Source organism: Scardinius erythrophthalmus (assembly GCF_964197995.2).
Source record: "Scardinius erythrophthalmus genome assembly, chromosome: 13".
NCBI classification, from domain to species: Eukaryota; Metazoa; Chordata; class Actinopteri; order Cypriniformes; family Leuciscidae; genus Scardinius; species Scardinius erythrophthalmus.
This window is the reverse complement of record NC_138233.1, coordinates 25,519,327-25,591,415: the sequence shown is the minus strand read 5'-3', so window position 1 is coordinate 25,591,415 and position 72,089 is coordinate 25,519,327. Positions and strand designations below refer to the sequence as shown.

Below are 72,089 nucleotides of genomic sequence, written 5' to 3'. Positions count from 1 at the left end.
ACTAGACGACCAATGGCCTTCTTACAGCTCCTCATGAGATCACCTGCTTGTAATCAAAAGAAAACACGGAACAGCAAAACAAAGGAAAAACAGCAATAAAACAATGAACAAAACACAGGTCGACACACACACACACACGCACACGCACACGCACACGCACACACGCACGCACGCACGCGCACGCACACGCACACACGCACGCACACACGCACACGCACACACGCACGCGCACGCACACACGCACGCACGCACAAAAACATCCGACAAACACAGAGTGAAGGTGAGGAACTTAAATACACAGTGATAATGAGGAAATGATGAACAGGTGTGCTGATCTGATGAGTGTCCATGACAACTGATGAGTGGTGGGAAAATCAAACAAAGGAACACGTGATGAATGAAAGTGAAACTAAAGGTGAATAAGTACAGATAACTGTGACACCATAGAGCTTAACTTCTAATTATGAACTTAAATAGTTTCACCGCAGGCTTATCAGTACAGTCTGTTTTCACTCTGTTATGGTTTTCACTCTCCAAAAGTGTGATCATAATTACTACTCTAAAACTTTTCTTTTTGCAGTGCACTATTAAATTAACTAATTTATCACAATATGCTATGTGTTCTCTTGTATGCTAAAGGGATTTCAAATGGGCCCATGCATTTCCCCTGTGGTATATATTTGGCTAACACTACTTTAGATGAGGAGAGCAAATCCGATCACTAAGCAAGCAATTCCCCTGCTGTGATTAAAGATGCACGCTAGAATCATAGCTAAAGGTGAAAATGCTTTTTAAAGCACCGCTAATTAGTTTTGAATAATTTCCCTGATTTTACCCTTTCAGTATGTGTGTAGATAAACGTTGGGTTTGGAGGTAAATTCTTCCACGCTTTTTAAACATTGCCTTGAGAGAAACATTGTGCTGCCAATATTGTTGAACCACTCCTAAATCTGAAACAAAAAGTAAAATCTCCATGTCTACATACTGACCATTTCATGTGGATTTGGAAACATTGAATGTCTCTGTTTTAATTAAAGAAATCCCTGTTGTGAAACATCTTATATTTGTGGTTAGTTGTTTGCTGTGGAAAAGCTAATCATTTGTTACGTAAATTTGATAGAATAAGATAACATAAGATAATTAGGTTATTAATTTATTTTCATTTCAGTGTGACATTTATGTTGTACTGTATTTGTATTTTGGATTATTAATACGTCAGTCCAGGAAACGATGAGACAGCTGATGTATGAAATCTTCTTTCAGTGTTTTGAGAAAATGCACAAGCTGTCACAGTCATCCACAGCAACATATGGGTTCATTAACTTCTGTGCATGTGCACATCAATTGAGCTGTACATTTCACTGCCAGAAAGAGGCGACTGTTAGTACAAGATATGAAGGTGGGAAAGAAATTGGTTTAATGTAACAGTCTACATGAAATCAAAATCAAAAATTACTTTCTTCTTTCAGATGAATAGAATCTGAAATCATCTGGCAGATGGCCATACGCATCGATTTACGGTGGAAAAATAACCCTTGACCTGACGCATGACACATTGACGAACACCAAAGCGCAGAGGATAGGGCTAAACAAAACACCGGTCACGAATTAAAAGTCTAAAACGAGAATTTTTGTAGAGAAATGTCAGAGGAGCTTGAGTTTGTTGCCCAGCCCTGTTTGTTTGAACTGCGAGAGACGTCAAAGCTTACACTACTCCAACATCCTACATCATACATCGCGTCAAGTGCCACTCTTTTGGTGTAAGTCGACTTGCGTTGGCCGTCTGCTGGAAGCTAGTTATTTTAGTTCTAGTTATAAATATGGATATTTTTCACAAACGCATCGCTTCGCTTCAGAAGGCCTTTATTAACCTAATGGAGCTGAATAGATTACTTTTATCATGGATGGATGCACTTTTTTGGGCTTCAAAATATCATCCTCCATTCACTGCCATTATAAAGCTTGGAAAAAACAGGACTTTTTTTAATATAACTCCAATTGTATTCGTCTGAAGAAGAAGGGTGAGGGTGAGTAAATCATGGGGTAATTTTAAGTCGGTGTTGGTGTGACGCCGCGTTTCAGCGGGTTCACGGTCCTGCGGCTCGTCTGTGCACTGATTTGCACGCGGCTCGTGTTCTCCCCTGGGCGCTTCAGCACTGCTAAGAGAGCTTTCTATTTCAAGATGTCTTACCCGTGTGTTTCTGGATGTGGGTGCATGATCCATCCGCCTGACGGTCACGAGCGCTTCCTAGCGTGTTTGGGCTTTAATCACACTCAGGCAGCGCCTCATGGATGAGTCATGTTCTTATTGCGGGAACATGGCCATCACAATGTTAAGATCGAGACTCAATGACCTCCATGGGTTAGAGTCCCCTCTGCCACACCCCAATCTATCTCTTTCTCGAGAGGGGATACTTTGGCTGGTGCCCAGGGTGATCTGCGGGTTAATTATAACCCGAAGAGTCTCCCTCGGGCCACGCCCCCCTCCACATCGCAAGCCGTGGAGCTTCCGGGTGAGCCTGGTTCCTCTCGGGATCCCAGTGTTTCATTCGGGGCTCCGGCGGATGATGCCATGTCGCTCACAGCATCACAAGGCTGGCTTGATTCCTCTGGAGATAAGGATTCGGCTGCATTGCCTCCCTCGGGAGTGCCAGCGTTCGCCGAGTCTGATCCAGAGCTGACAGCCATGCTTTCCCGGGCAGCTGAGAGCATCAGGTTGGAGTGGCGTCCGTCGCCCTCCCCAACAGAATAAAGGCTGTCTCCTTCCACCCTGAAGGTTTATGTGGCTGCGATCTCTGCGCACCACAACCTTGTGGAGTCTAAGACGGTAGGACAGCATGACCTGGTCATCAGGTTCCTTAGAGGGGCGAGGAGGTTAAATCCTCCCCGCCCCCCACTTATGCCCTCTTGGGACCTCGCAGTGGTTCTATCAGCATTGAAGAGAGCTCCCTTTGAGCCATTGCACTCAGTTAAGCTTAAGTACCTCTCTTTGAAGATGGCGCTCCTGGTTGATTTGGCCTCCATCAAGAGGATAGGGGACCTGCAGGCATTTTCCATTGACGAAGCGTGCCTGGAATTCAGGCCGGCTAACTCTCACGTGATCTTGAGACCCCGGCCTGGATATGTGCCCAAGGTTCCCACCACTCCCTTCAGGGATTAGGTGATCCCTGCCGGCGCTGCCCTTGGAGGAGGCAGACCCAGCCTTGGCACTGCTCTGTGCAGTACGTGTCCTTCATGCTTACGTAGACAGGCCGCGATGTGTTTCAGGACCTCAGACCAGCTCTTTGTCTGTTTCAGTGGGAAGCTGAAGGGAAAGGCTCTCTCCAAGCAGAGGTTTGTCTCACTGGATAGTGGATGCCATTGTCTTGGCTTACCAAGCACAGGGCCTGCCATTCCCCCTAGGGGTGAAGGCACACTCCACTCGGAGCATTGCTTCCTCCTGGTTACTAGCGCATGGAGCCACGCTAACATACATCTGTAGAGCTGCAGGCTGGACGACACATAACACATTCGCGAGATTCTACAATCTCTGTGTAGAGCCAGTGTCCTCTCATGTACTCGCTCCCAGTGGCCAGTAGGACCTGCTCGGTGTCATCGCTTGCTGCGCCATTCCACTCCATGGACTGAATATGTGTGCTATTTTACTCAGATGAGTTCTCCATAGACCCTGAGTTCCCCCTGCACTGTTGATGCCATCACCAGAGTGCATGCCCGGTTGGTCTGCCCTCGTGATTGGCTAGTTGCCTCCATGTGCATGGTTCCCCACTTGGGCAACCCCCACGTGTGCATTTCCATGGTAAGTCTCCTCCGAGCACGTGTCTTTCCCTCGGCAAGACCTCTCTTGCCATCTTGAGGTTCCACCCTGTGGGCTGGATACCTCTGAGCTCTCCATATGCATACCGTACTCGGGTCATATGTGTATTTTAAGTCCTCCCTGCGGGTAGGCGCTGTGTTACATATTCCACATGGGATATGCCCTTCACTCATGCTAGCCTCATGTCAGGGAGCTGTTACTTGCGCAGGACACTGGAAGACAGCCGCAGTGGCGAGATTAGATTGGGACCCCCATTTCGTCAGTCACTGACGTAACTCGAAGTGACTGACTGAAAGGGAACGTCTCGGTTACGTATGTAATCCTCATTCCCTGAAGGAGGAAACTGAGACGTTACGTCCGCCTGCCACTACCGCTGTACCGCTGAAACGGCCGGGACACACAGTCTCGGATCCTCAGCAGGTAACATAATGCGACATTCCACTCGCAGCTCCTTTTATACCCGGTGGGGCGGAATTCTCAATGCAAATTCCGCAGACCCATGGTATTTTCATACCATTTGCTCGTTTTCTAATAACTCGAAGGTGATAGGGCTCTCTAGCGAAACCCCCATTTCATCAGTCACTTACGTAACGTCTCCCTTCCCTACTTCAGGGAACGAGGGTTACATACGTAACCAAGACGTTTCCTATCCCTTTAAGTTGAAACAACCTTTTTTTTTTTTTTTTTTTTTACAGTGTATTACAATACATTTTACAATAAATTGTCAAATGCATTTAAAAACTATTAATTGGCTACTATTGGCATTTAAACAAAATATTTTATGATGCTAACATGATATGTTATCAGAATTCGCTATGGCACGTAATCAGGTGAAAATATATGTTGTGAGTTGCTTTATAAACACCCTCACATTTATCTCTATTGATATGAGTGTCAAGGAGTAGAAAGGCAAAGTAATTTGCTCCTCCTTTTTCCCGGTGAGTTTCATTTAGCCTCCTGATGTGAGTTATTATCTACCCATCAGAAAACAGGGCCAGAACTGATGATGTTTACCTCCTTGATGGTGTGGGGCAGAGAGAGATAATTTGTCATAAAAGCGTGCACTTTTCCTCCTTTAAGTGATCTGTTCGGCCCACTCTTTAAAAGAGGAGCCACACACAGCAACTCAAAGTCTCACTGAGAGCACTTCAATTTATTAGCTGTGTTCCATCTGGTAAGCATCACTTTTATTATTGCTCATATTTAGGGTTAAGAGTTGGTTCTTAAAGGTCTGGCTTATTATTTTAGCCTGGTGGATCACAAAATCGGTGCAACAGTCCCATAAACTAGAGCTGTACCTAAAATTGTATAAGGTCTAGTAGGTACTACATTTAATTTAAAACATACTTCGTGACCATTAAAAAAGTATGTTCTATAATATATATAGTGTGAAAATGGGTAGTAAAATTCAGTTGTACAGCATCCACCATATTGTCACGTGACCTACAGTACATGCATCAGTTGTATCGCTTCACTGCCATTCACAACTCTCCCGTGGCTTTATGGGATAGTAAAGTGTTCATAAGATGCACACTCCAAAATCTGTAGTATGTCTCAACTGTAGCATGACAGTTGTCTGTCAAATGTCTGAATTTGGACATACTACTCTTTTGTCATCCTGTTTTTCGCATACTATAAATTATGATATACTATTCTTTTTTCGTACTGTTTTCCGCATACTATGAATTTAAACGTATTGTTTTCCGCATACTATACATTCGGACATACTACTCTTTCTTCATAGTGTTTTCCGCAACCTATTCATTTGTATACAGTTTTTTTTTTGCATACTATGAATTCGGACATACTACTCTTTTGTCATCCTTTTTTCTCTCGTACAGCTACAATGATTTCGGACATAATACTCTTTTGCCATACAGTTTTTTTTCCACGTAGTATTCATTTGAACATACTGTTCTTTTGACGCGCTGTTTTCCGCAATTCAGGTGTACTGCTCTTTTGTTGTACTGTTTTTCCATTACTATGAATTCAGACATTCTACTCTGTTGTTGTACTGTTTTTCTGATACTATGAATGTTTATGTAGATATCACATTCGCGCACACCATCTTGGAGCAGTCAGCGTATTGTCACTCACAGTAAGAATCAATGATGCCACACCATTGCGCACCAAGACTTAAATTCCCAAAGAAATGGGATAACCTTTCACAGGTGAGAACCACACACAACAGTCTAGCATCATGGCAGCAAGTTTTTTTCCACTCACATAAAATATAAAAATCTAGTTCTGAATGTAGATTTTCATGTCATGTCAGTTCGTGGCAACAGTTTGCTTTACTTATTGCTTACTCTTTTAATCTATTGCAATGGATAACATTAATGCTGCCTTATCTGTTCAAAGATTCACTGAGTCATCAGATCGAGGCGCCACAGTCATTATGGTGCAAGGTGAGCCTTGAGAGAGTCTATGAGCCCTGCTGGACTTAATGAACACAAGTTAAATCTATAGTCTGGCCCCTGGCCTGGTTGACTTGTTTTGATTTAGGTCGTTTTGCAGATGCAGATATTTCTCAGTAGCACCTGCATACTTTACTAGGCTATACAGAGACGTGAGCCGCAGGGCGCCATGGGTAAACAAGAAGAAAACTGATTACTTGAAGGAAGCATTTAAGAGGAAAGTAATATGTGACCTCAAAACAAAATCAGGTTCTAAATGGCACCAGACCGGAGTATTTGTCTAACATGTTCCAGAGAGGGCAAGCTGTCACTATTGAAAAATGAAAGCAGAGTAGCCTGGCTCCGGGTGTGTCCCGTGATGATGGGGGGTGGTTTGTGACCCATGAGAGATACTCAGCAATGCCTCAGGGTGCAGGCGACATTTTATTCATGCTATTTTGCCACACTGTGAATACGTGGTTCATTTTCAGCCATAGCCTGGGCTTGGTTCTATTTCTCTGTCACTTCACCTCATGTGCTGTGCATATCAGGCCTGGCTTCTTCAGCCACTCTCAATGGAGAGGTGTCATCACTCTGTCAGCATTAAGTAGCATCACAACCATGTGGGAATCAGGGTGCTAATTTGTAAGAATGAGTTCAAAATTCAAACCTTTATGCCATGTATGAAAAATACGGTGACCGGGAGGGGACATGTTCGGTTCACTTAGTTTTGTCGTGGCCACAACACATAAACTCGTGGGAACGTGTTTAAGATATAGTGCGGTCTCTGTCATTAAGACATGGGTGAAAGACACCTGAAGCGCATTCTTAAGTTGAATGGGCTTTTTCGTCGGAAAATTTGCTGGCTTGAATGAAATACTCGGGTCACGAATAAAGTCCCGTTTAAGGCAATAAACAAAAACAAATGATGAGAAACTTAAATGAACAAATAACAAAGTAAATTATGATCGGGTAAAAGGAGGAACCCGTATCGCGTGTGAAGATTCGGTTCCCACATGTTATAAAACTGGTAGTCACGAGAAATGGATGTCGTTCCCTCAACATATTAAGTCGTGGCCACGAGAAACAGATGTCGTTCGCTCAACATACGATCTCGTGCCCACGAGATATTATGACGTTCCCACGACTTAATATCACGTTTCCACGAGTTTATATGTTGTGGCCACGACAAAACTAAGTGAACCGAACGTGTCCCCTCCCAGTCACCGTAGAAAAACCATTTTACATTCCCAAATAAGCAACCCTTCCGTTCCTGTTCTCCAACCTTTCTCAGTAGCCCACTAATGGGAAAAAAATGTATTACTATTAGGGTATTTAAATTGTACAGTACATTTTTAATTACATGATGTATACCTACAATTGTAGCCTACTTCTAATTTCTGTTATCCATCTGCATTTTTTATTTAAATTCCAATTCCAAAACTGATTTTATTTAAGTTTCATAACACTAATAACAAAGATTTTATTTAATTATACAACAATACAGGCCTCAATTTTGGTTTGCTTTTAGAACTGTGTCTTTTTCTTTTTCTTATATACAGTATATGAGTGAATCATTGAATCATTCTTTTAACTGATTCGTTCAAAATCTCTGCTTCATTGAGGAACAAAACAAGTGACTATGGCTGCATCCAAAATCGCATACTTCTATACTATAATATGACAAACAGTATGTGACAAAAGACCGAATTCACAGTACTCTAAACAAATGTCTAAAAAAAAGTGGGCAAAATGTAACCGGATACTTCCAGTGCGATTCTGAGATGTGCATATGATGGACACTTTTATGGATTAAAGTGAAGCGACGCAACTTACGGTGATAATGTAGTACGTTCGGATTACATTCATACTTCACACATTCATACTATATAGAACATACTTTTTTAGCTGCCATGAAGTAATTACTTCTTCAAAATATGCACCTACTCAAGAGAGTATGTGATTTCGGACACAGCCTATCCTTATGAGTGAGTCATTGAAACATTCACACAACCGATTTGCTCAAAAACACAGATTCATTAAGGAACACCGCTACAGTGTGTTGCGCAGTTGACGATTATTCATTGGCGTAATTTTGGTGGAGCAAAACAGACAAACTCACTCAAACTAAAATAGACAAACTTAATGTCTAAAGTGTAATATTTTCTTTTCTAATTTCTGTATAAAAGCTTTATAACAGTCATGCTGATATTATGAATATTTGCACGGCTGTGGTTGATCTTCAGCAGAATCACACTGATATTTAGAACTACAGAATGGCTACCAATGTGATATTGCTTAAATATTATGATTAAGATGATATTATATTATACAATGTAGTAGGCTATTTGTTGTATTGCTTTTATTCTGATTTTAGCCAGACGTGTTTTTGCAGGCTTTGTGAGATTTATACATAAAGCATCAAACCTATTGTGTTTTTACAAATCATTTTAGAACGTCAGTCCAGTGACAAAGTAAAATGCACTTACATTTGGAAAATATTTGATGTAGAAGTAACACCATTATTCCGTAAAAAAAGGATATTCACGCATGAAATATGGCACACGGCAGATCTGTTATTATAATACGTTTTCAGTGGCTTGCACACAGATCACATAAAAAGGTTTTGGTTGCTTGTGTTTAATAAAAGGACAAAAACTCTTGCGGCACAAAATTTCAAGCGAAAGAACTGTGTCTGGATCCTCGGCTGAGTTCAAAAATGAAATCTTTGTATGGAATTGGAATTAGATACACACAAACACATCAAAGCCATGATTATTGAGCTGGTTTGTTTCCCGGCAGATAAGTGCGGGAACGACAGCCAGTATCATTTCAAATATGAATTAGTTTCATCATTTACAAATATGTGGGATGCTATGTAATCATGTTACAGTTTCACTTTGAAACCAAACAGCCTATTGCACGGTGTCACGGGAAATAATGAAAAGGCACTGTTTATTTCACACAAGCTGCATAAACAACTCAGAAAGTGCATTTTCTTTCTTTTTTTGAAAATCGAAATCAGTATGAGAACTCTGTTTTTCATCGCAGAGTTGTGCCTCGCTCTCTTTGTTTGTGAGAAGCCATGCTACAATGAATAAAGGTCTTATCAGTTCAGACAGACCCTTTTTGTGTGCACTGATGTTAAATGTAGCCTCGTTTCCTTCCTGCATTCTTATTCACCACTGATGGAATTTTCCTTGGGGGCCAATGGCACTCATTGGAAATCAATAGGAATAAAGCATGAGGGAATTGGAGGAGATCAATTATTTCAAAAATATGTTTGGCAGGAAGTCATTGTGGATGGTTTTCTAATTTTCCTAGTTAATCAGCCTTAACCCAGGGCACAGAGATGGAGAGTTTGGCTTTATGTTGTATACTCAACCCCCCTCTCCCGCTGTTTTTTTTTTTTTTCCAGAAAATAGAGTGTTCTCAGGGAGGACAAACAGGGAGGCAGCTGGCTTGCAAGCATGTTTGTGTGTGTCCTATATTTAGGTCCTTTGCTTGTTCTGACAGCTGTTTATGTGTTCTTCAATTAAAAGCTGGCTTCAGTCTGAGCCGTATGCATGTGCCATGCATTGATGTCCCATTTTTAGTATTCACAGCCAGATGTAAAGCTCCACGGATGTTTCATGCACATCCACCACTACTACACTCTTCCATCCAGGACATATCAGATTATTTTTGTGCAAATGAACGTAATGTCCTCTGTAATGAGAGCGCTTGAGGTTTATTTCTGATGATGGCCTGTCAGGTCCAGAAGGCAAGCAGGACCTTAGATGGCTCGCCCAGAGGTCAGGCATAATGTCACAACATCACAGATGCCACACTGATGACAACCCTTTTTTAATGGACATGCACAACAATATCAGGTCACCACTGAACTGAACCAGGCTGAAGTGGCTTGATGTTCTCATCACGGTGGGGTTTCAGCATCCAGCGACATGTTCAGTCATTACTTCAATCATGTACAGTGGGTTCTGGTGTCAATGCCCAGAGCTGAGAGGGACGATGCATTACTCAATGGAGAATGATTCACAGCCGAACCAGAGCATAAGCAGAATGAGAGCACAGGTGCTCTGCAGATGGATGGTAAAGACATTTGGCAGGGGACCACCTGCTCATGAAACAGCTAACATTTGGTTTCCAAATTAGATTCAAGGCATTCAGACAAGGATAATTAAGTTGATCCAATGTGACAGACTTTCAACATTGTTTCAGTAGGGGGTTGAATATTTTGATCCGTGGTATTTTTTTGTGACAAATAACACATCTATCTATAAACTCTATCATTTAGATTGTGACAGATTTCCTATCTATCTATCTATCTATCTATCTATCTATCTATCTATCTATCTATCTATCTATCTATCTATCTATCTATCTATCTATCTATCTATCTATCTATCTATCTATCTATCTATCTATCTATCTATCTATCTATCTATCTATCTATCTATCTATCTATCTATCTATCTATTAGGGGTGTGCAAAGCAGCCGGTATTTGTATCTGTATTTGTATTTGTTGAGGGGGGAAAAGTATTTGTATTTGTATTTGTATTTGTATTCGAGTAAAATTCAAAATAGGCGTAAAAATCTATTTTTTTTTGCGTTACACTTCTAATTTACGTTATAGTGTAAGTATTCTTTAATTATATCCATTATAATAATTATGGATATGCAATATTGGTTGATGTTTTTCCATAAATCAAGCAATGAACATGTAACAAGGAACGTCATTGAAAAGAAAAAAAACATAACAGCCATTACCTACGTTAACGTTACTCTGTCAACAGCCTATTGTCTAAATTACCGAGCTAACAGAGCTACTAGTGTTGTCACGATACCAAAATTTCAGTATTCGGTATAGGCTACCAGTGAAAATCCACGGTTCTCTGTACCTATTTTGGTACCAAAGCTTAATTTAGATTACAAAAGATGGAAACTGTAGTATTAAAAACACTTTACAATAAGATTCCATTTGTTAGATAACATAAGATAAAGTGACCTAACAATAAACAATTATACTGTCGCAATTATTCTCCTTGGGTTAATTTAAAAATACATTTTTAAAATCAAAAGTTAACATTATTTCTGTTAACATTATTTAATGCACAATGAATGAAGTGAACAAACATGACCAATCGAATGTTTGTAATAAATAACATTCACAAACATTAATTAATGTTGTAAAAATATATTGTTCGCTCAATGTGTTGATGTTTAATAAAGCATTAAGTAATGTTAATGAATGGTATCTTTGTTACCAAACTATACAGGAGATAAAACGTGTTTTATTTGACTTGACTGTACTTTTATTTGATCCAAAACTGCATTCATATTTAATTTTAAAAGGGCTTTTTAAACCTGCGTCTGTCGTTGCTATGCAACCATAGGCGCGCCTGGAAAAACGAGCGCGCCTACATTTGAAATCTGCACGCGCAAAAACCGCGCTATGTGAACGGCCCCTTATGACAACGTGATATTAGCCTAATCCAAAATATTTCCATATGTGGCTCTTTCCTCCTTTCTTATCAACAAGTGGATTTACAGCCACCACATCAGCAGCACCGCCAGTCGCTATGTCTCAGCGCTTATGAACTATGAAGAGGACGCAACGGCACGCGCTTCGTGGCTCGGGCATGCACGCGCATCAACTACCGGGTTTGAGAGGTGTCAGTCACCTCTTTTACTCACTCACTCACTCACTCACTCTGCACTGCGGTCTCATGAGGAAACGCAGCTTTTTGATATAAAGTTTTTCTTGTTCCCGAATACAAATATTTTAAAAAGTATTTGTTCGAAATAAGTATTCGTAAAAAACACGTTATTTGTGCCTTTCCGAATACCGTATTCGGGTTCGGCTCCACCCCTACTATCTATCTATCTATCTATCTATCTATCTATCTATCTATCTATCTATCTATCTATCTATCTATCTATCTATCTATCTATCTATCTATCTATCTATCTATCTATCTATCTATCTATCTATCTATCTATCTATCTATCTATCTATCTATCTATCTATCTATTTGTCTATCTATCTATCTATCTATCTATCTATCTATCTATCTATCTATCTATCTATCTATCTATCTATCTATCTATCTATCTATCTATCTATCTATCTATTTGTCTGTCTGTCCATCTATCTATCTATCTATCTATCTATCTATCTATCTATCTATCTATCTATCTATCTATCTATCTATCTATCTATCTATCTATCTATCTATCTATCTATCTATCTATCTATCTATCTATCTATCTATCTATCTATCTATCTATTTGTCTGTCTGTCCATCTATCTATCTATCTATCTCATAATCTTACAGACTCAGTTTTTGACTCTGTTGGTAGTATACAGTTTGATCTGTGGGAATTGTTTTACAGTTTTTCTCCATTGGTTTGGCTCATTTCTTGAAACAGAAATTACATTCTCAAAACTCTAAGATCATTTGGCAAAACAGTCTTACAGTTCAGCACAACACTATAGCTCACTTGCAAAAGCTCATATCTCTCCCAAAACTGTTCACTCATGCTTCAAAACTAAATTCCTTTTCCATATAAAGAGTCAGTGCCACGAAAATGGCAAAGATCCTTCTCAATTGCTTTGGCTAATTTCTTGAAACAGACTGGACGATCTCAACACTCTTGGTGCTTTTGCCAAAATAACGTGGATGGTTCGGCACAACACCATGGTTCACCTGCAAAAGTTCATACCTCTCCCAAAACAGTTCACCCATGTGTCAAAACTAAATTTCCTTCTCATTTAAACAGTCAGTGCCCCCAAAATGCTACGTCCCTTTGTCATTGTGTAAGCACTGCAAGTCAAAATGTTTAGATGTTTTGTCACTATGGCAGAGGACCATTGAAATATCCCTCATGTCCACCTTTCAGTCTTAGCCCAGTCCTTCATTGACAATGGTTACTGTACTGTTTTTTGTCTAGCTAACAGAATACAATTGTGTATAAAACTGAAAAAAAGACTCCAAGGTTTGACATCACACATTGCACTCATACTGCCAAGGAAATTGTAACCATTATCATTCACACACATAAAGTAACTTCCATACATCAGAGTAAAAAGAAAATGTATACAGCATAATATACTCTAATTTACACTGCTGTAAATAAAGCTGGAGTTTCACAACTAACAGTTCTTCACTGGTCGCCGTCCTCACCCTCCTGGCCATCCACACGCTGCTGTCTGTCTGACCACAGTTTCTCGTCCACATCACAGCGTATATTCTCCCTTGCGATGCAACGAGGGAAGAAACTGCGTGCGTGTCGCAACCATCCCCTACACTGACTTCCTGTAATATCCGCACACGCAGCGTCCATTGCATGGAGCAGGGACCTCTGATCTTGAGCCCGATGCTCAACACTCTCCACCTCCAAGCGGAGAAATAAGGAGAGTAAGGTGATAGGAACACCATGACCATCCTAGGATGAATAGTGAACCAGGCCCTGATGAGCGGGCCACAGTGGAAATTCACATTGTCCCATACAATGACATATTGTGGTAGGTGAGGCCCTACGAGACCTCTCTCATTTTCAGGGATCAAATCAAAATGAAGGCGGTCCAAGAAGATGAGGAGCTTCTGTGTATTGTATGGGCCAAGACTGGGGATGTGAGTGGCCACACCATTCTCAGGTATGGCAGCACACATAGTTATATTGCCCCCTCGCTGGCCTGGAACATCCACCATGGCCCGGTGGCCAATAATATTATATGGTATATACACACATATATGTTATTCATGGTATGTTCTTGACTAATTTTGACAATTTAACAGACTATTGTGCATGTGATGACTTATACAATGAAATGACGCTGACACGTTTTGGAGCGAACAACCATTAGACTGAGAATCAACAATCAGTTTAGATCAACAAGATCTATTCACATGGAAATTGTGCTAAATGTAGGCTACCTGTACTTAATCATTTGCAAAGATGTACTGAGACATTGAGAGATGTACTTAGACATTTGCAACAGCGCCGCCGCTCCCACCACGCGCATCACGCGCTGTGCGTAGGGCACCAAGTGCTGAGGGGGCACCAAAAATAGCCTAATTAAAAAATATATATAATGCCGATATTATTTCATTAGCTAATAATATAGAAATATTATTAGGCACATTTTAGCCATGTATATGTAACAAAAAAGGGGGAACAAGATCATTTAATTGCTCAAGTCTAGAAAGTACCGCCCCCCGCTTTGGATGGTCCCTGCCGTTTGTTCGCGCAGGCGCCTTTACGAAGGACGAACGCGAACGAAGTTTGACAGACAGACAGTAGGCAACTTTTTTGGAAATGGCCCCTAAAAGACAGCAGGAGTTAGGATGAGAAAAGAAAGAAGAAGAAACTGCGAGATGATGCCCGTGCATCACTTGCAGGTAAGTCCATGTTTAATCATTCTTAAATAAGGGAAATGTGCTGCTGCTAACGCGCCTCGAACTTGCTGACGTTAATGTTAGCAAACTATGTAATTATAACTTATAACTTCGGTGCAAGCTAAATTGAGATTTTACTGTTAAACACTACCCGTTTTACAAATAACTGACGCCAGCTAGCTGTTACTTTCTTTACTATCTTTCTTTAGATATTGAGCAGTAGTTTATGGTTTATTTTGACGTGACGGTGGTTAATACTTTCTCAGTAACAGTTAACGTTAGCAGTCAGTGCAGTGCACATGGTAGGCTAACAATTCCTGTTAAATATATAAAAAAATATAAAATGTCAATATGAATGATGTAAAGCAAACAATACTGTTTAATTGTGTGCATTATTGCACCTCATTCTATTATGCTTTTATATTATATTATATTTATCAAATAGTTGATAAATAAGGAATAAAGGGGGAGAACTCCTTGGCTGCCATGCTTTCAGTTTTAAATGTTTATAATTTTTTTCTCGTATGAGATTCTTTGTTTGAATATTTTGTCTAATAAATGTAATTTATTCAAAGTGACGTTGAATTTGGGAAAAACATGTCTGGATTATTTTGATAGTTTTTTTTTATTTTGCTATTCTGTTTACTCAAGAAAAGTTTGCACTTTCAAATGTGTAGTGTGTGTTGGCTATTCTACATATGTTTACAAAGTCAGCAAAGCTGTGAAGATTTTACTTTCTCTTTTTAGTGTTCTTAAATTTTATACTGTGGTGCTGCCATTGTGTTATTGGTATTGAGTTATATGTTTGGTAATAAAAAGTCAAACTGGCAAAAACAAACGTTTTTTTTCTCGGGGTCGGGGTGGGGGGCATCATAAAGGAATTATGCTTAGGGCACCAAAATGGCTAGCAGCGGCACTGATTTGCAATTTGATGAAATGAATGAGAAATTCAATTCTGTTGTGAACAATTGCCAAGTGGTTTGGAGGTTTGTCCATGTTGTTTTGAGAATGTCATTTCTGTTTCAAGAAATGAGCCAAACCAATGGAGAAAAACTGTAACATTTTGTGACAAATACAAGAGTGACTTTTAACCTTAAAAAAATGTTGTTATTCCGGTTGGTCTTGCGCGGCAGGCTCTTTGTTAAAAACTCTGAGAGCTGCACAAACTACAGATGCAAACATAATTAACAAAACACCAGAAGCAAGACAAACAGAAGGTGTTGTAGTGTCCCAGAAAAGGAAGATCCAACAGATTGACATCCCCAAGCAGGAAACCCGAATGATACTTATTAGAGACACCTTAACAGTGTTTAGATTTACTGTTGATCTCTCTCTGGCATGGATTACACAGCAAAGATTTCAATATTTTGATCCTCATAAGTGACTATAGTTACAAAAGTAATTTCTGCACCGAGCTGAGCAAGGAAAGAGTGTAGCCTACATGTGGGTGGACGATTTTGATAAATGTAAACTCTCAGAAATAATGGCAGGAAACAATAGCCATATAATCAGTCCATGAATAATTGATGGACTGTAATGGAAGCCTATAAACACCCATTCCCACAGAACTCAGATGACTTGATTATACTTCAAACTGCAGAGAAAGCACAAATCTCAATGAATGATCGAAAACAAACAACGAAACCAGACGGATGAAAAATGAAATGAGAAAAGTAATGGAAAACTGTTATTAGGAGCCAGTGATAATCTTTGTGTGAAGAGGAAACACTAAAAATTTGAGAGGAAAAGCTTGTAGCCATACAAACTGCTCCCTCTGCTGGCAAGTTCTCTTCTCCTTCTCTTCTCTCTATCAGACAAGAGGACAAAGAATTACAAACACCCAGTAAGGGCCCATTGAAACTTTTGTATATACCTCTCCAGCTCATCACAAACACTCAACTTTACAGCGGCCAAAGGCTCATTCTGAGTTTTGTCAGGATGTTAACCTAACCTAACCTAACCTAACCTAACCTAACCTAACCTAACCTAACCTAACCTAACCTAACCTAACCTAACCTATCTTAACAAACTGATTACTTGAATCACTTAAAAGCATTAGATCAGACACTGGAAACCATGCATGAAACTACAGCAATAATTCACAAACATAAAAAGAAAATGAATATCTATTTTAAAGAATGTCTAACTTGAGATAGCATTGGCTATATTCTGCAGACTTACAAAACAGATAAAAAATTCATGCACCCTTAAAAAATTTAAGTGAATGTCCTGAACTTGTGCAGAACGCAGAGCCAATATTAATGAATAATTTAACCGTGAGATGTTAACGGGACTTTGGGGTTTAAGGGATGTGTGAATTTGAAATCCCATCGATTCAAAACAGATGTCTGAATTTTTTCATTGCAGGGTAAAGTAGCAGATGATTTATGCGGTGACTAAGGCTGCAGTCATCACTACCAGAACTCCCATTATCATTAGGCTTGTCTTGTCTTATCTGTCAATAGATCTTCTGCTCATTAATCTGTCTGACTGAAGCATATGCTTATTCATGTAGGGAAAATGACTTGGCAGATAAAACCCCTGATGGGGTTGTTTCAATGAAAAATCTAGATGACACATGAAATTACAAGGCAATGGTACATTTTATAAAACATGATCCAATTGCTTTTGTTCACCACTGGAGGGCGGCAGTATTACTTCAAAATTAACTTGGAATTTGGGACCTTGCAATGAAATTAATTTGCATGTAACTCATCATCCAGCTATTGATCTCAGTGTATTGTCTTGTTTATATTGAATGGTGCATGAACTTTGTTTCCCATCTTATAAACCATTACAGGAGCAAATCCAATTTTTGTTGTGAGACAACAATTTAAAAATTATTATCTATAATATTTGACTCTAAAATTTTGACTTTGATGTTGATTTTGTCCTTCCCAACTCAGAGGCCTTGACCTTCTTGACTGTCAATCACACAATGTCATAATTTTGAAATTTTGATTCTGTTTAAATGATATTCACTACTAAAACACTTTTTACAGTTTGATGGTAATACAAGAAAATCATCTACATTATTTCTTCTGACTGCATTTGTCAAGCTCAAGCATTCAACCCTATTATTTAAGTTATTGCAATAACAATTATTAAACAAACATTTTAATTAATTTACAAAAAAATAAGTTAATCAATAACTAGGCTACGAATTAACACAGAAACTAACTAGCTTCTTATGGCAACATTTTGCAACCATGTTAGCCATTCTCAATTTTTTTTTAGAATCATTATATTTAACACATTTTTATTTGATTATGATTTTGTCATCTTTATTGTTAATTGTAAATTATTGGGTAACAATTTGTTTTAAGATGACATAGGTACACGTTTTAACATGTACTTGGTAATTACAGTGCATTATGCATAATTAGCCTACAAGTATAACTAACCCAAAACCAAATCCTAACTGTAACTCAAAGTTAATTAATATTACTCAATACTTATTTGAGTAAGTACAATGTAACTGTCACTTTAAAATAAAGGGTTACACTTTATTTTAAGGTGCTCTTGCTACAGTGTAATTACACGTTTAAGTACTGAGTAAAATTAATTAACTACATGTAGCCTATTTACTAAAGGGTTAGGGTTAGGATTAAGTTTGGTTTAGGGTTAGTTGCATGTAATTATGCATAATTTGTAGTTTTTATTACTATAGTAACTACATGTAACTTGTAACCAGGACACTGTAATATAAAGTGTTACCAAATAAAGTGTAACCGATTATTGCAAATTGTAAAATAACACAAAACTGCAATTTTGCAACTTTGTTTTTTTGCCTACTCTATAGAAAATGAACAGAAAATAAAACCTAAAAAAAACGTTGGCCTAATTTAACTAACAAAATAAATGTGTATCTTTCTAAATGTAGCCTAGGCCTATGAGTATAATTCATCATTCACTGATTAATTATTATCTAATTAATAACTTATATATGAACATTTGCAATGAAAGCATTATTTCCGTAGTGTTTTCCGTCATGTTCAGTCCATTATTTTCTCCGGCTGAATCTCAGTTGACATTGAGGTGTAAGATGACACCTGTCCGCAAACATCCAGTTTAGACCTGCTCTATCAGTCGCCAGTAGGACTTTTCCCCCCCATCAGTGTTTCTACTCTTACGTGACCATAAGGTATGTGAATATATAACTGTATTTGAGTACAATGTTCAGTTTTATATCTAACTAATTTTGCTGTGGACGTGTTTTGTGTAATCCAGGTAGACGTGACGTGACGTCACGTGCTGACGACTCGCCCGATCTTGATTTCAATGAAAAGAAACTTGCTTCTCATCTCTACAGTATCATAATAGCACAAATGTATCGAAATGTAAGCGTAATTAAGCTAGAATATATATATATATAAGCTAAAAATATACACGTGTCGTGTCTGCCTTTACAAATGTCGTTCGCATGTTCGGCGTTCACACCTGTTTACATATTAGCCTACAATAGCGTGAACAACAGGTGTTTACGGAAGTAGCCTACGCGAGCTATTAGCAACATGTTTACTTTGAGAAATTATTATGTGTATTTTTGCTAAAATATTGTGTAACCCACGTATAAAGCGTGTGTGATCATGTGTCAGCTGTGCAGGAGGAGTGTGCTGTATGATTGAGTCCTCTATGATGGAGGAGCTGGCTGTTTTGGACCTGTTGGAGTGTCCTTTGTGTATGGAGCCTTTAGACGTGTCTGCCAAGGTTTTGCCATGCCAGCACACGTTTTGCAAATCATGCCTTCAGCAGCACGAGGCATCACACCACCATCAGATGTGCTGCCCAGAGTGCAGAACTGCTGTTCCTGGATCAGTGGAGGAGCTTCCCACCAATCCGCTGCTAGTGAGACTCCTAGAGAGCCTCCAGGAACGGGGTCCACAGGGCACGCCGAGGGACAGATCCGGCAGATATGTGAGCTCTACAGTCCAGGAGAACCTTTTAGGCAGTTACATTCAAGATCTGCCCAAACAGGAGCAGGACACACAGTGGGTAAGAAGTACATGTACTTTTGTTGCTTGCATTTAGTTTATTTTGGTAGGGACAGATACAATGAACACAGATTATCTTCTCAAAGTAATCCCATGTCGGTGTCATAGTGTTTACAGCCAAGGCTAAATTGCATTAGAGTGCGAATAACGATTTGAAATGCACAGACTTAAAAAGCAGCCTTTGCTTCTTTCCTTTTTTTTTTTTTTTTTTTTTAAGCTGCTGCTAGTGTATTTTGTGACATGCAGTTGAGTTGGTCTTGCCTGCATGTCAAGACTTAGGCTTGTTTGCTTTTCTTTCGGGATAACAATTCTTTCTGGTTTGGTCACACTTTATATTACTGTAAAAAAATATAGGCCAATATGATCAATAAGTTATGACAACGTATGTTTTTACTTTGCTGTAACTCATCAAAATTAAGTTCTATACAAGATTTATTTAAGTTCAAATGACTTAAACATCCACGTTAATTGTACTTAAAAATGTAAGGCAGCAACTTTTAAAAAAAACTTCTGTGTACTTGCATAAAAAAAAAAAATCAATGCACTTTGTTCATGTTGTATTGCAAAACACTTTTGCCTCTATTGGGATATGGGTAAGGTTAGGCACAAGTTTGGTGGTATGGGTAGATTTAAGAGTGGGTTAACGGGTAAGGGAAGGGTTGACCTTGTAGTTAGATGTAGGCTAATTACATAAATTCATTTCATGCAGGTATAAAAAAAAAAGTACTTTGTAAAAACATAAACAATAAGCGCCATTGTATCAAGTGAATAATTTAAATGTTAGTAGTACATACAGTACTGTACAATGCACTTACTATAAAGTAGGACCAAAAGTTTTTTTTAAATGTTATGATGATGTAGATTTATCATTATGCTGATAATAGTGCTCAAAATATGAATGATTTCCAAAAAATCTGTCCAGAATGTATCATATTACATTGTGTCTGTTGTCATGCCAAATCAAACATGATGTTTGTTTTTCGATAGAACAATAATCCTGCGCAGTGTAGGCTAAATTATGATGAAATGTGTATTTATAAATAAATCAGTATGGGTTTTGTGTTGGGATGTATGCAGGGTCAGTTTGTCTTTCCGACCTGCTTAAGAGCTCAATTATCTCTGTGTGTGTTTAACAATGTCCACTGAAACACACTGGGCCTTGGTTTAGTTTAAGTAGGTCGGTGGATTTGAGTTTCAGTTGGGAAAAAAGCCATTGCATCGGCGGCCACAAACAGTAACTCTGTTTAGCTCTTGCATTTCCCATTCCATGCCTCTAATTTCACGAGTTCACACGTACATGAAATCAGTTGTAGTAATTTATGCGTATTTGGCGTCCTGTCCGGGAGAGGGCTATGAGCTTGGAATTTGGCTCGAACCCAGAGTACTCCCCCCTTTTGATTGGGATAGACAACCAGCCAAGAGTGAGGTGATGGAGTGGTGGAGGGATGGTGTGAAACTGTCATGGGACAGAGGTGAGGGAAGGCTATATTTATACCGGCTTCCTCTTGTGCTGATTGGTTGATTACCTGAACATGCATTACAAGTACTCGAGAGATAGGATACAATAAAGAGAGCTGTTAGATGCTGTGTTATTTACATACATAAAGTATATATAATATATATATATATATATAGTAAAGTCAGTGTAATATTTGAAATGTCATATCATAATTTTTGTGCATTACCGTAATGAAAATTAAGTTTTCGGCATTGCATTAATAAGAATTGGATGTATTTAATTGTCATGCCGATAATGCCACAATGTAAAAATATAATGGTCCTACAATGGCTTCATTCTTTTTTTTCTTTAGAATTTGGAGTAAAATATGGCCCAAATGTGTTCTTGACAGGCTTCCTTTTTGTTTGTTTCAGGTGCAAGCCCAAGCTTTATATGACTTCCAGGGGAATGCACCTGGGGAGATCACAATGAAGTCAGGTGACATCATTTATCTGCGGTGGAAAGTAGATGATAACTGGTATTATGGGGAAAGCAAAGAGAGCAGTGGTCTGGTTCCAGTCAACGTGGTGCGAGTCATAAGTGAGCAGTCGCAGCCCCTGGCCCTCTGCCGAGCACTTTATGACTTCAATGTGAACAATCTAGATCCAGACGACAGCAAGGAATGCTTAACCTTCTTCAAGGTCAATCTATTCTTCTTTAATCAGTGTACTACCACAATTCAGTTTTGTTGGTACAGTGGCCACGAAAAGCATTTGGACACTTAATCCATGCTAAAGAAAATGATGAATTTCATTACATTAACAAAAATGGCATCTGCTAAAATGATTGATTGACTGAAGTGACAAAATACTTCTTTTGGCCATTGTATATTAAACATAAGCATTTTGAGTATTACATGCCTCATTTGGGTGGATTATAGAGTGGGAACTGGGAAGCGAATACATTTCTTTTCTTGGGGCTCTTTTATGTAGCAGTATTGTTAGTCACACCACAGGACTTGAATTATATAACAGTTCTGACTCAGGCACAGCTTCCATTAAAGGACATTTCCTGGAGTGTTTTTTTCTTCTTCTTTGAGAGCAGATGGTCCAAATGGGTCTGGAGCCGAGTTAAGGGTGTAATGGGCCTGCAGCGTAGAGTGATTTGAGCCAAGTAAACGTCTTCAGGGACGCCTATGCACCCTCAGCTGCCTAACACACGGCTGTCTCTCTTTCCCCCCACAGGGAGACAGCATTACTCTCATTAAACAAGTCAATGAAAATTGGGTCGAAGGTAAACTCGGAGACAAAGTTGGGATTTTTCCTTTGCAGCTCACAGAGGTAAGGCAACAAGTTTTTATTCTAGATTTCAAAACATGGAGAATCTCTTTGAAGAAATGTTCAGATCATATTTAACCCCTGAAATCTGAATATAAAAAGGGTAACATTTTACAATAAGGTTTCATTAGTCAACTACATTAGTTAATATGAACCAATAGTGAACCGCAGTTCTACAGCATTTATTATTCTGTGTTAATGTTAATTTCAACATTTACTAATACATTGTTAAAATCGAAAGTTGTATTTGTTAACATTAATTAATGCACTGTGAAGTAAAGTGAACAAACAATGAACAGCTGTATTTATATTAACTAACGTTAACAAAGATGAACAAATACAACATGAGCATGTATTGCTCATGCTTAGTTATTACATTAACTAATGTTAACAAATTAAACCTTGTTGTAAAGTGTTACCAAAAAGAGTAAATATTTTGCACATAGAAAAGAATTCTAAAATTAAGCAGATTTCCCACCATCACTGTAATGTGAAAATATTGGAAATAATGTTAAAAAGACCATACATGTAAATTGAAGACAGTACAACAATGATACTTTTATACCATTTATTACCATTTTGTAATAAAGCTAGTGTTGGACTTTAAGCCTGGCCTATAATAACTTTCTTTAAGTATATACAGTAGTATATGATATTAATACATTCACATACTTTGTTTTGAGGCTTACATTACATTGAACGCCACTAAAATAATCATTTAAATGTGCATAGAGTTACATTTACATTCTAAGTTTTATTGTGGTAGGGATAATGAAGCATGTAGCTGAATGTAGCTTCTTATTTTTGGTCATTTTGAGCAACTTTTTTCCGGAAACGACTTCATCTCTGATTAAATGCAATAGTGAACTCCTGAACTTTAGCTTTGGTTGGAGTTAACTTCATATTTTAAAATGCATATTTTTATATTTTCTTCAGCAAAAATGAGTTTGCGATCAAACATTAATTGCACAGACCTCCTGTTGACGACCCCTGATTCAAGCAATTACAGTAATGAGAATATTGTGGACCATTGAGAATGAGGGATATTTGCTTAATTGTCATGAAAATAATGTCACAGCACAAATAAATTTAATCATCCTAAAAATAGACTTCTTTGTGCAAAATATCCCATTTTTCCTCTTGATTTTAAACGTAACCCAGATATTCCTTGACTGGTTTATTCTTTCTAAGCCTTTATGCAATAATACGTTAATTTAAAATGACATCACTCACTGCTTTGTGACGTGAAATCTTCGTCACTATTTGCCAATCTTTTCAATTTTCGCTAATCGTTTCCCCTGTTTAATGTCACGATTAAATTCCGAACAATAGGCCCTCGTCTCTTAGCGCCCGTGCTGTCGGCAGCTACTTGCGGAGCGTGATAACGGGCTTTTATAACGGACGTGGTTAGTGAGCTTGCTATCTCTGACGCAGCAGTCCTGTGACTGAGATGTGCATTCTTCCGCCACCGCTGCTCCGGTGAACCTCATGTGTCGCTGGATAATCAAGCTCCAGATTTCATTATCCATGCACCGGCTTATATCTGAGGTTAGTCAGATAAAACAGCCAGCCTCCCTCTCAGAGCGCCAGTCGGGCATCTCAGCGGTGACCAGCCAGGCGTGAAGGCACAGTAATGCTGTCTTTTTCTTTGGTGGCAGAGCAGCACATCATGGGAAAAGGGAGGGGGAGTGTCACTCCTGCCCACATGTGCTGCACCAGTCCATCTTAACGGTGCGTTCCTCAGATCCAGCTGCCTCTTAGGAAGTTTGGGGGCGAGCAGGTGGGATGAAGCGCTTTTAACTTGCACTTTTCTTACTGGCAAACTCACAGCAGGTAAAGTGGCTTACGCAGATGAGAGCCAGCATGTCTTTATTGTGCATCTCAGCTTCTTTTTTAACCTGATTTGTGTCTTTCCGCTGTAGCCGAATCCGGCTGCGCACGAGCTTCTGGAGAAACGCAAGAGGAGGGACTCAGTGGAATCGCACCCACGGAGCGCCGGCAGGGTCAACGCAGACGCTTACGTCCACAGGCGGCTCTCTGGAGCGTCTCACAAGTCGGCCAGGCCTCCAAATGTCAGTCTCCTGAACAGCCTGAACCATCCTCCTCTCAGCCAGAGCCAGCAGCCACCTCACATCAGCTCCACCGCACAGCCTTCCTCCAGCAAGACGCCACAACTCGCCACATTTAACAAACCACGTCTGAGGAGCTCTCACAGAAACTTGCCTAAGGTGAGCAGTCCCTGTGCGGGGTTGTATTTTTATCACATTTCTTTGTGTAGGAATGCCAATTTGCTACGCAGACATGCGATTAGTTAGCCATGCGTGTGTTTTTGTCATTCAGCGTCTGTGATTTAGCTACACTGGGTGTTTTTTGGATGATAATTCACGAGTATAACATCCTATTCATTATTGGTGAAGGAGAGAGATGATGAGTCAGAGATCTTCATTTTTAATGGCGAGGCAATGTTTGTTTCGGTTATCTGTGATCATCCTTGTATAGGAAAGGAACAATACTTATAATATCTTAATGTGCTCATGATGCAAATGTGCCTGATTCAGTCTCACAAGATCTTGCAAAGTAGATTTAGTTAATCTTTGAAATCACTGCTAATGTATGTGATTTACCTAAAAGGAGCAGTTACTTTCTTCATGCTTTCTCCTGTGTACAATGTGTACAAATATTTCTCTCCGCTGTCAGTGTGAGATGTTTTGCTATATGAGAGGAAGCCAGTGTGCCTGAGAGCTAAAAATGCCCCATTCTCTGTTGCAGCTTTACAAGCTCATGACTCATATAGGGTTACATAACACTTTCCTCTTATCTGGTTGAAAGGCTCATTCCTCTCCACTGAGCAGTGACTCTCTCTCTCTCTCTCTCTCTCTCTCTCTCTCTCTCTCCTCCTGCCATCAGTTGTGTCATTAATAGATGGCGAGGAGAACATCATGGTGAGGCGAGTCACTCGGGGGTTCAGTTAACACTGGATTTTTCTTCAGATTGTGCAACACTGTGTGAAGTCATAGGAAACATGCCCACTGTTTCTGACTCAGCAGTGTCATTTAAATAGAAGGAAAATATTTAAAGCAATAGATCGCCCCCCCCCCCCCCAAAAAAAATGATGTCATTATTTATTAACTCATCGTTGGTGCAAACCCTTCATGAGCTTATAATGGAACACAAAAGAAGATACATTGCAGAATCTGCTGGCTGCTCTTTTCCACAGAATTAAAGTGAACCGGTTCAGGTGCCGTACCATATAAGTAGTCCATATAATTTCACCAAAACTTTTGAGGGCAAAAAAGGTCCATTGTCTTTGTCAGTAGATGTATGAAGCACAGCTCACACAGAAGTCACTTTCAAACCAAGCTGCTTTCTGTTGATGCTTTGTGTTCACGTGACCAACTTGAACTCATATGCATGGAGAAAATATTTCGCCCTTAGACGTGAAATTCCCAGTCGCATTGATTCTGATTGAAATGACTGGAGAGCTGTCATGCAAGACAGACTTTAAATCAGAAGTTGCAAATAAAAGGTTAAGCAAATAGGCAATCTAAATATGATCTGTGAAGTTGGGTGTCCCATGGTGGGTTATAACAGAGGAATATTCTCATCAAACAATCTCTAGTCAAAAACCTGATCATTTTGAATAGGCAAAGTCTAACAAACTAATTACATTTCTTAAAAGGCAAATATTAAACATTCCAAGAAAGTTATAAATGATGGACTCATTGTATATGAAGCGTTTTTAAATAGTATGTACTTACATTTTAATTAATAACGTGATATAATGCATTTACTGTGCCCGTAAATGTTTTTAGATTGCACTTGCATAGCAAATACTTGCATGTAATTACATCTATAATTACACTGTTGACCCTTTCCTTAACTAACCTTTAGACTTAACCATACCATACCATAAAGCCTGTCTCTATCCTTACCCGTATCCCACCTCAGTAGCAGCAACAAAATAAGTACATTGCACCTAACAATTCTCTTTTACACATACTAGTTAAAAACACCTACATAGTAAAAAAAGAAGAAAAAAAAGAAGTAAGTTTTACAAATAATATTACAAGAAAATAATATTTCAGTCTTTCTACTTCGAAATTTCATGTTTAATTTAATGGGTTACTTGCTGTTTATCTGTTATTATTTCTGAAATTTACTTGCAATTTCTGAGTGAACATAAGCTCAAAGTAAATCCTACACCAGATTTTTTTTGTCTGTGAAATAAACTGGGACCGAACTTCCTTTCTTAAAATAAATGCTCTATTGTGCTCTTGTGGCACTTTTTAGAGACAATTTTGGATCGCAGCACTTCTTATGTTAATGTTACCGCCTCGCTAGGATGAATCACCTGTGCTGTATTTCTCATTTGTACGTCGCTTTGTATAAAATGTGTTAATGCACTCCCTGTGTCTTCTGTGGCAGTTCTGATCTAACTAAGCTGTAATCACCTGCTCTCTCTCAGATAATTATGGGACATACTGTAGGTGTAAGTGTTTAAGAGAGGCGTGGAGATTGTCAAAGTTACAGAAACTCTACACAGGATTCACAGATCGATCTCTTGTTTCATCATGCTTTTGTAATGCACTAATATTAGACTGGATCTCGGTTTAAGAGAAAGACTCATGACTCAGTTGCCCAGACGTATTTCCCCGACAGTCCGACAGTGAATCTTCCATATTAGTGGCCTTAATATTAGTTTTTTTGTCATCAGTGTGGAAACATCTCAATCCGAGACTGAGTCAGCTCTGCGACTGATGTCAGAGATATTTAATGTGGGGTTATGTAAGAGAAGAGATGTGCATGTAAATATTCAAAATAACTCCTGAATTAACCTTAAAACTTCATTATAATTTATCTGTAAAATGGTAGGAGTTCTGTTTATAGTTGAGTTTAGGGATTGCATAAAAGTTGGAAATTCTTAACGGTTACATTATTACATAATTAATTGGGTAACTCTTTACAATAGTAATAATAATATGTTATTAAACTGACATATTTCAAGTTCTTCATGGTCTTTGAATTATTTTTTGATTTTTAGATCGTCTTGTTTTTGCTTTTGACTTGTTTTGTTTTCAAGCTTGTTTATTTAACATTTTTGTCTTTTTGTGTTGCATTGTTTTGTTTTATAATGTCTTATTTTATGTGTCTTTTGTTTGTGTTGACTTTTGTTTTTAATCTTGTCTTTTGTTTCTGTCTTGTCTTTTTTTATTTTGTATTGTTTTTTGTATTGCTTTGTTTTTGTTTTGTTTTCAGGCTTGTTTATTTTTTTGTCTTGTCTTTTTATGTTGCGTAGTTTTGTTTTATCATGTCTTTGTCTCTTTTGTTTTGTTTTTAACTGTTGTTTTTGGTCTTGTCTTTTTTGTTTTGCTTTGTTTTTGTCTTGTTTTGGTTTCAGGCTTGTTTATTTTTTATTTTTTTGGTATTTATTTATTGTTTTGTTTTATCTTGTCTGTCTTTTGTCTTTTTTTTTTTGTTAATTAGTTATTATAAAGTAATAATAAAATACGACTCATTGTTTTCATATGTTAAAAGACATGTTGTCAAGGGTCTACATAAGCACAAATGTTTGAAGTTCAACAAATCTATTAAAGTGTTTTCAAACACCTGTACTGAAGATATTACATTGCTGTCAGTGTTTGTGCGCAGAGACAAAAATGACCAGTTACTTTCTAACTATTACAGAGGGACAGGACAATGAATGGTGAAAGTCCGCCAGCCATTACCATGGCACTGATTAACCCCCAGGCGTCCTCCGTACCATCAGAGAGCAAGATGTCTGCTACACAGCAGCTCTCCATCAGTGTGTGAGTGCTTTTGAGATCATATGTAACTTTGAAGAACACCTAAAAGATTGTCTTGCATTGAAGCGAAAACATTTTAATTTAATTTTGTTGATTGTAAAGATCTTTAGTTACTGTGTCTCTTTGTGGCCTAGAGACATTTAGGAATGAATTCATTGGGCTTTTAAAGCGACAGTTCACCCTTTATTTCCCATAATTTTTTAAGAATCTTTACATTTCTCATACAACAACAAAAGAATGGGTTTGAGTGAGTAAATAATGACAGTGTTTTCCTTTTCGGGTGTTTGGCTGAAATATTTCTTCAAGCTGATGTATGATCTGTTTAGGTGTGCGGCGCTGTATTCCTACACACCTCATCGCTCTGAGGAGCTGGAACTGAGGAAGGGTGAAATGGTGGGGGTTTATGGGAAATTCAAAGAGGGGTGGTTGCGTGGACTGTCTCTCAGAACAGGCAAAGTAGGGATCCTGCCGGCCAACTACGTTACCCCTGTACTCAGGTGAGCAGAAAAACACCTCTTCAAAACGCCTGTTATCACTACTTTCATTCTCTTACATTATTTAATATGATAAACGTATTATTAAAATATTGATGCAAGCTTTTTTGATCAATTTATTGGTGCATGGGTTCTTTACATTTTCTAAATAACTACAGAATGCAAAAACATTTTTGTGGAACTTTTTAGTTCTAATTGGAACCTTTTTATTTTTACGAGCACACGCCTATTATCTTGATAATCAAGTTTACACTAATATACTAACTTTCTCACAGAACATCTGCAAGGTTTCTTGAACAAACCAAACCTGCCGTTCCTAATGCAAGCACATTATCAACAAAACGACACACCCCACACAAGCCGCAGGCTGTAGTCCTGGCCTTAGACAGAGTAAACAGCGACACCCCATCAGCTACAATGGCTGTGATGTCAGCTGCCGGTCCCGGGAGAGCACCGCAGCCTGGTGTAAAGCAGGGATGGAGCACAGTGAGACGCGCCTTCCATGCCACACACAGAGGTGAGAGCCAACAAGCCCCAGCACGCTATGACAACATAAGTCAGTCTTTAGCCATTGCAACTGTTCCAAATCAAAAACTAGTCGTATTTGTGTTTTATGTGCACATTTCGTCCTTGTAAGTGAATGTACATTACCAGTCAACATTTAGAATAATTACGTAAAATGTTTTTGAAAGCCTCTTATGCTTTGATCAAAAATACAATTTATTTGATCAAAAATACTGTAAAAACAGTGATATTGTGAAATATTATTACGATTTAAAATAACCGCTTTCTGTTTGAATATATGTTAAAATTTAATTTATTCCTGTGATGCAAAGCTGAATTTTTCAGCATCATTACTCCAGTCTTCAGTCACATGATCCTTCAGAAATCACTCTAATATGCAGATCTGCTGATCAAGAAACATTTCTTATTATTATCAATGTTGAAAACAGTTGTGCTGCTTAAAGTTTTTGTGGAAACTGTGATATACTGACCCTTCAAAAGTTTAAGTGTCAGTAAGATTTTTTTTTTTTAATAAATTAATAGTTTTATTCAGAAAGAACACATTCAATTGAAAAAGTGACTGAAGACATTTATAATGTTACAAATGATATGCATTTCAAATAAATGCTGTTCTTTTGAACTTTCTATTCATCAATGAATCTTAATATTAATATTAACCAATAATAATTGATAATTGATCAGCAAATCATCATATTAGAATGATTTCTGAAGGATCATGTGACACTGAAGACTGGAGTGATTATGCTGAAAATTCAGCTTTGCATCACAGGAATAAATTACACTTACAATATATTAAACTAGAATAAATATTTTTTAAATCGTAATAAAATTTCACAATATTACTATTTTTTACTGTATTTTTGATCAAATAGATGCAACCTTGGTGAACATAAAAGACTTCTTTCAAAAACATAAAAAAGAAAAAAACATAAAAAAAATTATTCCAAACCTTTTACCAGTTGTGCCTCTGTATGGGCCGCTCTACAAAACTGGTACATTTTTTGTGTACCTAATTAAAACAGTTTCATAATTTATTTTCAGTTAAAGGGATAGTTCACCCGAAAAGGAAATCATTTGCTCAACTCATCATTCAACAACTCATGTTGTTCCAAATATGTATGATATTCTTTCTTCAGTTGAAAACAAAAGAAGATAATTTAAAGAATGTTGAATATAACAATGTAATCAAACAGGTGACAGTACCCATTGACTTCCATTTTAATTATTTTTTCCTACTATGGAAGTCAATGGGTGCTGTCACCTGTTCGATTACCAATATCCTTCAAAATATCTTCTTCTGTGTTCACCAGAAGTAAGAAACTCATACAGGTTTGGAACAACTTCAGGGTGAGTAAATAATGACACATTTTTAATTTTGGGGTGAACTATCCCTTTAATTTTAATTGAAAAAGTGATATATGGATTATTTTCTCTTCATATATTTTTAGATATTAGTTGACATACAGACATTAACTTGCATGGGCTGTGTTTCTTCTGCAGCAGTTACATTTGTGTATTTGTTCAGCCTGATGCAATGATTCACTTCTGCTTGACCTTTCGTTTAGGGTCGCCTCACCACGGAAGCTACAATTCACATTCCATCCTAAGCCTTCAGCCTCCTCCTCAGGATTTGGGACAGATCTATACTTTCGGTCGTTCACCCGTTCTTCCCAAAAAGAGAAACGGATTGTTCTCAAACCCCATTAAGACGCAGCATTGGGCATATGAAACAACAGCACCTTCTGCTGGCGGATATCAACCGGTCTACAGGGACCCTGTCCAGAAAGAGGCCAGCACAGCTCCTCAGTCCATTCTGGTTAAACCAGAGGCTCATAAGCACAATGCAGAGAAGGTAAAAAAAAAAAAAAAAAAAATTCTCAAGTATTTTAGGCATATTAGGATAGAATATTTAAAGGCACAATTGCAATTGAATAACATAAGCTTTGGTTTTACTGGCTGAATTTGTTTTTTGATGTTCTTTTAGCCAGTAAAGTCAGTCCGGTTCCTGACTCACGATGCTCCTCAGACAACATCAAAAATAGCGTCCGCCTCCTCTGCAGGACACATCTCTGGTTCCCAGTCTGGCCTTTCGGCTCTTGACCACTGGAACCCTTCAGCCATCTTGGGTCGGGATGGAAATACATTAGTTCTTAAAGACACAAAAGCACTTCCTGCCAGAAAGAGCACAGGTCAGGATCACGCCGCTATGGACTGCCTCTTGCTAAATATAAAGCCAGTACTGATCAGCAACCAGTCCGGATCTAGTAGGTGGGTATTCTTGATAGTGTTTTCAAGAGGAAGTATTGCGTTATCTGATCTAATTGCTCTTGTGTGGGAAAATTATCTAGAAATTAGTAGCAGATTTTTTTTTTATCCTTCCTCCTAAAAATTGTCAGTTAGCAGATATTATTACCAGATCTCTGGAGATAACACACCGAAACTGAAAAACATTTCCTGTTAAGAAGAAGCAGTCAGATATGCTGTGGCACATCCTGGCTTTTTGTGTTTGATGCATTCTGACACGTTGATAATGCTTTTGATGTTGACACATGGATTTTTCTGCAGATATAGGGTAATGAAGGGGTACAACGCTAAAACGGATGCAGAGCTCACGCTGACGGAAGGTGAAATCGTCATCGTTCAAAGGCCTCGAGCAGATGGAAGGCTTCTGGTGACTCAGGAGATCAGTGGGAAAACAGGCCTTTTCCACATCGGCGTTCTGGAAATACTAGACAAAGTCCTCTGAGTGCCACAGTTTCTTCTGTTGTGTACTTGTTCTCCGACCAGTGCTGTGTTTAGAGTCAAGTCGCTTTAGCCTGTTGTGCAATATACAGAAATTTGAAGCAATATCCTGTTTATAACATATGACAGATCACATCATTTTTCACGCACACCCACCTTGCTCAAAAACCTGTAGGCTTTCCCTTCGTCATTAGTCAGTTATGACTGAAACATGTGCCTTTTTGTATGTTGAATCACTGTTTGCACTTTTGGATGGGGTGAGAGAGGTGGGGATGTTTGTTAACTCTGGGAACCAAGTAGCCCAAGACTCTATGGCCTGGTTTCACAGACAGCGCTTAGATTAAGCCAGGATTATATTTTAGCTCAATTAGGACATTTAAATTGCTTTTATACGGAGCCCCTGAGGGGACCTTTGCAAAAAAAACAAAACAAAAAAAAAACGGACTTTAGCGTGCGCACGAGAAACTTTCGCAAATCTCAAATGCAAACTCCCTATAAGACAAATCTCTGGGGGCATGCTCCAAGCACACTCTCATCTCATCCCTTTTCCCACATTTGTAGTAATGACTAACCAAACCGGAAATTGTAACGCGTGAGAACGCGATAGTTTCTCGTGCGCATAGTTTCTTTTTTTGCAAAGGTCCCCTCAGGGGCTCCGTACTTTTATAAACATGTTGTAGAGAAAAACAAAACATTGTTGTTCGTTTTGAGAAAAAAAAAAAAAAAACAACAACAAAAAAAACAAAACAAAACAAGTTGTTCGTTTTGAGACAAAACAACGGCACTGACACATGTTTTACGATGTGTCAGTACAAGTTGCTTTAAGTTAAAACAGCCCAAACATGCATTTTAGTCTTGGGACTAGCTTAAGCCTTGTCTGTGAAACCGGGGGTACGACTGCTGGATTGAAGGAGGCCTAATGATGACTTACTCAAGATTGTCTTTTTCACGCACAAAATTCTGTTGTCTCGATATAGTAAAGGTGGAAATGTTTTGTTGTATAAAATGTCATAGCAACTACTGTACTGTATATCCTGAATCTTCAGGTTCCCTGTTCTCAGTCCATGTATTTTTTTATTTTATTTTTGTGAAAATGATTAAACTAATAATAATAAACAAAAAAGACTTAAGAATGAAGCTTTATGACTTTTATTGAATTGAATTGGGTATTATTGTTTGCATTTAAAAAAAACACGTTTTTCCTTTTGCACCCCCTTCACGTGAATAATTTGCCATTTCAGTAATGACTTCAATACAGACTGAATCATGACACACACACACACACACACACACACACACAAAATAATAAAAAAAATCAAGGATTCAGTTACATTGGGATAATTCTGATAATAATAAAGCATTTCAGATGGCAAAATGTTGAATATAATACAATGCAGTTAGATGAAAGGAATGGTATTGGGATAGACTATAACATATTATTGATATTCATAAATATGTCTATGTCCGGGTGATATCAGGAGCGCGCATTGCCGCTCGCGCATGTCCAGTAACCGCATCACTGGGCACGGCAGGTTGAGGTTGGGATCGGCACAGGAAAAACACAACATCCACCCGAATGAGCTCATCGAGTGTCACTCCTCAGAAAACGCGTTTATTAAGGTCTTAGTAAAGAGCCATATATCCGCATCTTAACATGCCGGTAAGATTGATATCTCCTATCTGTATTTATCGCTGTGTAATATATGTGTTGTTATGCCCCACCTTCCCATCATTCCTTCGCTTTGCAACCAGAATCTCATGCAAGTTAAATATTCATGCACTGTTATTTGACAGCGTTTTCTAACACGCGCTCGTCGTTATCGTTTACTTCTATGATGCATTTAATTCTTATGTGATGATTTTGTCCCTTTTAATGGCTAGAGTGGTTTTGTGCACAACAAACTAACGTTAGCTGCCTGCTAGTTATTAGCATCATAGCGAATTTAAGGGGTTTTACAATGTTAAGATCTTTCTACTAGTCAGATTCACGTTTGGATTCATGAGAAATAATTTAAAAACCCGCTTACAGCAGATAACTAGGGATGTTCTGCGTGTAAAAATTAATTCGCCTTTTTGTTGTCGATTAATTTAGCCGTTAGCTCGACACGGGCCGATCATATCCGCTGCTTAGCAACAGCGTTGACCCCACCTATCAGAGACATCAGCAACCCGGTGACCTTTACAGTAAAGGTTAATATTACAGCTCACGTCAAAATACCTCAATTTGGTCTTTCTTTATTGATGGGCTCTTTTCTCTCTGTGACTTTTTTCAAAATAAGCTCTTATAAAACAATTAACAGTTTCACTAGTTTATTTGTCAACTAATTTAGTGGACATGCACCCACCGGCCGGCCACTTTATTAGGTAACGTTACGTTACACCTGGCTAGTACCGAGTTGGAGCCTCTTTTGTCTTGTTTGTGGTAACAAGACGCAGGAAACATTCCTTAGAGATTTTGGTCCATATTGTTCATCATTTGGTACTAAAAGGCCCAATGTGTGCCAAGAAAAATCCCCCACCATTACCTCACCAGCAGCCTGAACCGTTGATACAAGGAAGGATGATCTTTCATGTTGTTTATGCCAAAATCTCACTTGTGGTGTAACGTATCATAGAATTATATTGGTTCCCTATCAAGGCGGAACTTCGACATTACGGATGTCGTATATGGGAACTCCCTCTCTTCTTCACATCTGCTGAAATCTTATAGGCTAACGCCAGCTGACACAGCTGGCCAATTGACGCAAAATATGCAAATACTGACAAGGCACCTGGCAGTATAAATTGCATTAAACGCGCCAATTGCATCAGAATCTCTCATTTCACGCTCAAATCAAGTGTGCTATACTTATCGACTGGAAATAAAATCAACCTTGCCATCGTTGAAGGTGCACCGAAGATACCTTACTGTCTTCAGCATCCGATGGCGACCGTATGCAATCTGTGTGCGGGCCCCATCGTGCAGCCCGACTCGCACCTCTTTTGCATCGCCTGCTTGGGCCTGGCTCACGCCGAGTCAGCGCTCACGGACGGCCTCGCGTGCGATCTCTGCGCTGAAATGCCCATGAGAGCACTCAAGGCCAGGCGGGATATGGCTCGTACAGTAGCGGGGATTGGGCCCACCGCCGCCAGCGAGCCGCTGGTGGGTCCCGCCACCCCCGGGGACAAAGAACGGGACGCGGTAAGCTTCCTGGATGCTTCCTTCCACCCCCCTCGCGAAGTCGCGGACTTCATCTCCTTTGGTGCGAGCGTGGAAGACGACTCGATGTCCCTGTCGGCTTCGGAGAAGGACTGGGCATCTGAATCCGTCAAGCCAGAGGAGGGCCCTGCAGACCTCCAAGAGGAGCTCTTCAGGATCCTCAGTAAGGCGGTGTCCGAGCTGGACCTCTCTTGGAGCGCTCCGGATGAGCCTACCAGGAGTAAGCTCGATTCGTGGTTCCTCAACTCGAGCCGCCGCCAGGCCGCATCGAAGAGGGGAACCCCCTTCTTCCCGGACGTGCACAACCACGTGGTAAAGTCGTGGGCTGCGCCCCAGTCTGCGCGCACCCTCGCCTCTACCCAGGCCTTGTTTCCCCACGTCGACGACGCGGAGACACACGGATATCTACACGTGCCGCCCGTGGAAGAGACCGTCGCCTCCCATCTCTGCCCATCGACGCCTGCTCTGGGTTCGGACCGCAGCCTGCCGTCCAAGCCCTGCAGGTTCACCGCCCATCAGGCTGACAAGGCATACGGAGCGGCAGGAGAAGCAGTGTTAGCCCTCCACGCTATGGCTGTTCTCCAGGTCCTCCAAGCTAAATTGCTTAAGTCCCTCGATGACGCCGCCTCAGTCGACGCTGGCGTCATCCGAGACCTCCGCTCGGCGTCTGACCTTGCCCTGATGGCGACCAAACGCTCCGCCCAGGCTATCGGCCGCGCTATGGGTTTTCTTGTGGTCCTCCACAGACACCTGTGGCTCACCCTCTCCGATGTAAAAGAAGCGGACAGGAAGACGCTGTTAAACGCGCCGATCACCCAGGCCAGCCTTTTCGGGGACGCCGTGGAAAAAGTGACGGAGCGTTACTCGGAGACCCAAAAGCGCGCGAAGGCCATGAGCCACGTCATCCCGCGCAGGGCACTGCCACCTCAGCACCGCTCCCGCTCATCGTCTGCCTCGCGTCGCCCACAGCCCTCAGCCAGTCAGCCAGCGGCATCCCGCGCCGAACCAGATGCTCGCGCGGGACGGAGCGGGCAGTGGCAGGGACCCGGGAGGAAGAGGCTGAACCAGCGGAGGAGTCCGCGCAGAGGGAAAGTTAACGCGCCCCCCTCGGCTCCCAAGCAGTCGTCCTGACAACCAGGGCAAGAGGGAGAGAGAGTGCCAGGGAGGGCCCTCCCCCAAGCGCCGTGCTCTCATGTTCAACGTCCCTCAGATTTCTTCGCTGAGGGACGAATGTGTAAATGTTGTGAGTGTTGTTTGCTGTTCAAACGAAAAATGTTCAATAAAGCATGCTACCACTTCACAAAAAGAGCTCTTTCCCCCTCTTACACCTCACACCGTGTTTCCCATCCTGCCCGCGAGCAGCACAGGGTCGCGGTTCATACCTATAAGGCCACCTCGCGGATGCGAGGGGTCCCAAATCGTTCGCAGCCCACCAGCAGCGGCGATGACCGCAGATCAAGACACGGCCCCGTTGAGTCACTTTCAAGCCGCGTGGGCGGCTATTCCGGGCATTTCGCCGTGGGTAATGAACATAATTCGGCACGGGTATACGCTTCAGTTCAAACGCAGACCACCCCGCTTCCGCGGCGTGATTCCGTCATTGACTTTGCCCCAAAATGCCCATGTCCTGAGACAGGAAGTTCGCGGCTTGCTTGAGAAAGGAGCGATAGAACCGGTCCCCCCGGGCGAGAGGGAAAGCGGTTTCTACAGCCGCTACTTTGTGGTGCCGAAGAAGGGAGGAGGTCTCCGTCCTATACTCGACCTGAGACCCGTCAACAGAGCGCTCCACAAACGCGCGTTCAGAATGACGACGCTGATCCTGAAGCAGATCCTGGCACAGGTTCGTCCCGGGGATTGGTTCGCTTCAGTGGACTTAAAGGACGCATACTTTCACATCCAAATAGTGAAGTGTCACAGACGCTTCCTAAGATTCGCGTTCGAGAACACGGCTTACCAGTATTCGGTGCTTCCGTTTGGACTGGCTCTAGCCCCCCGCACATTTTCGAAATGTGTAGATGCGGCGCTTTCTCCCCTCAGGTCGAGCGGAATGCGCATTCTAAACTACCTGGACGACTGGCTGATTCTAGCTCACTCGAAAGAAACGCTGATCGGTCATGTGGAAGCCCTGCTTCACCATCTGAGTACGCTTGGGATGCGGGTAAACGTCCAGAAGAGTGTGCTCACGCCGAGTCAAACCACTACATTTCTGGGGGTGTGTTTCGATTCGGTGAGAATGCGAGCCCGTCTCTCCCCGGAGCGAGTCGAGGCTCTAAGATCATCTCTGGGTCTCTTCAAACTGGGCAGGTCGGTCCCGCTGAAAGACTTTCAGAGACTACTGGGACGGATGGCAGCGGCTTCCTCGGTTTGTCACCTGGGTCTGCTGCATATGAGACCGCTTCAACTCTGGCTGAAAGATCGAGTCCCTCCGAGTGCGTGGTCCTCCGGCCACAAGCGTATCACGGTTACCCACAGCTGCGTTCGCGCTCTGGCGCCGTGGAAAAACACGGAGTTATTCAGCTCAGGAGTTCCCCTGGGCATCGTGACGCGAAGCATAGAGGTTTTGACGGATGCGTCGACCTCAGGCTGGGGAGCGGTCTGCTTGGGCGAGCCCGCTTCGGGTCAGTGGTCAGAACTGCAGGGGAAGTGGCACATAAACCGCTTGGAACTCATGGCGGTTTCCCTAGCCCTCAGAGCTTTTCGGTCTCAGTTGAAACAACGACACGTGCTGATCCGGACCGACAACACGTCCGTGGTTTCCTATATAAATCGCCAAGGTGGAGTGCATTCGAAAGCCCTTTTCAAGCAGGCGGAGGTGGCTCTGGTTTTGAAGGCTTTGTCTCTTCCGCCGTTCGAGCCCCTAGCCTCGATAGCGATCAAGGAACTCTCCATAAAAACGGCTCTTCTTATAGCTCTCGCTTCGGCGAAGCGGGTCGGGGACTTACAGGCATTCTCGATAAACGACGACTGCATTCGTTTTGGACCGGGAGACTGTAATGTTACGCTGAGACCGAGACCTGGGTATGTCCCTAAATCGCTCAATACCCCGTTCAGAGCGCAGATTGTTTCCCTGCCGGCCTTATCTGCTGAGCAGTCAGCCTCGGGTGACGCTGATGCTCAGAGTCCTGTTTGCCCGGTCAGAGCGTTACGGATGTATATTACTCGCTCGGCCGCTTTTCGGCAATCGGACCAGCTGTTTGTGTGCTTTGGCGGGTGTAACAAAGGTCGGGGAGTTTCGAAGCAGAGGCTTGCTCACTGGATTGTGGATGCTATTGCTTTGGCTTACGATCGCATGGGGGAGGAATGCCCCCTTAACATCAAGGCCCATTCGACGAGAGCGGTTGCTTCTTCATGGGCTTGGGCCAAGGGTATGTCTATTCAGGATTTATGCCTTGCGGCTGGCTGGTCTTCTCACAATACGTTCGCCAGATTTTACAAGTTGGATATACCCTCTGTAGCATCTCAAGTGCTTTCGGTGAGTTAAGATTTAACCCTTACACAGTTACAGTTGTTCTACTCTGCGCTTTGCTCATGAGTCATCTGTGTTTTACTGTGTTATGCTTAGTGCACTGTCACCGCTATGCGTTGAACTGTTCTCTATTGAGTTGTGTTGCCCTGAATAACTGTCAGTGCATCCTCCTCCTCATTGTTTTGCCTGGGATATGCAAATTCTAGCAAGGTCCAGGTGAGCTTGCTATTGGCCAGTTTCGGCCTATCAGGGTAAGGGGCTTGCTTTCACAGTCTCGCCCTATCAGATGATCGCATTCCCAGAAGGACGGTTATTGGTTGTGGGTTCTGTCAGTCTCAAGTGGTATGTTTCTCCACGGCGGGATTCTATACAGTTCCCATATACGACATCCGTAATGTCGAAGTTCCGCCTTGATAGGGAACGTCTCCGGTTACTTTCGTAACCTCGGTTCCCTGAAAGGCAGGGAACGAGACATTACGCTAGCCGCCGTGTTCGCTTCAGATTTTAGCGTTTTTCGTTATTCTGATGCAATTGGCGCGTTTAATGCAATTTATACTGCCAGGTGCCTTGTCAGTATTTGCATATTTTGCGTCAATTGGCCAGCTGTGTCAGCTGGCGTTAGCCTATAAGATTTCAGCAGATGTGAAGAAGAGAGGGAGTTCCCATATACGACATCCGTAATGTCTCGTTCCCTGCCTTTCAGGGAACCGAGGTTACGAAAGTAACCGGAGACGTTTTTGAGTCACAGATCAGATGATTTTTCAGATCAACAAACAAAAAAATGTTGGTTTTAATGTAACTTAGCTTTTCACTTACTACCTAAAGTCCACTTTAAGTACTTTAGTACCACAGCAAAAATCCAGCTTTTAATAATTAAATGTTTTTATATTTTACAATAATTTAATTTATCTGCTTATATTTTTACAATATAACAAATTTACAAATAAAGTAAGGTCTAACATTAGGATTCAGGTACAGAGTTTATTAAATGTAAAATATCACTATAGTGTTCACTGTATACATTTAATATAGGTTAATCTTTGTTAAAGCAACAACTTTGTTTTGTTATTTGATTAACATTAATAGACACAGCAGATATTTATGGCTGTTGTTGCTCTAAGACCTAATGAATGGATCCGATTTCTTTCTCAGCTGTTTACATTCACTTGAGATATAACCGACTGTGTTTATGAAAATACTTGGTGAGACAGGCATTTTAACATAATTTTGTGTGTATGTGTATGTGTCTGTTCAAGCGCCAGGAGTTTTGGAGAAAGAGGATTAAATTCGTATAAAATATATAGAGTGAGCGGCAGTTCTGATGGAGAAAATGTCTTGTTGATGCCAGAGGTCAGAGGAGAATGGCCAGACTGGTTCAAGCTGATAGAAAGGCAATAGTAACTCAAATAACCTCTCATTACAACTGAGGTCTGCAGAAGAGCCTCTCTGTACAGTGAACACACAACACGTCGAAGCTTGAAGCAGAAGGGTTACAGCAGCAGAAGACACACCGGTGACACTCCTGTCAGCTAAGAACAGCAAACTGAGTGCACAAGTTTTATTTCTTGTGGTTCAGAGAGGCTCTTCTGCAGACCTCAGTTGTAATGAGAGGTTATTTGAGTTACTATTGCCTTTCTATCAGCTTGAACCAGTCTGGCCATTCTCCTCTGACCAGACTGGCATCAACAAGGCATTTTCTCCAACAGAACTGCCGCTCACTGGATATGTTTTCTATTTGGGACCATTCTCTGCAACAAGAGATGGTTGTGCTTGAAAATCCCAGTAGATCAGCAGTTTCTCAGACCAGCCCGTCTGGCACCAACAACAATGCCACGTTCAAAGTCACTTAAATCATCTTTCTTCCCCAGTCTGATGCTCAGTTTGAACTGCAGCTGGTCGTCTTAACCATCTCTACGCTCAAATACATTATGTTGCTGCCATGTGATTTGCTGATTAGATATTTGCGTAAACGAGCAGGTAGAAAGGTGTACCTAATAAAGTGTCCGTTGAGTGTGCATGCAGCATTGAAGATTGATATATTTGCAAATCATTAGCTCGTGATTCATTCAAAAATAGACAGCTGGAAGTTGAGAAGCATGGCTTCGACCAATTGTGGTAATTAACTGAAGCATGCACGCCATGTTGTAATTACCGTAATTATCAGATTTCAACTTGCAAAAAGCATTCACATCCTCGTAGAGCTCGTAATTACAGCTTGTAAGATGGGAGTTTTCTGAGAGCTCCTACTTGTACCACGTGACCGCTGCAGATTTATTTAGGTGTTGATGGTGTTAAAACGCACAATTCCCAGTCCGAGGATGTGAACAGCTCGTGTAGAACGTTGTGTGTTGTCATCTCGAGCCTACAGTAATTGCCACATGGCGTTTTATGTATTAGTCACAAATGCGTGATGCCTAAAACAGCCTTAGCTGTTTTTCTAAATTGTACTACATTCTACTGATGTAATGAGGTCACAGGTGTATGTTTGTAGCGCAATTTACATCGGCTTCTAACGCGGCTCAACCAATCAGAATCAAGGACCGGAACTGTTTTCTAAACATTAATTTAGTTAAAACTATATATTAATATGGAATTAATCCAAGATCGATACTTTTAATTAATAAGAGTTGTTCTAGGCCTATGACTTAATCTATTAATCAGACTCGTTATTAGTTGCAGATGTGGCAATCATTAATGAATGTTTTAGTTCTTCATGAATTAGGCCTATATGCTAACTCAAGATTATCTGTGAATTTGTTAAGCATGAATTAATGCATATTGGTCCTCCCATATTATAAAGTGTTACCAACATTTTTGTAATATCTGATATAGACAAATTATACTTTAACAAAGGTAACTTAGAATTGACAATAGAGTGCTGCAGGGATGACGTCCAAACCAGCAAGACTAATTCACCACTGGTTTTCCTATTATAATGAGGTTTTTCAATTTATGAGTAAAATAAGGTCTGTGGTAAATGTAACTTGACAATACTTGAAAGTTTTGCTCACTAGCGTAAATAATACACACCCATATCAAAAAGAATGTGAAGCTATTATCTTTATTTAGAAAAACGTATGTTTTTAGTAAGTATCTAGAAATATATAGAAAGTATCGTCAAGTTATGTTTACCAGACCTTATTTTGTTCATGAATTAAAAAAAACCTTTATAAAACCCCATAGGAAAAATCTTGAGGGAACCAGTGGTGAATTAGTCTTCTGGGTTTTAACGTTATCCCTGCAGCATTCAATAAACGTACTTAAATTTCTTCTAAAACAAAATTGTTAGAAATTATGCCACAACCAAGGCCTCAGTGAATGGCAGATCGGATTTTCTGAGGCATTAGGCAACGTCTCCGCAGTTTAATGACTAGAGAAACCTCGACGTGCATCTGCAAAGGGATGGATGGCCCGACGAAACGTTGTGTCATCGTAGGAGAGGAATGTGAAAAAACATTGACACAACATATTGTCGTACACAACAAAATTTCAGACCCAGTGCTCCTCGTTAAAGCCAATATTTAAAGCCAATATGCTCCCACCAGTCCTGAGATCTCTCTCTCACACAATAACTGAATCATATGTGCAATGACGGTACTTTTCGTCCTCCTTCGCCTCAAAATCATGGTGATGTTTGGCGAACTTCGCATATATCGCAGAGCTAGCATCAAGCATATTTCGAGTCCGCCCATCTGTGCAAGAGAATTTAACCCTTTAAGCATGCGCAATGTTTCAGATAGTATGGCAAGTGGAAACCCATGAATCGGATATGGGTCACAGTTGAAAGAACGTGTAAACGGACGGTAAAAAAAATCGGATAAAGGTAACAAATCAGAATTGGGCATCAAGACCTGCAGTGTAAACGAGGCCATATGGGGCAGTCATATTCTGCGTTCACACCATGTCTTAATTACGGTAATTACGGGATGGCAACCCGTGAGCTGTTAAAATGAATCCGCTGTTGTCAGGTGGTGTAGCGGTCACATGGCACAAATTCAGAGTTTATAAATTGAAATTAGGAGTTCTAGGAAGACATTAACACTTTTTACAAGTCAGAATCTCGTATTTACGGTAATTCCGACAAGGTGTGAATGCACCTATAAATTGTCTGTTTATTTTATTTATAGTTTAGATTTTACAAAATCGATAACAATCACATTTTTTTCACAAATATTTTTATGATGAATTTTCACGTTTATGTCCGACTTCCACACAAACACTCCCGCCCTAATGTTTTTAAACTGGTTTGTATTTGTACAGAGTAATAAGCTGGATAAACCGGAGAAGATGGAGGTGAGTGATAACGTGAAGGTGGTGGTGAGATGTCGACCCCTCAACGAGAAGGAGAAGATGATGGCACACAAGCAGGCCGTCACTGTGGACGAGATCCGAGGAACCATTACTGTGAACAAACTTGATATAACTAGTGAGCCGCCAAAGACGTTCACCTTCGACACAGTGTTCGGACAAGATAGCAAACAGCTGGATGTGTATAATTTAACAGCTCGACCCATCATTGACTCAGTTTTAGAGGGTTACAATGGTAAGTAAAAGACAATATAAATATTTATTGCATAGATTGCCAAGTTTTTATCTATTTGGCAGTTTTTGCAAAGTATGAAATGATGATTAATTTCTTTTTTTCAGGAACCATATTCGCATACGGTCAGACAGGCACAGGGAAAACGTTCACCATGGAGGGTGTCAGGGCAGTGCCTGAACTCAGAGGCATCATTCCAAATTCATTTGCTCATGTATTTGGCCACATTGCAAAAGCAGAAGGAGACACCAGGTGAGACGGGGATTGTTTTTGAGTGCTGTGGTTGAGGGGTTAATGTGTTTATTCAATGTGTTGAATTAATGAATTCTCATGATTTCTTATGATCCATCTTCTCAGAGGTGTGACCAGTATTAAGATAAACTCTGCTGACATGTGTTATCTGACCACAGGTTTCTGGTAAGAGTTTCGTATTTGGAAATATACAATGAGGAGGTGCGAGACCTGTTAGGAAAGGACCAGATGCAGAGGCTGGAGGTGAGAAACCAACATATTTCAGCATATCTGAAAGTTGAGAGCTTGAGATGATAGCGTTTCTCAGTCCTGCTTCTGGGGTTCCCCAGCATTGCACTTCATACTGTAGGTGTGCCATTAATCCGACATTCCAAATATTGGTCATGAAGCACTCGACTAATGCATACATCCATGTGAAATCTTCCCCCACAGAATTCTACAGAAAACAGCACCGACTCCCACTGAATTTAAACCTGTCAGACAGAAGTTGATAATTCAAACTAATTTGATAATTGCACATTCTTTGCTGGTTTGTTTATTAAATATTTCTCTGTATTGGATTTAATTTGATGTTTTCAGCTTCCAGCTTTTCAATAGTTTCAGTATTTTTCTCCACAGTTAGAGTCAACAAACACAGGCTTATATAAATAACAACATACATTTTAAGTTCACCAAGGCTACATTTATTTGATTAACAATACAGTAAAACAGACATCAATACTGCCATTAATCCAGTCTTCACACATGACCCTTCAGAAACCATTCTAATATGCTGATTTGCTGCTCAAGAAACTTTTCTTAAAATCAATGTTGAAAACAGTTTTGCTGCTTATATTTTTGTGGAAACCATGTTAAAGTTTTTCATGATTTGATGAATGGAAAGTGACATAAAAAAACTAACAGACACTAAACTTTCTGAATGGTAGTGTAACCTTATGAATGTAAGACTTCATTGTTTGTCTGACTTAAGTCTGACTTAACTACAGCTCTATGAAATGAGGCAATTTGTTGTGCAACTTAAATTCAGAATTGTAAAGGCCACAAATGCAAATAATGAATGCTAAACTTATAATACAGGTCAAGGAGAGACCTGATGTAGGAGTTTATATCAAGGATCTTTCTGGATATGTGGTAAACAATGCTGACGATATGGATCGGATTATGACCCTTGGACACAAAAATCGTGAGTTTATATTAATTATTTTATTGAATAAATGAAACATACTAGTTTGTTTTCCGAATGCAAAGTAATATTTCGATTTGGATAAGTAAAGTCTTTAAAATATATCTTAAATGTGGGTATGAATATGTAATATTTATGTGGGTATGTTTTGCCATGCGCATGGATGACTGCTTTATTTCTTTATTGGTTGCAAAAATCTAAAATTAATTTGAATGACTACTTCAACTTTACTTGGCATTGGGTTCGGTGCCTTCTAGACAGGAAGTGTTTTTTTTTTACACCAAAATTTGTGTTGTTTGTCTTTGTCCAGGTTCTGTAGGTGCGACTAATATGAACGAGCACAGTTCTCGCTCTCATGCCATCTTCACCATAACTATTGAGTGCAGTGAGAAAGGTGTAGATGGAAATCAACATGTGCGCATGGGCAAGCTACACCTGGTCGACCTTGCGGTAAGCGACCCTCGTCATGTGGATAAACTTTAGTGTTTTGGTTTCCTTTCCGTTACTGAATTGTTTTATTGCTCAGGGATCTGAAAGACAAGGAAAAACAGGTGCCACAGGTCAACGTCTTAAAGAAGCCACAAAAATCAACCTGTCCCTGTCCACCCTGGGAAATGTTATCTCTGCACTAGTGGATGGGAAAAGCACCCACGTGCCCTACAGGAACTCAAAACTCACCCGACTGTTACAAGACTCTCTAGGAGGAAACTCTAAAACCATGATGGTACGATAGTCGATGTGCACACAAGTTATGTGCTTTTTCTACTAGTTATGATTAAATCTCTGTAGAAATGAATGTGATTTCAATCAAAGTACTGCAGATAGTGTAATTCTGTTTTGATGATCTGTTACTTTGCAGTGTGCAAACATCGGCCCAGCAGATTACAACTACGATGAAACCATCAGCACTCTCCGTTATGCTAACCGTGCCAAAAATATCAAGAATAAGGCCAGAATTAATGAGGACCCCAAGGATGCACTGTTGCGCCAATTTCAGAAGGAAATTGAAGAGCTCAAGAAAAAACTGGAAGAAGGTACCACACATCAGTTTCATCTATGTAATGTGTTTATGTGGTCTTTAGGATGTTATTCATTTCCTCTGGTCTAAACCCTCATGAGCTTCAAAGTTGTCTTCATTGGGAACTACCTTCTAACGGTCACCTAAGACTCCCAATTAACACTCACAGTTGATTCTAATAGAGTTTTATGTTAGCATGTTGATTAGTTAAAGGCTGGTGATGTTAGTAAAATTATATTTAACAGTAATATTGTGAAATATTATTTCAGTTTAAAATAATTTGTTTATAACTATTTGAATATATTAAAAAATTTAATTTATTTCTGTGATGTCAAAGCTGAATTTTCAGCATCATTATCCCAGTCTTCAGTGTCACGTGATCCTTCAGAAATCATTCTAAGATGCTGATTTGCTGCTCAAGAAACATTTAATATTATTATCAATATTATAAAAGGTTGTACTACTTAGACATTTTTTACTGTCGCTTTTGATCAATTCAATGCATCCTTGTTGTTAATTTCTTGCAAAGAAAAAACTTTGAACGATTGTGTATGTTTTCTGTACCATTTTCACTAAATTTATATAAAGAAAAGTAATATTTATTAACTTTCATAAAACATTATTTTGCTTTAGAATTTGATCAAAGATGGTGTCTTGAAAGGCAGCCTAATTTTTTGCTTTCTTTGACTGAATTGATCAAAGAAAGATGCACTTATCAAAGTTAGAGTCCCTTTAGGGTTTGGTACAGAGCCAGAGAATTTATACATGTTCAGTGCTGAGAAATGCTTTGCTACTACTGTTCAGGTGAGGAGATCTCTGGCTCTGATGGCAGTGGATCAGATGACATGGATGAAGGTGAAGATGAAGTTGGTGAGGGAGGAGAGAGACGCAGGAAACGAAGAGGTATGAATTTTTCCACTTCATGACTGGACAACATTAGTCAGAGAGGTCTCTTAGAAAGATGATGCAGTCTGTGGTTTTGGCTTTTTACCACACTCATTTTCAGGATCGTTCTGTGTGTTTGTCTTTGACCTCATTGGGTAATGTTGCTTTATTGCAGAACATAAAGAGGTTAAACTTTCATTCAAGTTTATTTTTAATTTTTTTTTTAATTTATATGTCTATAAACCTTCTGATGCACTGCACATCCCCTGGCATCAATCTAGGTTGAAATGTCTGGATATCACAACATATCAGTGAAGGAATAGACAATGTGGCTTTGGTTTGCTTGTCTAGACCATCAGATCAGGCAGACGTAGTTTCATTGTGCGTCATGAGCGAAAACAGTTTATGCCTGGCAATGACTCTACACTGGGACCACTGGTGAAAATGCAGATGAATGCAATTTTTGTTATAATAAGAAACTATCATCAGCCTCAATTTGAGTGAAAAGCTGGATTGAAAAATAAACATGAATATCAGGATGCTTTAGTATTTGGTCTGCTTTAATGACAGTAGCACTCACGCTGCACAGGGTAAACCTGATGATCATGTTCTCCAGCATTATTTGAGAATCATCCAAAGAGCATCTTAGCTTGCAGCACATGGAAAACGCGAGTTATTCCCACCTTTTGTGCTCCCTTAATCACTTTTCCCAAATACACACTATGCTGATTTGCTGCTCAATAAACATTTCTTATTATTATCAAGGTTGAAAACAGTGTTGAACAATGTTGAAATGCTGCTTAATATTTTTGTGGAAACCATGACATATTTTTTCAGGATTCTTTAATGAATAGAAAGTTCAAAAGAACACCATTTATTTGAAATGCAAATCTTTCGTAACATTATAATTGCCTTTACTGTCACTTTTGATCGATTTAATGTGTGTGATAGAGACCCGAGCCGTCACAAGGAGAATCACACCAGGTGTCCGTTTAAAGGCCGTTCCAAAAGAAGTTGAATACTTTAAAGGCGAGGAAGTGCAAAAGGTCCATACAACCGTGGATAAGAGCAAAAATAAAAACAAAGGTTACAAAAAACTGTCTAAACTAGCACTGATTAATCTTGAATGCTCAAGCTCCAATGTGGCACCTGCTGCTAATCATAAAATATACCCAGCTTCTAATAACGTTTAATAAATGACATGAATTAAATTATTCACCAGTCAAGCCTTTATTTTAGGTGCCATAAAACAGATGTGTTGTAAATTGAATCAGTAGGTAGCAGCAGACTCAGTGACACAGCAGGAGCTGAATATAGGACACTATACTTCTACCGGCAGGAACTCTATAAATGGATCACAGGCACCAACTTTCTCACTGAAATTCATATCTGATTACTTCATGCTAATCGTCTTCCTTTCTGGTGCACCTCAGTTTTTCTGCATCAGCCTAATGCTGTGTCATTTCACTTTAACCCAATCGCAGACTTGATTCCACTTTAAAAGACATTTAGATGATGATATGATATGTGCTTGTGTTTTTTCTCTTACTGTGCAATGGGCTTGGGTGTCATAATCTCTTCACTAGTCCAACCTCCCGCCACCTCCAAACTCTAGAAATAGACTCTAGAACTCTGTGTTACTGTCCCACAACAAAAACTTTCCAAAGTCTTCAAATTAAGTGTGAGAAATTGAATTCAATCATCATTAGTGGATGTCACTTTAAAAACTTTGCCATAGACACATTATGCAAACTATCATCAGCTTATTAGTGTTTAGCTTTGGAATCTTATTTTTTTGCTCCTTTCTCAGTCACAAATGCTCTGAGATCATTAAAGCTTCTTGCTGACCATCAAAAATGTATGAAACCTGCTAAATTGTGTTGGGTTTTAATTGAAAATAATTTAAATGGGATGTGTTTGAGAAAGGAAGGTGAGATTGTTCAGATGACTTGAGATGGGTAATGGTAACTATACTATGTTTTATGTAAGAATTAATTAATCAAATCATAAAATGAAAATCAAGTTTTTAATGTTGTTTATATGTCTATGTGGTGATTTTAATGTGGTTTAAGACAAACAATTGGCAAATTCATTAGTCATTGCTGAGTAGTTTCTCCTTAAAACTGCAGAGAACCAAAGACTGTTTACACGACACCATTTTTAACTAAAAACTGAAACTGTTTTGGCCATTCTTTTACATGACAATGGCGTTGTGGGAGCCTGAAAACCATCTCTGTGTAAACGGGAAAAAAAAGTGAATTTGTGAAATCTGTGACGTCATGCTGATTATGTGTTCAGTCTATAAGTATGTAGTGTTTCTTTACAAAGTGACATCGCCATCTACTGGCCTGACATGAATAATACAGCACTTTAGTCATTTTCACGGATCCGTGTGAACTGGGATGGTTTTGACAACGACGTCGTCGGTATTAATGCTGCACGATTAATCATATCGCAGTCGCAATCGCGATGTCAAGCCTACGCGAATATATGACGCAAAATGCTGCGATTTTATATGAAATAAACAAATTAGCGCTGTTAACGCAATTAACGCAGCATCTGTTAATTTTTGGCATCCTTTGGCTAGTATTACATGATCCCGCTCTTATTCATGCAAATGCTTTTAAACCATTCATGCGCGATAAGACAAAATGAACGCGCTGCCTGTGAATGTCCTGACTGTGACACACAGAAAGACTCGCGCTAATATCGTGCGTGCGCACAAAACAGCAGGCCAGAATAAGTTCTCTTTCGAGCTTGAACGAACAATAACACACACAATTATGCCAAAATGTCTTTTTGTCGAGTATCTTCATAACATAAGAGTAGTCTTATGATTAACGTGAAGAGTTGTGACTCGTGAGAGAATGAGGCACGTGTGAGATCCGCGTCTCTGACAGCAGCGGCTGGTCTTAAAGGGACAGTACACAGTAGCCACTAATTATATCTGTCGCTAATGTTCAAAGAACAAAGGGAACAGAGAAAAACACTCACTGCTCTTGACTAAAGAACTTTTTTCTTTAGGCAGATTATCACTAATCTGTGTGTGCATTTATTTTCCTCGAGAACCAAGCAAGTTGACTCATGAAACCATTTGATTATTATGTCACATATCGCAATCACAATATTGACCTCAGTTATCGCAATATGACATTTTCCCCAAATTGTGCAGCCCTAGTCGGTATGCAGAAAAAACGCGTAGGAATAACTTTTACATTTTTAGTACGTCGCTGTCGTGTAAACGTACCAATGTGGTTTGAAAATGCCCCCTTTCCTATCGCCAACGCATTATTAGCTTTTTGGTAATGTAGTCATCATTATATCAATTAATGTGTGTAATTATCAATTATTATGTGTCAGATGTTGTAGAGAGTTAAGGTTACACTTTATTTTAAGGTGTCTGTTACTGTGTAATTATATATTTAAGTGCTGAGTAATAAACATTAACAACATGTACTTACTTGTTTAGGGTAGGATTAGGTTTTGGTTGAGGGTTAATTCATGTAATTACGCATTATTTACTGTTATTACTACGGTTTGTAACATATGTAACAAGGACACTGTAAAATAAAGTGTTACCGAAAGTGATACAGATTACCATTCTGATACATCGACTTTTAGACGACTCCCTATAATTCGCTCTCCTTTTCTTCTGAATCCGTTTCTGGTTCAAACATATATGGCTGAATTAAACCAATATTTCCACGTGCCATTGTGCAGCGTTTACTACAGACACAGTGTAATCACCATAGGAAAATCTCAGAGTAAAACTGGGAGTAAACTGAAAAATATGATACACCGGTGTTTTGCAGATGAGAATTTTATCTATGTATCATCTTTATATCTCTTAATAATAATAATAATTTTCCTTGCTTTTATTTTGTGATTTATAATTCCTTTTTGTGTTTTTAATTGTAAAAATTGTGATAAATTCCTTTTTGTGTAAAGCACTTTGAATTACCATAGTGTATGAAATGTGCTATATAAATAAATTTGCTTTGCCTTTCCTTACAGTGGATCAGGTAGTCTGAGCTGGTGTGATTGAGTAGAGGCGGGGACTTAATGTTGAAATTACCGATGTTCAGCTTGTGAAAAGAATTCATGTCCTCATAGAGCTCAAAATTACAGCTTGTACAATGTTTTCTGAGAGCTCTTACTTGTACAACCTGACCGCTGCAGATTTATTTAAGCGTTGATAGTGTCACCATGGAAACCCATTCGCAGTCCGAGGACATCCAAATAGAACGTCACGTGTTGTCATCTCGAGCAAAGGGTAATCACGCATAATTCGCATATTCATGGCTCCATGTATACTAAATTAAGCAAGGGTGCAGAGTTAAATTCAAGCTATTTTCAGGCACGGGGAAATTTTCACAGAAAAAAAAATGTCATCTTGATTATCAAAGATGTGTTCTAAGGGATAAAATGATTGACTGCAGGGGGACTTTAACATTGAGGATGAGAAAAATGTGTTGACGTTTATTGCAGCCTCCAGTTAATGTCTCAAAGCCTGTCATGAAATTGTTAGTAATACTAATACAGGATCCATTTTCTTCATATAAAATATAATTTATTTATTACTTTTGGGTTGAAATAAGACCTGAACAATTTTTTTTTTTTTTGAGATTCACCCATGACAGCAGCATGAAATCACTTTGTCATTAACCTTTAAAAACCTCATGTGAAAAATGTCTGAACTAGCAATAAGTTTACTGTGCAAACAGATCAAATAATCATGAAATACTGTATAGATTTATGGTGCCTTTGTGCGAGCAGTGTCAGTCAGCTTGCAATGAAACTGGGATGAATTTAAGCTGGGCAAGATCACTGCTACAAAATGGTTGTGGTGTTCTGATGTGATGTTGATCTGATTTGATGTTATTTCTTGTGCTAAGCGTTTCTGCTGAGGTTTTTATATCTTTTCTGAATGTGTCATGCTCAGGAAGGAAGAAGGTGTCTCCCGACAAGATGGTGGAGATGCAGGCGAAAATAGAGGAGGAAAGGAAGGCGCTGGAGGCCAAACTGGACATGGAGGAGGAAGAGAGGAACAAAGCACGTGCAGAGCTTGAGAAGAGAGAGAAGGACCTTCTCAAAGCCCAGTAAGATGATATACTGTGTAACAAATCATTGAACGGGTGCTGGCATCTTGGATCGACAATATGTTTACATGCAACCAAATAAGCCATCATGTAACCACCTTAATCGATCCAAATGAGCTCTATCCAAATTAAATTTCGATCGGATTGAAAGAGGTGGTTTATTCCTTTTCAAATAAGATCGAGAGAACATGTAAACACTTGATCGGATTGGAAACCGAAACTGAAAGCACTGCACATGTGCAATGACGTAGAAATAGCGTAATGACATATGACGTGTCATATACATGAGTGTCCCGTCATTCTAAAATTCTCCTTTCACTCAATGAGCGTCTGTGAAGTGGAGCAGGACAACGTCAACAGCCCTGGTTCTGGGCGCGAGGAGGGGCATTTTTACTGTGTGATGTATATAAGCAGCACTGCAAAACGGTTCATATGCTCGTTGTCTTCAAATTTTGATCAGAGACAGATATTAAGTCTTCTGTTTAAAACAAATTAAGATCCAATGTAGGAGAAAAGTTATTATTCGCAAACAGTGGGAAACTATATTTTGTGCAATGTGCGCATGTCAAAAAATCTATTCCGCACATCAGCCCGATCACTTTAGTGTTCATGTAAAGTTTAGACTTTAAAAGTTTTAACTTTTACATGTAAAGTTTAGTACATTGTAAACGCTACGTTTGGATTCATCAATCAAAATGAATTCAGTACGAAAAATCCAAAAAGAACTCCAAGGCACTCTCAATTGAAAAATTTAAAAAGCCTTTATTATTATGGCTTGGTCAAATTAACCTTCTAAAAAAACTTTTTTTTAAACTGTTTTTAACTCCCAGAAGAAGGCATGTAGCCGAAACGCGTTGGAGTTTTTTAGAAGGTTAATTTGACCAAGCCATAATAATAAAGGCTTTTTAACTTTTTCAATTGAGAGTGCCTTGGAGTTCTTTTTTGATTTTTGGTATTTAGTTTCCCATCCAAGGAGCACCTCTATCTTAACCAAACTTTGGAGTCCAGGAAGTGCTCCTCTACCCCTCCTTTTTTTCATTGAATTCAGTACGATTGAAACAAAAGGTGTGCATTTAAACATAACCAGTGTCATAAGATTTTCAAGGTTTTGAAATAATGCCGAAATTTCAATTGAGCACCAAATCGGTCGCAAATTGGATTACTCCAATATATAAGAAGAGTTTGCAGCAGCCAAAGCAAGAAAGGTTCTCTTTTAAATGGTGAGGCAACTGTATTAATTACACTTGTCTTAAGTCAACAGTAGGGGTCAATTTTTTTCTTAAAAATGTATTGGGGCGGGCATATTCCTATCTTGCCCAGAGCGCTGGATTGTCTTCCCCCGGCCTTGAATACAATACAATTAGTAAGTTGGTTTGAGCCACCATAGTCATCAAAAATATAGAAAATCACACAAAGTATAAATAAAGTGGTATTTTCTGTTAGGGTTAGAGAAACTACAGTTACGATGGTAAATACACAATTTAAAAATGAACAGTTAATAAAACAAATGGACACTGATCTTGATGAAAAGGATAAACATCATACCTGCATGCAAATCCTTCCCAGCTAACACATGATGTACCAGTTATGTAATTTATTGGTGCATGCTCGTAATTTACAGTATACAGTATAGTGAAGTGATATACAGCGCACACTTTCACATTTGCACGCGCCGCGAGCACAGTATAGCGCCTGACAGGAAAGTTTTTTTTTTTTTTTTTTGAGGTAAGGATTTTTCATTTTGTAACATTTTAGGACAACGCGTTTTTCTCACTTAAACTGCGTATGACAGAACAGTCAACCGCTTTCACACACATCCTTAAAAATAAAAGTCTTGCATAAAAAAAAACATTTACAATTACCGTTGTTGATGTTTCTTTGACTACACACTCCATGACCCACTCAAAACGGTCTTGCGTCCCACCGGTTGAGAAACACTGGCATAGATAATAATATAATGGGTGTATGAGTATAATGGTGTCATGCTTTGTATTATTTTCTGTATCTCAGACAGGAACATCACTTATTACTTGAGAAGCTGTCTGCCCTGGAAAAGAGGGTTATTGTTGGTGGGGTTGATTTACTGGCTAAGGCCGAGGAGCAAGAGAAGCTTCTGGAAGAATCCAACAATGAACTGGAGGAGAGGAGGAAGAGGGCTGAGCAGCTCCGAAGAGAACTGGAAGAAAAGGAGGTAAAGATGATGATAAGACTTTAGCAGATTCATTCTTGACCAATATTCTTGTATAGTTTTATCTCATGGTCACAAATGTCTCTAAAACAGCAAGAGCGCTTGGACATTGAGGAGAAATACACCAGTTTGCAAGAAGAGGCTCAAGGCAAGACCAAGAAACTGAAGAAAGTGTGGACCATGTTGATGGCAGCAAAATCTGAGGTGCTGTACATTTCTTGTGCTTTCAAATAGCATAGTTGACATGATATTGAAGTACTCTGTCTCTTCTGTTTCAGATGGCTGATCTGCAGCAAGAGCATCACAGGGAGATCGAAGGTCTGCTGGAAAACATCCGGCAGCTGAGCCGAGAGCTGCGTCTGCAGATGCTCATCATTGATAATTTTATTCCTCAGGAATATCAGGTCTATATTTATGCTGGTGCACATGCACTACCAGTCAAAAGTTTGGACACACCTACTCATTCTTTATTGTTGACATATTTTAGAATAACAGTGAAAGCTGGCATGATGTATTAAGATCAAAAATCTAGATCACAGCTCAACCGACCTCCCGATATGCTTTTTAAACAGTATTGAAGGAGTTCACATGTAAACTGAACACTTGCTAACTGCTCTTCCCACTATATCTGTTCCAACCATTTAAAAAAAACCCTGTTGTTTTGTAAAGAACCCCAGGGACACATTATATATTTTTTCTTTAACACTTTATAATAAGGTTTCATTTGTTAAAACTACATAAGTTAACATTAACTAAGAATGTACAATACATCTAAAGCATCTACATGTATACACATAAGAAACCTATCTGCAAAGCTACAGTACTGTGAAAAGTTTTAGGCACTAAAAAAGTCAGGATGCTTTAAAAAAATAATGTCATAAATAGATTATCATCAATTAACTTATATTAACTAAATCAATACTTGGTGTATTCACCCTTTTTGTTTAAAACCGCTTTTGTCCAGGTAGACTTGCACATAGTTTTTCAGGTAGCTTTGCAGGCAGGTTTCTACAAGCATCGCAGTTTTTCTGAATTTAGTCTGTCTCAGTTTTTTCTGTTTCTTCATGGGGGGTTGAAAATACTAACGTGCCCAAGACTTTTGCTTAGTACTGTATATATATGACCACTGCAGGAATTACAGTATAATTTTGTACAGTACTACTCTAGTTTTCAATATTTGTAAAAGGCAGCATTACTTATTTTTTCTCCTGCACTAACAGCGCTTCAGGGCGTAGCACATGCATGAATTAACATGCAATCAGATTAGTCTGATATTTTTGCTGATAATATAAAGTGTGAACTGCTGCTCTTGCACTACAAAGGCAAAAACGGCAAAACTGAGCTGGCAAATAAACTGCAGAAAGTTCTAAAGGGATAGTACACTCAAAAATTACCATTGTGTCATCATTTACTCGCCCTCATTTCGTTTCAAAGAAAGACTTTCTTTCTTCTGTGAAACAAAAAGAAGACATTAAGAGAAAAGAAGATAGAAGAAATAATGAGGATTTTTTAACTTTACGCGTTTACCGTCTGTAAAAGGTGAAATTCACATGACTTTCAAACGTCCCCAAAAGAATATGCTGAGCGTCTGAGCTTAGCTTAATTTTTATCTCAGCGTTTCAGGTTCCCTACTATAAAAATGTGCAAACGACATCTTGTTTGTTGTCTTGTGTACAGGAGATGATTGAGAACTATGTGCACTGGAATGAGGACATTGGAGAGTGGCAGCTGGTGAGCTTCTTGAACACAACATTCACAACATTCTGCGATTCACAACACAACATTCTGCGATCCTCTCCGATCTGGCATGATGTTTGGGAGCAATGAAAACGTGTAATACAGCTGATCTATTTGCTATTTTTGTAGAAATGCGTGGCCTATACAGGCAACAACATGAGAAAACAGACACCTGTGTCAGACAAGAAAGAAAAAGATGTAAGTGTCAGTTCAGATCGAATGTTTTCCAGAGGCACACATGATGCATGCTCTTCCCTTTTCATGTTTAATTTTTGTCCTCTGTCCCTCTTTCGTGACTCAGCCATTTGAAGTGGACCTCTCCCATGTTTATCTGGCGTACACCGAGGAGAGCATGAGACAGTCCCTAATGAAACTAGAAAGGCCTCGGACATCAAAGAACGGAAAGTCCAGGCCAAAAACTAGTCGTAGGTGAGGTGTTATGTTTTAGTTTTTTTTTTTGTTTTTTTTTACTTTGTGGTTCACACCTTTGCACAACGGAGGCACAGTCACAATATAAATGTTACAACATTTACAATGAAATAATCCTTCAGTTTAGCTTAGTGCATGATGCTAGGCTGTATGACTTTAGATGTTGTTTAAAGGTACAGCACTATAAAAAAAAAAGTTGCTGCCTTAAATGTTTAAGTACTATCAACTTGGATTTTTAAGTAATTTAAACTTAAATTACATTAAACTAACTTAAAAAAAATTGTTGCATCTTGTATAAATGATTAAAAAAAGTTGTTTTGATGAGTTAAAGCAATATAAAAACATATGTTGTCATAACTTATTGATCGTATAGCGAATCTGTGTAATTGATTAGTTCATTGTTGAAATGGGCACTATAAGCATGAAGTATATCTCAATATTCTGTGTCCATAATGATATATACAGTGCTATGCATAAGTTTAGACACCCATGCTAAAGTTGACTAAAAAGAGGAATAAAAAATCATCTTTTGGAAATTGAACTTAATGCCTTAATTTAAAAAATGAGGAAAAATCCAACCTTTAAGGACACCAATTTTCTTTGTGAATGAATGATATTTTTATGAAAAAGTGATTCAAAAACTTTTTTTTACTTTTATATTATTATTAAATTAAATAATCCAAAGGAAAATATAAGCTTTAACAATAGTGTTTGGTTTGATCTCGAGTCAAACATCTCACGTTTTGTACATTACCTTTCAAACGTTTGTGGTCATTAAGATTTTTTTTATGTTTTTGAAAGAAGTCTCGTCTTATGCTCAAGGCTGCATTTATTTGATCATAAACCGTAATTAATAAATAATAAATCGACTGCTTTATTTACTTCACATTAACATTAGTTAATGCTGTAACTTACATGAACTAACAACATATTTTTAGAGCATTTATTAACCTTTGTTTATATTAAGTAATAAATGCTGTAGAAGTATTGTTCACTGTCACAAGTATTGAGTCCTTATTGTAAAGTGTTACCACAGACAGTAAAATAGTAAAAATAGACAGTTACAACAGTAATATTACAATCAATTTATAGTTTTTTTTTTTCATTTTTTTTTTATGTTTTTGAAAAGAGTATTTTATGCTCCCCAATGCTGCATTTATCTGATCAAAATACAGTAAAAAAAGTCATATTGTGAAATATTAGTACAATTTTAAATAACTATTTTCCCTTTAAATATTAAAATATAATTCATTCCTGTGATGACAAAGCTGAATTTTCAGCTGAAAACGGTTGTGATGCTTAATATTTTTCTTGAAACCGTGATGTTTTTTGTTTCAGGATTCTTTGATGAACAGAAAGTTCAAAAGAACAGCATGTATTTGAAATATTTTTTTTTCGTATCAGTGTTAAAGACTTCATTGTTACTTTTGATGAATTTAATGTACCCTTGATGAATAATAGTATAATTTTTTTTTTTTTTTTTTTTTAGGAAACGCTCCTCCAAACCAGAGGCAGTGATTGAATCCCTGCTGCAGTGAGCCTTTTGTCTGATGAAGACCACTATATTTTGTGCATTTTCAAGGCCAGTCCAGTATATGTCTTAGGGAATACTGATTCTTGTGACGTAAAGGCACTTTGACTAAAGTGTAGATGAAAAGAAATCATGTGTGAAACTCCCTCTGGAGTCTGCTCCAAAGCTGGGTTTAGGTGAGGATAGTTTGCGGTAAAATGTCCATTATGATAGCACTCCAAAAGGCACATTTCACCTTAACATAAACACTGTTACTGTATATTCGGCTTGACACTGATGGCTGTGCTGGCATGTGTTGAGCAGCTTATTGGTCTGACACAAGAGACTCGCTTGCCATCAGGTAATATGCTATTGAGAAACCAATCTAATCTTAATGTTTTATAAAATTGGCAGCGTGCAATTGCTTTAGCTCCATCTACACAAGCTATGCTACTTATTTTTTTTATAGTGAGAATGTGCATGCCATGTTCCCTTGCCATTAGCTTAGCTTACTCTAATTGTAATGTATTTCCATTGTGCACTGTAGTAAAACCATTAGTCTAATGTATTATGTAAAAATGTTTACATTTACAGTTTTGTTTTTTGTTAAATTATTAAATTATTTTACAAGGTAAAAATGTTGCATTGTTTTTTTTTTTTTTTTTAAAAGTAGTCATTTCAAATTCCAAATTAAAAATTCACCATATATTTTTATTCATAAATACAATAAATATGACATAAATATGAGCAAATACAAAAATATAGCATGAGCAGTAAGTCTAAGGTCATTTCACATGAGGTACATTATTGAGTAAAAGTTGGCAGCATTTTTTGATTTTTATTAGAAATTCCTTCATTGGATGTGTGACTGAAGCTGGAACGCTACAGTTCCGGTGCTGTGGGGGAAAAAGCAAACACATTCAGTTATATTAGATTACATTGAACCTTTTTCTTTAAGCAGTCTAAAATAAGTATATCTACAGTGTAGGCATAGTTCATACTTTGCACTGTAAAAAGCGATCAGTTGACTTAACTTAAAAAAGTGTGGAAACCCGTTGCCTTAAAAATATTAAGTAATAAACTTCATGCGTAATTGAAAAAATTAAGTTATGTGAACCTGATAATTCCTCATAACTTAATTTTTTCAGTTATGCATGAAGTTTATTACTTAATAATTTTAAGGCAACGGGTTTCCTCACTTTTTTTAAGTTAAGTCAACTGATCGCTTTTTACAGAATTATTTACTAATTAAGTTCCATTTGGTGCTACCATAGGGGCAGAAAGAATACTGATAGCAGGTAAATGACTACCTTTATTGGCTTTTTTGTTACTGTTATATTTGTTCAATGGAAAAATCTGTAGTGTGAGAATCATGCTAATACTATCAGCACAATAGCATTGGTTTAAGCAGAGTGCTACTTCAATATTATAGACACAGTATGGTAAGGGTTATAAATATGATCTGTTGTCTATCATCTAATTCAATGACTGAATATTGGCCGATGACTTACCCCGGTGTAGTCGGCATAGGCAAACAGGTTCCTATGTAGCATGGTGTAGTTAAGACGTGTGTTCTTCTGTAGCATGGTGTGGTTAAGATGTGTGTTCTTCAGGACCATTGCTGCTTGGCAAAGGTTTTCCTTCTATATAACCGAAAAAGTCATTTTGAATTTGAATATTTTTACCATCATGAACATTAGTTCTTAAATATTGTAGTTTGATATAAAATTCAACTCACTGAGCAGCTTCCGCCTGCAAATATGTCTTGCACATATTGGTTAAGAATCTATGAAAGAAAGATTGAACGTTGTTAGACTTTTGTTGTTGCAGAACTAGACCAAAATGATCGACTTTGATTCTTACCTTCTGTGACCCGTCTGAAAGGTCTTGTTGGATCTTTTCCACCACCTCTATGGTTTCCCTTAAGATAATTTTCTCCGTTGCAGGTTTTGATCCATTAACGGCTACAAGTGTCAGTGCCAAGAGCAAGAAAGTCCTCATGCTCGGTTCCATGTTGATTCCTCTTGAGGCGTCCAGATGCTGAGATGCAGGTCTTCATAGCTTCAGCGCTGATCAGTCAATCTACTTATAGCGTCTAGAGGATGTGATGCTGAGGTGATCTCGATGATGAAGTTGATTACACGTCACACCCTCACACACACACCCACCACCAATCGCTAATAGATTTCAGAGAATTTTGAAACAAGAGAATTCCCTTCAAAGTAAGAATTCAAAAGAATTAGGAAGACACTTTGCTTACTATTATTGTACATAAAGACAGCTGGAGTCATCTGGCATAACTTTTAATATACCCAAACTGTGTTTTAATCCTTACTTCAGAGTGTCGGAGGCACTATTTCTTAGTCATTTGTCTTAAATTAGGAGCTAATTCTGTCCAGTGTTGTAGCAAGAGATTCCATTAATGCAACAATAGCAGTGAGTGTCTCAGATTATTGCTGTCATTCAGCCCCCGTCACCATCTGTACGTCTCAAAGAAGACGTTTCCCACATCCCTTTGACCTTATTTCATTTTACATTAAGCAGAGACAGTGCATCAGACAGAATACAGTGATGCAAATGTTTATTAACCTTTTTTTTTTTTTACATCCTTTGAAGACCCCACAAAACCACAACAGATGATTGATAAATCACACTGTGCCAAGAAAAAGCTCGGTGAACTGCATGTAGGCTACCATATCTAGGTCAGATTTAGCACTTTCGGAAAGTAATGAAAGAGTTACGGCTTTATTTTCATGATATCAGTGATTAGATAAAGTATTATTTTTGTTGTTAGTGTTGCAACAAGTCTATCGGAAGTTCTTATTGGTTTTCAGCTTAGGGTTCTTGGTGACACTTTATTTTACAGTGTCCCTGTTACACCTTACACATCTTACTTGTGCTGACTATAATAATAACAACAGTAAATGATGCATAATTTCAAGCAACTAACCTTAAACCAAACCTTAAATCTTATTAAATTGTTAGTACATGTTTGTTAATTAATATTACTCAGTAATTACACTGTAAAAATAGCACCTTAAAATAGTGTGACTTTTTTTATTATTATTTTATTTAGCATTGTCTGTTGATATTGGATATTTTGTTGAGGGCTCTTGTTTCCCCCTGTTTTTACATTTAGATTGTTTTCAATCAATTGACGCACACACACACACACACACACACACACACACACACACACACACATACACATACACACAGAGTTAGCTATATGGCAGTGTTGTTACTGTATTCTTTTTCTTAAATTACAAATAAAACATATGATGAAAACTTATGCTTATACTAACTTATACTAATACAAACATTTTAAATGTTGCCTTGGCAACTAACTGAAAACAAAAGTGCTAAAATTACTAAAACTAAAATAAAGTTAAACAGAAATATTAAAGTTTCAAAATTATATAAAATATAATTCTATCTGTCTGTCTGTCCTTTAAATATTTTTATGACAATACATTTAAAAATCTATTATCTGCAGGGGGTGCTGTCGCTCTATTGTCTCTCTGTGTTCAGTTTGGCACCTGCTGGATAGTGTGAGTGAGATTCTCAACTCTAGAAACACATGCCCTTATTTGTGAAAATGTAAAAAATGGAAGTTGGCGTCATTTATTACATTCATTTCGAAACACTGAAGATAAGTGTAACACTGAAGCGGTCAGCATCAGTTTACAGTGCATGGTTCAAACCTGAGTTTTAACTTCCATAAACATGTTAGGTACGATGTACTTATTGTAGGTTTAAGGGTGGGTTAAGAGGTAGAGGAACGGTCACCAGTGTAAAGGTGTAATTACAGAAATAAGTTACATATGTAATTACATGCAGGTATTTTTAAATAAAAAAAGTAGATGTATGTATACAATGAATACATTGGGTTACAAAGTACAAGTCATTAGTCATGTAAGGAGTTAACATCAAAGGGCAGCAAGTGAAAGTTTCATATTTTGTCACAAAAGTACAAGTTGCACCTTTATGAGAAGCTAAAAGTTCTTAGAAAGAGCTCTTAGTTGATCAGGCCTCAGGTTGTAAAGAAAGAGAAACTATCATATTAAATATAGACTAAATGAATTTATCAGTCATGAAACTCTAGAGGGCGCAAGCTGATAGGTCCTTTACAAGCACACAATCGCATCATTACTACACGGCACAAGCTGATTGGCCTCTGCTGATCCTGCAGCCGAAGAGAATGCTTGCTCAACATTTAAATAGTCTGGTTCAGTGTTTGCTTCAGAGTTCCTCTGAACCCTCCAGCTCCCCCAGCTCCACCTGCCTAGATCTGCTATGGGATTTATGTCTATTTAAGCAGCAGCAGCAGCAATGTGTCTGTGTATCTATAATAATCAACAGCAGCAGCATAGCAGATCTAGTCCACCCAGACCAAATACATTAACATTGCCATATTGCATAACATTCTGAGAGTTGAAATGTTGATTTGGAATATATACACACGTATGTAAAAAAAACAATCAGTACTTTAGTTATAAACCAGACTGAACTAAACTGCACTGTTTGTGATCAGTCTACACGCTAAACTTGGGATCTTTATTCTAGTTTTACTCTTTAGCTATATGTATGTATGTATACAAATGACCTGAATGAGTCTGTTTTGGAGTTAACCCGTTGTAAATTAAGTGTACACCATTTGATGAAAACTGCTTATCACACCATCAGGACTTGCACTATAAATCATATTTGTTCAAATGAGAGCACAGAAGAAATTCACACAGCACTTCTTTCACTGCACACATTTTATACATAAAAACAAAACTGTTCTGAGCCTGCATGACATTTGTTAACTGGAAAACGTAAGTGTCTGTGTGTATTTAATAACTGTCTGTAATCAGGCTTCATCGTTTTTAGTCAGACGTGTATTACAGCTCTTGCTCAGATGTGGCTTTGCATTGTGATTCCTATCTCTTGTTTCTAGAAATGCACCGTGTAGTTTCCTGTGTGATCAATGCACTCTGCTGACTTTGCTCTTGGCCTAATAAGGGTTAGCATAAAAGTTCATGTTGATTTATTTAATATGAAACACCTCTTTATTTATCCCAAGAAATTAAAAGATAATTAAAGAAATAAGAGAAAAAATGGAAACTATTTTACAAGAATAACTGTGAAAAATCTGTGAAATCTATGAAGTATGAACATTTTAAGATGTTCCAATAGGGGGTTTTTGCATCAGTGCCATAGAAGAACCAATTCTGGTTCCCCAAAGATCCTTCGAGTGAACAGTTCTTAAAAAAACAAACATGTTTTTCTTAGTTTGAAGAACCATTTTCCACTATAAAGAACCTTTTGTGCAATAGAAAGGTACCATGAATGTTGAAGGTTCTTCATGGAACCATTGATGCCAATTAAGAGCCTTTATTTTTAGGAGTATGAGATCCTGGCCTTTTGTACCTCACAAACGTGGATATAATATAAATGGATAAGCTTACAAAATGTTTGCCTCCCAATTCATATTGTTAAATATTATAATACACATATGTACAGTACATACAGTGAACCCAAAACGTATTTAGACACTTCACTGGTAACTGGTTTTCACAGTTCATTGTAGGACTTTTAGGGGAGCATTTCAAGATTGAGATGGCCCCTAAATGACCCCCTTTTTTTGGAGCAGTCGTGGGCTAATGGTTAGCGAGTCTGACTGGTAACCCAAAGGTTGCTAGTTCAATTCCAGCACCGGCAGTAAATGAGTGAGCAAGGCACTTGCATAATGACTGACCACTGCTCCGGGTGTGGCAGTGTGTGTGTTCACTACTCACTACTCCTAATGGGTTAAATGTATGGGCTACCATATTTGGCCTTCACATGTCACTTCCACTTTCTAAATCACTGATCAGTGCCCAGGCTACTGAACTACAGAGCTGATTGAGACCAAGCTGATTACATCAGCCCATCCAACGCTTGGCATTGCACTTGGTGATGCGAGGCTTGCATGTTGCCGCTCGGCCATGGACAACCATTCCACGAAGCTCCCGTCGCACAGTTTTTGGGCTGATAGTAATGCAAATGGATGTTTGGAACTGTGGAATTTTCGACTTTTAGGCACTACACGCCTCAGCACTCGGTGATCCTGCTCTGTGACTTCACATGGTCTTCCGCTCCATGGCTGCTGTTCTAAAATGCTTCCACTTTCCAGTAATACCACTTACAGTTGACCGTGGAATATCTTGCAGGGATGAAATTTCACGAACGGACTTATTGCAAAGGTGGCATCATGTCACATTCCCATGCTTGAATTCACTGAGCTCTTCAGAACGACCCATTTTTTTCACAAATGTTTGTGTAACTGCGGACTGCATGGCGAGGTGCTTGATTTTGAACATGGAAATGGGTCTGATTGAAACGCACGAATTCAAGAATTAAGGTGTGTCCGAATACTTTTGTCCATATAGTATATATTTTAAAGCATTTATTAATGTTAACATTAACACAAAAATCGAATTGTTCATTGTTTGTTCATAATAACTAATATAGTAAGCTAAAGTGAACAAATAAAACCTTACTGTAAAGTGTTATTATATTTATAATGAAGAGACAATCATGCATTTTAAAAGTGCAATGCTATGGCCTTTCAACATCAGCCAACCACACGGACCTGAAGAGAGCACTGGTGCTGTGGATGAACTGGGCATTACTTTCCATGGCTTTACAGTGCTCTCTAGTGGCACTGATGGCGAGGTGCTCTGCTCACTGAAGAAAAAAAAAAAAAAAAGGAAAAGCTGGCAGAGAGGGGCAGAGGAGAGAGGAGGGAGGAGGGGGGGCTTTGGGTGCTCGAGCCCCTGCCCTTTTTCAAAATTAGCCAAAAGTGCCCTTCTCAAACAAATATCAATGATAATATTGCGGTCAATAAAACAAAATGCATTTGATTATAATTAACATGACAATGTAGAGTAGACAAAACTAAAGTAGCCTAAATTCACGTTTATTTTTACGTTTCTGCCAGTGTCGTTGCTACGGGTTGCGAGGCCAAGTCTCCGTTTTCGAGGGTCGAAAACTCCGGAGTACCCTAGTGTGTGTGTGAATGGCAGGCAACCGTAGCGAAGGTTATGCGTTTTAAAATGAAAATTCACTGGTGTAAAAGTATAGGTTAGGTATTCCACAGTCTGCTCGGGAACCGATGCTCTCGAGCTAAATATGGTTCTTCTTTCAGTGAGTAGGCCTATCTATGGCTCGACGGCCATTTTTAAACTTTTTTTTTTTTTTTTTTCAATAATAAAAGGTAGTGTGTCGATTCAATTAAAAATCAACAAATCACATATTTTAAAATATTACATAATTCATTGAAGCCTGTTTGTCATGTATAATACACCGACCAATCGTCATCTGGCACAAGTTCAAATTTCATTGGTCAATGTGAAGTGGAGCGGTAATTTTCCGGTCATTCATAAATCGTTTGAAAGTTAGGCCTACATGGACAGACGAATTTACATTTAAGAAGCGGTTTGAATCTGCGTCGTCGAAACAATGGATGTCAATTGACCACAGTGCACTGCACAAAAGTAGCATTAATGGTAAGTAGTATTCAAGTCACTTGTATTTTGTATGTATATATTGATACACCGTTCACCATGCAGTAAACATAATTATGCTAGCATAAATAATTATGCAGCAATAGATCAAAATATAAGAAAAAAATGATTACAATTTAAAATAATAGTTTTCTATTTGAATACATACATACAAGTTAAATAGAACAGCATTCAATTAAAATAAAAATGATTTTATAAGTCTTTATTGCCACTTTTTTATATATCAATTTAGCACATCCTTGCTGAATAAAAGTAATAATTTCTTTAAAAAAAAAGAAGAAAAAAGAAAGAAAATGATTGACCCCAAATTTTTGAACGTTAGTGTATATTGGTACAAAATATTTCTATTTTAAGATGCTGTTCTTTTTTAACTAAGAATCCTGAAAAAGTATCAAAGGTTATAAGTATATTATAATAGAAAACAATTATTTCAAATTGTAGTAATATTTCACAATATTACTGTTTTTCTGTATTTTAGATCAAATAAATGCAGACTTGATGAGCATAAAGGCTTCTTTCAAAAACATAAACATTTTTAGTGTTCAAACCTTTAGGCTACTTGTATACTATTATACTATTATACTTATAATACTAATATATACAGCATATATGCCCCTTTTTTACATTCGAGCCCCTGCCCTCTGCATGTCCCTGGCTCTCAGTCTGTGCTGCAATTGGCCGAACAGCTAAAACACTTCCTGATGACCTGACAGGTTCAATTTAGTAGCCTGATCAAGCAACAACTACAAAAAAATGTTGCCTGCAGCTGACAGTCATGCACAAGACTGTCAGCTGGATGTGACAAATTTGTTGTGTTTAGTTATTTATAGGTGTGAACCACAACGTTTTCCTGAGGAGTTTAAGTTCTATGTTGTACGTGCGATTTACTGACCCCAAATTTCTTATGTGTGTAATTTCTGCCCACATTATGAGTTCAAGATGAAGCATACGATCCAGAACGTCATCCTCTCACAAACTCGCTGATGCAAGTCGATGTTCCTTCACGACCTCTGCAGTTTAGGACTGACAAGCACCTTTCCAGCCCGTCACATTCTCTGTCCCTCAGTGGTGGAATGATCATCCAGCCATTTCATCACACTTTACGTAAGACTGGAGTTTGCTTTTCACAGCTCTGAATCACCCTAAGACTAAGAATTTTCATTCTGGAAACTTTAAGTTACTCTCGCCAGTTTTTCCATCGCTATGCTAGCTTGAAAACTTGTAGCTTTGTCGACTTATCAATGTGCTCATGTCAATTAATATGCCGTGTTCCTTTTAAAATAAACATCATAATATATAAACATTATACAGTATGAATCAAAATCATGGACTTACTTTATATTTATTAAGTATCTTAAACTACTACACTGTAAAACAAAAGTTGCTGCATTTCTTTTTTAAGTACAATCAACTTGGATGTTTAAGTCATTTAAACTTAAATTACAGTACATGAAACTGACTTTAAAAAAAATGAGTTGAATCTTGTATAACTTGCAAAAAAGTTGAAAATTGCTTAAAGGGATAGTTCACCCAAAAATGAAAATTCTGTCATCATTTACTCACCCTCAAGTTGTTCCAAACCTGTATGACTTTCTTTCTTCTGCTGAACACAAAAGAAGATATTCTGAAGAAAGTCAGTAACCAAACGACTGATGGACCCCATTGACTTCCATAGTAGGAAAAAAAATACTATGGAAGTCAATGGGGACCAGCGACTGTTTAATTACCAACCTTCTTTAAAATATCTTCTTTTGTGTTTAGCAGAAGAGAGGAAATCATACAGGTTTGGAACAACTTGAAGGAGAGTAAATGATGACAGAATTTTCATTTTTGGGTGAACGATCCCTTTAGCTTATTTTGATGGTCATAACTTATTGGTCATATACTTTTTTTACAGTTTATGTACTAACATTTTAATTTATCCTTAATCCAATGTTTTATTTTATTTATTTTACTGTTAAAAAATACCGGAATGTAATTACGGCTGGAATAGTTGACCTTTGACCTTCCCTTACCACTTAACCCACCCTTAAACCTAACCAGACCACCAAACTAACCTTACCCGTATCCCACCTCAATAGCAGCACAAGTGTTTTGCTAAACAACATGAACACAATAAGTGCATAATGCATAGTACGTACAGTAAGTTCATTGTAAAGACACATATATACGTGGGACCCAATTAATTTGTTACAGTATTTAGTTAACGTTTAATCCATTGTCAGTGCATGTTAGCTCAGGTCCATTAGATACTAACAGATACAACGTTTGATTTTAATAATACATTAGTAAGTGTTGAAATGAACGTTAATGAACCATTAAGCATTTATTAACATAACTAATGTTTTAGAAGTACTTTTGATTAATTTATGTCACCTTATGTAGTTAACATTCATTTTAAAAAGTACAGTACTTGTTTATTGGAATGTCCATGATTTGCACAAAATGTCATAAAATTTTAGTCTAAAATGTCTACGGCCGAAAATGTGAGTCATATCTTAGTATTCGTGTTAAGTGCTTCCTCTCTGGTAAGCTTTTTTTCTTCCATGCGAAGGAGCGCAAAGGCAGATCTTGGGTTTGAAAATACCGTGTACGCGTATCACCTCACCATCTCTGTTAACAACATTCACAAACAGTGTAAACCGCTACCTCCAGTGACACTCACGCTTATGTTGTCATTGCCCACAAAGTCTCTAGTGGCTGGAGAAAATGAAGCCGGGGAAGTTCAGCTGGTACGGCTGAGTCGGGTTATTCCTTTTTTTAATGGAATGATCTATGGATTTCTCAGATCACATACCACATTGACCTTAAGTTCAAAAATATGAAATGCAATGTGTAACTTGACGTCAACGATAATGAAATATTACGGTTGTGATAAATTACACGAGACGATTGTGCTGAACAATGCAAATCTGAATATATACAGTAAATGTACAGTATATATATATATTTTGTGTATGTGTGTGTGTAGTAATATATATATATATATATATATATATATATATATATATATATATATATATATATATATATATATATATTACATTACACACACACACACACACACACACACACACACACACACACACACACACACACAAACAAAATTAGTGTGACCATAAGCTGCTTCGTACGCATTGTAGCGTAGAACCACATGGGGTGAATTCCTCTAAATAGAGAGGGCTGACTTATAATCTTTTTTTCTTAACCAAACCAACTGATGGTGTTAAGACAAGACAAGTAGTAGAAATGTAGACTCATCATGCTGATCACATGAAATGAGTCAGTTCTCTTTCCCATATTCATTTGAAGTGATAAAACATGCAACTTTGCAACATCATAAAAATGTGCTGACTATTTGCTATTATATTTAAAAAATATATATAACATATGACACAAGCATAATCAATTCTCTAAGCGATATGCAAATTGCCATATTGTAAAGTAAAGAATACCAAGTTGCTTTTAGCAGGGCGTTTTTTTTGTCAAGTATACCATTTTGATATGCAAAATCTAAACTAGCTGCTATGACAAAGAGCTAATTTACATAAGGCATAATTTGAAGGGATATTTCCCCCAAAAATGAAAATTCCTTGTCATTCAAAACCTGTAAGACTTTCATTCATCTTCTAAACACAAGTGAAGATCTTTTTGATGAAATCTGAGTGTTTTCTCTCCCTCCATTGACAGCTATGCAATTGACACTTTGCTTCAAATTTTCTGGAGACTTGATCGCATTATATGATGAACAGGTTGACTTTAGGCTTTTATTCACATATAAACAATGATCAACTCACACATCAGTTGTGGTAAACAGAAGCTCAAGTATGTTCGCTTGACATGTGAGAACCAATGAGGTTCATTCTCGTGTTACGCAGCACGTTTGAGCTTCAGCAAGAACCAATGAGGTTCATTCTCATGTGTTACGCAGCGCGTTTGAGCTTCAGCGAGAACCAATGAGGTTCATTCTCGTGTTACGCAGCGCGTTTGAGCTTCAGCAAGAACCAATGAGGTTCATTCTGGTGTTACGCAGCGCATTTGAGCTTCAGCAAGAACCAATGAGGTTCATTCTCGTGTTACGCAGCGCGTTTGAGCTTCTGCAAGAACCAATGAGGTTCATTCTCGTGTTACGCAGCACGTTTGAGCTTCAGCAAGAACCAATGAGGTTCATTCTCGTGTTACGCAGCGCGTTTGAGCTTCAGCAAGAGCCAATGAGGTTCATTCTCATGTTACGCAGCACGTTTGAGCTTCAGCAAGAGCCAATGAGGTTCATTCTCGTGTTACGCAGCACGTTTGAGCTTCAGCAAGAACTAATGAGGTTCATTCTCATGTTACGCAGCACGTTTGAGCTTCAGCAAGAACCAATGAGGTTCATTCTCGTGTTACGCAGCGCATTTGAGCTTCAGCAAGAGCCAATGAGGTTCATTCTCGTGTTACGCAGCGCATTTGAGCTTCTGCAAGAACCAATGAGGTTCATTCTCGTGTTACGCAGCACGTTTGAGCTTCAGCAAGAACCAATGAGGTTCATTCTCGTGTTACGCAGCGCATTTGAGCTTCAGCAAGAGCCAATGAGGTTCATTCTCGTGTTACGCAGCGCATTTGAGCTTCTGCAAGAACCAATGAGGTTCATTCTCGTGTTACGCAGCACGTTTGAGCTTCAGCAAGAACCAATGAGGTTCATTCTCGTGTTACGCAGCACGTTTGAGCTTCAGCAAGAACCAATGAGGTTCATTCTCGTGTTACGCAGCACGTTTGAGCTTCAGCAAGAACCAATGAGGTTCATTCTCGTGTTACGCAGCACGTTTGAGCTTCTGCAAGAACCAATGAGGTTCATTCTCGTGTTACGCAGCGCGTTTGAGCTTCAGCAAGAACCAATGAGGTTCATTCTCGTGTTACGCAGCGCATTTGAGCTTCAGCAAGAACCAATGAGGTTCATTCTCGTGTTACGCAGCACGTTTGAGCTTCTGCAAGAACCAATGAGGTTCATTCTCGTGTTACGCAGCACATTTGAGCTTCAGCAAGAACCAATGAGGTTCATTCTCGTGTTACGCAGCACGTTTGAGCTTCTGCAAGAACCAATGAGGTTCATTCTCGTGTTACGCAGCGCGTTTGAGCTTCAGCAAGAACCAATGAGGTTCATTCTGGTGTTACGCAGCGCATTTGAGCTTCAGCAAGAACCAATGAGGTTCATTCTCGTGTTACGCAGCGCGTTTGAGCTTCTGCAAGAACCAATGAGGTTCATTCTCGTGTTACGCAGCACGTTTGAGCTTCTGCAAGAACCAATGAGGTTCATTCTCGTGTTACGCAGCGCGTTTGAGCTTCAGCAAGAACCAATGAGGTTCATTCTCGTGTTACGCAGCGCATTTGAGCTTCAGCAAGAGCCAATGAGGTTCATTCTCATGTTACGGAGCGCATTTGAGCTTCTGCAAGAACCAATGAGGTTCATTCTCATGTTACGCAGCACGTTTGAGCTTCAGCAAGAACCAATGAGGTTCATTCTCATGTGTTACGCAGCGCGTTTGAGCTTCAGCGAGAACCAATGAGGTTCATTCTCGTGTTACGCAGCGCGTTTGAGCTTCAGCAAGAACCAATGAGGTTCATTCTGGTGTTACGCAGCGCATTTGAGCTTCAGCAAGAGCCAATGAGGTTCATTCTCGTGTTACGCAGCGCGTTTGAGCTTCTGCAAGAACCAATGAGGTTCATTCTCGTGTTACGCAGCACGTTTGAGCTTCAGCAAGAACCAATGAGGTTCATTCTCATGTTACGCAGCACGTTTGAGCTTCAGCAAGAGCCAATGAGGTTCATTCTCGTGTTACGCAGCACGTTTGAGCTTCAGCAAGAACCAATGAGGTTCATTCTCATGTTACGCAGCACGTTTGAGCTTCAGCAAGAACCAATGAGGTTCATTCTCGTGTTACGCAGCACGTTTGAGCTTCAGCAAGAACCAATGAGGTTCATTCTCGTGTTACGCAGCACGTTTGAGCTTCAGCAAGAACCAATGAGGTTCATTCTCGTGTTACGCAGCGCATTTGAGCTTCAGCAAGAACCAATGAGGTTCATTCTCGTGTTACGCAGCACGTTTGAGCTTCAGCAAGAACCAATGAGGTTCATTCTCGTGTTACGCAGCACGTTTGAGCTTCTGCAAGAACCAATGAGGTTCATTCTCGTGTTACGCAGCGCGTTTGAGCTTCAGCAAGAACCAATGAGGTTCATTCTCGTGTTACGCAGCGCATTTGAGATTCAGCAAGAACCAATGAGGTTCATTCTCGTGTTACGCAGCACGTTTGAGCTTCTGCAAGAACCAATGAGGTTCATTCTCGTGTTACGCAGCACATTTGAGCTTCAGCAAGAACCAATGAGGTTCATTCTCGTGTTACGCAGCACGTTTGAGCTTCTGCAAGAACCAATGAGGTTCATTCTCGTGTTACGCAGCGCGTTTGAGCTTCAGCAAGAACCAATGAGGTTCATTCTGGTGTTACGCAGCGCATTTGAGCTTCAGCAAGAACCAATGAGGTTCATTCTCGTGTTACGCAGCGCGTTTGAGCTTCTGCAAGAACCAATGAGGTTCATTCTCGTGTTACGCAGCACGTTTGAGCTTCTGCAAGAACCAATGAGGTTCATTCTCGTGTTACGCAGCGCATTTGAGCTTCAGCAAGAACCAATGAGGTTCATTCTCGTGTTACGCAGCGCGTTTGAGCTTCAGCAAGAGCCAATGAGGTTCATTCTCATGTTACGCAGCGCATTTGAGCTTCTGCAAGAGCCAATGAGGTTCATTCTCATGTTACGCAGCGCATTTGAGCTTCTGCAAGAACCAATGAGGTTCATTCTCGTGTTACGCAGCACGTTTGAGCTTCAGCAAGAACCAATGAGGTTCATTCTCGTGTTACGCAGCGCATTTGAGCTTCAGCAAGAACCAATGAGGTTCATTCTCGTGTTACGCAGCGCATTTGAGCTTCAGCAAGAACCAATGAGGTTCATTCTCGTGTTACGCAGCACGTTTGAGCTTCAGCAAGAACCAATGAGGTTCATTCTCGTGTTACGCAGCGCGTTTGAGCTTCAGCAAGAACCAATGAGGTTCATTCT

At 39.0% G+C, this 72,089-nt stretch overlaps 2 protein-coding genes and 1 long non-coding RNA gene across 6 annotated transcripts; 2 read left to right on the top strand and 1 right to left on the bottom strand.

Moving 5' to 3' along the window:
* Positions 1 to 19,249: 19,249 nt before the first annotated feature.
* sh3rf2 (SH3 domain containing ring finger 2) lies at positions 19,250 to 33,082 on the top strand (the record flags this gene model as incomplete). Of its 3 annotated transcripts, none has more annotated exons than XM_081381973.1 (11): positions 19,250 to 19,608; positions 21,480 to 21,746; positions 22,290 to 22,385; positions 24,305 to 24,610; positions 28,068 to 28,189; positions 28,513 to 28,683; positions 28,956 to 29,197; positions 30,771 to 31,057; positions 31,190 to 31,473; positions 31,771 to 32,308; positions 32,598 to 33,082. In XM_081381973.1, the coding sequence occupies 10 exons, from the start codon at positions 19,252 to 19,254 to the stop codon at positions 31,949 to 31,951; spliced, it is 2,313 nt and encodes a 770-aa protein (XP_081238099.1). In that variant the 3' UTR covers positions 31,952 to 32,308; positions 32,598 to 33,082. The 3 variants fall into 3 exon arrangements, with proteins under 3 accessions (XP_081238099.1, XP_081238100.1, XP_081238101.1); XM_081381974.1 differs by having other exon boundaries at positions 19,252 to 19,608; positions 31,771 to 32,330; positions 32,598 to 33,064; XM_081381975.1 differs by lacking the exon at positions 32,598 to 33,082 and having other exon boundaries at positions 19,252 to 19,608; positions 31,771 to 32,363.
* Positions 33,083 to 33,447: 365 nt separating this feature from the next.
* Positions 33,448 to 58,087, top strand: kif3a (kinesin family member 3A). Of its 2 annotated transcripts, XM_081382048.1 has the most exons (18): positions 33,448 to 33,607; positions 42,873 to 43,155; positions 43,260 to 43,404; positions 43,563 to 43,647; positions 44,482 to 44,587; positions 44,898 to 45,037; positions 45,114 to 45,311; positions 45,447 to 45,621; positions 46,410 to 46,508; positions 51,433 to 51,589; positions 53,600 to 53,780; positions 53,871 to 53,981; positions 54,056 to 54,181; positions 55,455 to 55,508; positions 55,644 to 55,712; positions 55,816 to 55,943; positions 57,282 to 57,318; positions 57,433 to 58,086. In XM_081382048.1, exons 1-17 carry the CDS (start codon positions 33,602 to 33,604, stop codon positions 57,289 to 57,291), a joined length of 2,073 nt encoding a protein of 690 aa, XP_081238174.1. In that variant the 5' UTR covers positions 33,448 to 33,601; the 3' UTR covers positions 57,292 to 57,318; positions 57,433 to 58,086. The 2 variants fall into 2 exon arrangements, with proteins under 2 accessions (XP_081238174.1, XP_081238173.1); XM_081382047.1 differs by lacking the exon at positions 57,282 to 57,318 and having other exon boundaries at positions 57,433 to 58,087.
* Positions 58,088 to 58,964: 877 nt separating this feature from the next.
* Positions 58,965 to 59,409, bottom strand: LOC308700417. Its single transcript, XR_014031304.1, has 3 exons — positions 59,317 to 59,409; positions 59,192 to 59,239; positions 58,965 to 59,096 (listed from the first exon to the last, which is right to left on the bottom strand). It is a non-coding gene; the product is annotated as an uncharacterized lncRNA (long non-coding RNA).
* Between the last annotated feature and the right edge of the window lie 12,680 nt (positions 59,410 to 72,089).

What these genes read in the sequence shown, in the direction of transcription:
- kif3a (XM_081382047.1), top strand. An exon ending in GAGACGCAGGAAACGAAGAG is followed by an intron (nt 46,509 to 51,432) that starts GTATGAATTTTT and finishes TGTCATGCTCAG; the next exon opens with GAAGGAAGAAGGTGTCTCCC. An exon ending in TGATGGCAGCAAAATCTGAG is followed by an intron (nt 53,982 to 54,055) that starts GTGCTGTACATT and finishes CTTCTGTTTCAG; the next exon opens with ATGGCTGATCTGCAGCAAGA.